Consider the following 72,089-nt stretch of genomic DNA (forward strand, 5'->3'; position numbering starts at 1 on the left):
ACCGCATTTAGTTTGTAAATTGTTATAGATTTATATAGGGTATTTTTTTCATTTTCCGTTATATCGCCCACTTATTTCTCTTAACTACTGTAGCACTTGAGTCGTTTAGATGTTTTCGCAGTATCATTTTTTGTGATTTCCAGTCGGACCGTATTCTACTAATTTTGAAATTTCAGGTGTAATGATAGAATCTGCATAAAGTTTAAACTTGAATTATGGGTTATGTGATTTTGAGAGAACTGCATCCATGTAGCCAATCCCGTAAAAGCTACATAATCACCTTTTGTTTGTATTTAGTTTTTAAAGAAATTTCATGTAGCTAAACAATTTTTGAAAACATGAAATGATGCTTCCAGAGGGGCCCTGTCACTAAACACTTAATTTTTTTATTGGTTGGAATTGGTTTTAAAGTGACTACAAGAGGTTTAGCATGCCACAAAACCAGGTTGAACCCACCATTTTTTTTTTTTTTATTATTATTAAAATGTCAAGTACCAAGTCAGGATTATTGCCATTGTTATATTCCAGCTCGTTTCTGCGTGTGTTACATTTTAATCGTGTGTTTCTGTTGTGGCGTAGTTCTCCTCTTATATTTGATGTGTTTCCCTCAGTTTTAGTTTGAAAAACAGATTTTTTTTCAATCGATTTATGAATTTCAAACAGAGATATACTACTGTTGCCTTTATAGGGTACTCTCATGTCTGTACATTGTGTCTTTTGTTTCCTTTTCAGGGATGTACAAATACCCTACCACGTCCTGTCTGTGTTTTGGTCAGATTTTTTATCTGCCCTGTATACATCTGATGAGTTAAGCTCTTTTCAACTGATTTTTATAGTTTGTTGTGCTGTAAAACTTCTGTCCCAAATTAAGGAGAGGGTTTGATGCCTAATAGCATGGTTTACCCGGCAACATTCTGTTTGTGCCTGTCTAAAGCCAGGAGCTGTGAATTTCAGTGGTTGTTGGTTTGTATTTGTAAAAAATAATTTCATAAATAGTTTTGTTATAGAGTAGGCTTTTCGTTTTCTAAATTGATTTTTTTTTCTTATATGGCAGACTATACGGCATGGGGTTTTCTCATTGTTGAATGGCGTATTTTTGTCTATAATTAAAGGCAACAGTAGTATACCGCTGTTCAAAACTCATAAATCCATGGACAAAAAACAAAATCGGGGTAACAAACTAAAATCGAGGGAAACGCATTAAATATAAGAGGAGAACAACGACATAACACCGAAACGTAACACACACAAAAACGGACCAAGCATCAGACAAAACACAACGAGAATAACAAATATAACATGAAAACCAAATACATGAATTTGGGATAGACAAGTACCGTGCCACGTCTTATCTCAATTTATCAAAAATAAGAGAAAACACAAACGACTCAACGTTAAAATGCAACACACATAGAAACGAACAATAATATAACAATGGCCATCTTCCTGACTTGGTACAGGACACTTTTAAAGGTTTTGTCTATAATTGCATCCATCCTCTTCATTGAGCTTTGGTGGAAAGTTGTCAAATTGGCATTATACAATATCTTCTTAATATATACAAAATTTGAATCTGAGAGAGAAGAAAGAATCTATTACTATCAAATCGGACAAAAATAGATATATAATGGAATATAAATTTGAACATAATTGAGATATGTTATGGTTATTTTTTAAGACACTGATTTTCAAAAAAAAGAAAAAAAGTTGTTAACGGATCCTCATCATTTTTCAAAGAATCTTTTTTTTTTTTTATTCTAGCGTCATCGATGCGTTTTATTTTTAGGCGAAACTCCCGTCTGGTGTACATCATTTTAATTATAATACATATGATGAGTGTATTTACAACCACTGGGTCGATGCCACTATTGGTGGAGTTTTTCTTCCCAGTGTATCACTAATCCAGTAATTAGCATCATTGATATAGTCATAATCATGTATGGACTGTTTACAAAACTTTGAATTTTTCGAATTACTTAGGATTTTCTACCCCAGGAATATACTACTTTAGCTGTTTTTAGGAATTTTTGGTCCTCAGTGATCTCCAGTTTCGTACTTTGTTTGGTCTTTTTTATTTTGTTTTTTATTCGAGCATCAAGGATGAGTCTTTTTAAAACGAAACGATCGTCTGTCATCCAAAATAACCTTGTATATATGATGAGTTTATTTACAAGAGCTTGTTATTGCAGAAAAAGTGCCCTATGTCCTTCTTTGTTCTTTTTCTTCTAGTTATTTCTGTTAACAAGCCACAAAATTCTTTAAGATAATTCTATCATAAATATGAATAAAAAAAGAAAAGAATTTTTTACAAATAAAAGGCAAAGAGATGCAAAAAGGTTAAAACTAAGTTGTGAAAATATATTTATATCCAATTTCGCAACAGAATAATTTACAACAGATCACAACTTTGAATAACTAATTTGATTCAGGTTAATAACAGCAGTATGTCTAATTAAATTACATAGCCAATCCATTACTATATTTACTTCTGTGAGGATTACAAATGATGTAAGAAATAAAGGCAACAGTCGTATACCGCTGTTCAAAACTCATAAATCTTTGGACAAAAAACAAAATCGGGGTGACAAACTAAAACTGAGGGAAACGCATTAAATATTAAAGGAGAACAACGACACAACATTGAAATGTAACACACACAGCAACGGACTAAGCATTAGACAAAATCCGATGAGAATAACCAATATAACAGCAAAACCAAATACATGAATTTGGGATAGAAAAGTACCGTGACACGTCTTATAGTAATGTGAATTCATACTCAAATATAGGAAAAAACAAACGACACAACGAAAAAATATTACACACGCAGAAACGAACTATGATATAACAATAGCCATTTTCCTGACTTGGTACAGGACATTTTTAAAGAAAAAATGGTAGGTTGAACCTGGTTTTGTGGAATGCCAAACCTCGCACTTTGATGGCATTGTTAAATGTAACATTAAAATGACAACATAATAATACAGGACTACAATACAAATAAGTAGGAGAACGTATTAGGCAAAGAAACACATGAATAATAGATAACAAAAGGCATCAAGTTCAAAATAGCGTGTATTTTGTCATCATGTTTTTTTTGTACATTTTGTATGTCTTAATGCGATTTATTTTTTTCATATTGAATAATCAGTTTTTGCACTGCAAAAACGCTTGGGTAAACCTGTTGTTATAATGAGCCTGGGTTTTCTCAAATGCCGTTTGTTTGCAATGTATTTTTATGTTGTTTGTGTTTGTGTATGTCTATTTATATCCTTTCATATTGAATAATCAGTTTTTAGCGGTTTATATTTTGTGGCTGGTGTGGAATTTCGTAAACTTTTGTTAAATAAAAAATAAATATTTTTCCGTATGTCGTAGCTACAATCCCATTTCCTTTTCACGAATTATATGACCTACCTAACTAAACTATTTATCGGGCTTGTAATAATATGAGCAACACGACGGGTGACACATGTTGAGCAGGTTTTGTTTACCTTTCCGGAGCACTGAGATCTGATATCACCCTCAGTTATTGTAGGGGTTCGTGTTGCTTAGTCTTTGGTTTTCCATGTTGTGTGTATTACTACTATTATCCGTCTGTCTGTATTTTTTTTTTCTCTTTTTTTTTAGCAATGGCGTTGTCAGTGTGTTTTCGATCTATTAGTTTTAAAGTCCCCCTGGTATCTGTCGCCACTTTTGTAATCAAAATGATTTGGTTGCTTTTTTGTAAAGAATTGATGAATATTAAAACATATCTGCCACCGAAATATAACGCAAATTGAAAAAAAGTACATTTTGGTGAAATGTTTAAAATCTTTCGTAGTTGTAAACGACATACTGAGGCACTTAGGATAATAAAAGACATCAGACAATTGTAGTTTATAAATGTGTTAATGATTAACATTCGTGCCTCTGGAGGCAAGCTGCATGTAAACCTCTGGTACACCGCACACAAGAGGTTCTTGATCTTTTTCTTATGTTTCGCTTTCTGTCGGAACAAACAACACAATCTCTTTCTTTTCTACCATCAATTTTTTTCACTCTTGTTTGCCGATTTACGTAACCATATCTGTGTGTCAAATAATCGGATGCTAAACTTTCTATTACCAATTGGTTGAACTGAGGTCGGGTCATAACCGGTAAAGATGTGTTATGACTGTATAGAATATACGCGTTTAACATAATGCGGTGAAATATGTGATATATAATTTTTTTCCATACTTTACTGCATTTCCTGTGATCATTGTATGCTCCAATCATTTGGTCGCTAAGGTCGACACCGCCCATGAATGTATTATATGCGCCTATGACCCTAGGTTTACCGTTTAGTGTATTGATAGCATTATAGAACGTAGAGACCAATGTGATTGGTTTTTTTCAGTTATGGGTCTCGGAAACGGCAAAGCATGTTTTGTCTCTGTCTCGAATAAACAGCATTCCCTGCCTGTGGACGTGCATTGTTGATCATCTGTGGCATAGGTCTATTCTTTCTCATTGTGCCGGTGAGATACGTACGCTCTCTCAATAATGTATAAGCTAAATTCAGTGAAGCAAAAAAGCTATCGGCGAAAACATGAAAGCCCTTTCCAAGAAGATTCGAACTTTTCATTAAATTCATAACTACATTTGTTCCTTGTAATGTTCCAGCAGGAGTGGGATCGAATCGTTTTCCATGATGAACATCCATCTGTAATACATACCCGGTGACGGACTCGACCAACATCCAGAATTTAACACCAAACCTTGATCTTTTGCTTGGAATATACTGCAACATACTAATCTTTCCTTTTGTACCCACAAGGGATTCATCTACAGCAAGTTCTCAGCGGGGATTATAAAACCGTAAAAATTTCCTGTTAACGAAATCAAGTAACGGTTTGAACCTTTGGGATGGTCTGTATGCTGGATCATTTGGCTTAGGTAGTTTTTTGGTGTCCACCACGTGCAAAAATTTTAATATATTTTGGAAACGGTTTCTACTAAACATACTACGGAACCAGGGTGTAGATTGAGATGGACTGTGCTTATTCTAATATTCTTCTATTGATACTTTCCTAATTAAGCCCATGTTAAAAAAAAAAGACGGCAAGGAACCCCTTAAACTCGTGTATGGTTAGTTTACCCTCCTTCTGCCACTGCCTTTTTCTCGAAAATCGTCTGGTTTGACTAATGGTTTCATTGCAAAGATTCTTTGCATATCTACAAAAGTAATCAGAAATAATTATCTACATTTATTATATTAAATCGTAATATTTTAGTATTTCTTTTAAGGAAATTACTATATTACTTTGAAAATGTATATGTTTGATGGTGATGATAAAGTGGTGTGTGTGTTTAATCATAAAAAAATACTCTTATTCCCAAAGTTGAAGAAAAACATTATGATCAGGGATTTTTTTTTTTATTTATATCATCAGTTTTTGCCATTTTAACTTCAGTATCAAGTGTGGAGTTTGACCCATAAAGCAAACCTGAATAATAATAATAAGATAAAGTGACATAGATCCCCCTTTCCGAGTTAAAAGGCTGATCAGGAAATGTATCATTTTTATTTTTTTCATTTGTTTTTGTATTTGGAGATTTGTTGATGTCTTCGTGCCATTGCCTTATATCCGTCCTTTTTAATAAAGTCATATGAATCGAGTGACTGGCGAAAAAATAATGTTTATCCTATTCTTGGACAAATAAAATTGAGAAAGGAAATGGTGAATATGTCAAAGCGACAACCACCCGACCATAGAGCAAACAACAGCCGAAGGCAACCAATGGGTCTTCAATGTAGCGAGAATTCCCGCACCCGTAGGTGTCCTTCAGCTGGCCCCTAAAATATGCATAATAGTACAGTGATAATGGACGTCATACTAAACTCCGAATTATACACAAGAAACTAAAATTTAAAATCATACAAGACTAACAAAGGCCAGAGGCTCCTGACTTGGGACAGGCGCAAAATTGCGGCGGGGTTAAACATGTTTATGAGATCTCAACCCTCCCCCTATACCTCTAGCCAATGTAGAAAAGTAAAAGAATAACAATACGCACATTAAAATTCAGTTCAAGAGAAGTCCGAGTCTGATATGTCAAAAGATGTAACAAAAGAAAATAAATAAAATGACAATAATACATAAATAACAACAGACTACTAGCAGTTAACTGACATGCCAGCTCCAGACCTCAATTAAACTGATTGAAAGATTATGTCTTCATTATATGAATATCAGGTACAATCCCTCCCGTTAGGGGTTTAGTATCATACTATCATAAAATATATGAGAAGAACATAACCCGTGTCATGCCAACAACTGTTTTTTTAGAAATAAATGTGTTTAGTTCCGATGCAAAGACCCTATCAGTGAATCAATGTTAAAGCCAAAATATGCAATCTTTAATGACCTGACGTATGTAAATATCATAAGGCAGCAACCATTTGATTTTCTGGGGGACTATGGATTGTTTTTCCCGAGAAACTTTTTTTTCGCCTTTGGCTTTGGCGAAAAACAATCTTTTTTTAGTGACAAGTCGAAAATATTTTTTTCCTTTCATTTTTAGCATTACATATCGTGGCATTACTCATTATTGAGTGTTAGTAACTGCAAATGTTTGCACCTGTCCTTAGTTAGGAATCGGATGTGCAGTGGTTGTGGTTTGTCTATGTAATGTATAAGTGTTTCTCGTTTCTTGTTTTTTTTATACAGATTTAATTATTGATAAAATTGGTTTTACACTAGTAATTTTGGGGCCCTTTATAACTTGTTGTTTGGAGTGAGTCGAGGCTCCCTGTTGAAGGCCGTACCATGACCTACTGTATAAAGGTTTACTTTCATAAATTGTTATTTGGATTGAGAGTTGTCACATTGGCACTCATACCACATCTTCCTATATCTATGTTGGCCTGTCTTTTTATTTTTTTGATCAGTCCACAAATACCATTTCAGTAGGACGAACACCAATTTATTTTTATTTGCACAGGGGAAATCGGTGTTCAAAATTTTCAACATCATATTTTAGAAAGACACATTGTCGTAAATGAAACAAGTTGTAATCACATAGTCTTGATTTATAAAATTTTCAACATTATGTTTTAGAAAGACACAATGTCATAAATGAAACAAAATTGTAATCACATAGTCTTGATTTATATGACTTTGTTGAATATTTTATTGCCTGTGTCATGAACATTTCAGTGGCGCTGTAGTTTTATTTGATGATAAAAAAAAAACCCTGAAATATGGCTATGAAAGAGACGCCTAGTAAAAATAGTTAACTCAGAAAAAAAATATTTCACTAACCTGTTAGTTTGTTTGACAAACTCTTTGATGAGATCAATTGAAAACAGCAAATTAAAGTAAGCTATTGTCGCGGCATCTCTGGGCGGCATATTAATGGGTCCAGTGGGTGCTCCATTAAATGGTGGATCATTCATTGGCTCTGGTGGGAGAACCCGGAACCACGGATTTGGTTCAATTGCAGCCATGTTTCTTTCAGTGCGCTGCTCAAAATCTATGACGTCACATATTACGTCATTGATGCTGCACATCAGTCAAAGCCGATGTTTGCCAATCAAAGGTACATTTTTCAAATCGGCGCTCTTTTTTGGCTGTGTGTAAGAGTGATATACCCCTTTTTAGCTCGTAATGTTCCGTAGACATGCAAAATAATATATTCGGTATAACTACAGTATTAGAAATTAACGTGACGTTGGTACTCTAAACGCTGGAAGCGTAATTTATTTTAATTGTTTCTGTTTATGCCACCACCCACCGGATGCGGCATTAAATGTTACCTATGACCACCTGTTCTTCCGACCTTGTCTTGGTTTCCGTGCTTATACTCGTAGAAACAGTCGAAGACAATTATAAAAAGAGTTTGTTTTCATATCAAAGATATTATTAAGTATATGCAAAAATCAAAGATTTTGATTAACTCAATACTATAAAACGATTCTAAAATAAATTTTAGTATTAATTTGATGTTCCTAGTTTTAAAAGTCAGGGGTAGAAATAAGAAAAGACCATTGACTTGCCCAAAGGGCAAGTCAATATCTAGATTAACTTGCCCTTGTATCTGTTAACTTGTCCGACTTTTCGTGAGCATGTATATTGTCCTTTTTATAATTTGTACATCCTATTACAAAACTGCCACTACTTCCAAACTGAACGCAAACCTCACATGTCATCCCCTTTTCTGTGTCTTTCAGCCATTTAAATTCATCCAGCCATTTTGTTAAAAATTTACGTTTTCTATTTCCCTCTTCATATTTTTTTTGTTGCTCAACCCTGTTGACGTTGGATTCTTTAAGTTTTTTTAAAGGGGGGACATAATTTACTAAAAAGTTTTCCATTTGTTTCTTTCTACTTTCATTTTTAAATCAACTCAAAAGTCGTTTGCAAAACGCGTTCTGATTGGATCATTGTATCGACTTCCTTTCACGATTAGTAGCGGAAATCCCCGAGCAGGTGCGACTGAACATTCTAAAACGACAGCGCTCATTGGCTTACGCATAGGAATTGACCAATAGAATTATTCGGGACAAACTACGATGTTTACGATTTTCCTGGCATGCGCATATGAAATAAATAAAGAAGGCGAAAATAGTAATACAATAATACACAGTTGTACATCGTACAAAATTACGTCTGACATAATTATACAAATATTTTATTGGCACAAATTCATTAACAATAAATGGTTAAGACCTATTGCATATATTATTATATTAATTGACATGATAGAATGAAACACAAACACAAAATTTCAACTTGCCCGGCGGACAACTATGTGATGAGATTCACTTGCCCGCTGCAGATTTTACTTGCCTCGGGCAAGCGGGATAGCGCTTATTTCGAACCCTGAAAGTGCGATAAGGAAAATACGGAGAGAAACTAATATTTTATATTATAAAAATGTGAAGGTGTTTTCACTAAGACATGTAAAACTAAAAAAAAAAAATATTTTTTACGCATTTATAAATAGATAATTATATAATGTTTGAGAACACGGTGTATTTTAAAAAATCGGTATTATAATGAACCTATATTATTAAAGGAAGAGACCTATTTCATTGGACAGCAACTCCTTTAAAAAAACAAAGAAATTTAGAAATACTAGTGATATAGTGTTTTGTACTTCTAAATTTATCATTTTTAAAAAATATTCTTTTTTTCCGCCATTTTTTAGAAAATATTTAAATTCGGAGACCTTTATCGATCAGTGTCTTATACGCTTTCATGCATGCTTAGTGGACGTAAGGCCTGTGAAGTTTAAGATACAATTCGTGTTAAATATTATATAATTAATCTGAATCCATCAGCATATAATATCAATGCAAAATTTGAATCGTCAATCAGACAAACTTTAAAGCCCTTATTCTTTATTTTTGTCGAGGTTGGGGTGCTAATGCAAGGATGCAAAAGGTTGTTTTTTTGTGTTAATTGGACAAAAACTTTATTCTGTTTCAGTTGAAAACAATTGCATTTCAGTCACATACAGGAAAAAGTACTTTTTTTTTATTGAAAACTGAGAGTTAAATTGTTTCCCTAATTTTCAATGAAAACAAAGTTCTCTTTTCAATTTAACTTATAAAATATTTTTTTGGGACATTTGAAATCAACAAATTCATTGCGCCTTTATCTTCATTTCTTCATTTGTTTATAAAAATTTAAAAAAAAACTAGTATTGATGTCAATCGTTAAATCTTCACTTAAAGAACAAACTTATGATGAACATTTATTAATCTATGAAATAAACTGAAAAACGCTTTCCAGTCCTAATATTATCAAAAACTTACGAATTAAATTTCGTTGATAATTAAAAAGCAATCTTTTTTAAGATTTCAGATTCAGTTTTGGTGGTAGTCTCATTGGCAATCATACCACATCTCCTCAAATTTATATTTAGATGGTCATATCATTGAACAACTACAGTGTGGAAGTAAAAAGATTAAATTAAATAAAGTAAAATGCATATTTTTTTTTTATCCATAATCATGATCTTTAGGCATAAGAAATCTAACAGATATGTTACTAAAAGCGCTAAAACAGGAGAGAAGGACGGACTGTCAATTGAAAAAAGATAAGACAGATATTGGTGCATATTTTGACTATACAACAGGCCACTTACGGACAACTCAAAGAGGTTTTGAAGTCGCAAGACTTTCTAAAGTGCATGAATCTCCCTTTGGGAGTTATCGGTTTTGTGTCCATCTTTATACGTTCGGTCAACACCGTGGACTGAAAGGACAAATTGATATGGGACCTATGCTTATATTTCATCACAATATGGCACTTATGTAAAGTAAAAAAGTCCATGAGCCCGGTAGCAGAACTCTGAACAACGGCTGATTTTCTTTCTAAACCAGCTTGCTTCTCAGGGCACTGCGAATTCTCTATGACGTCAAGGAACAACGTCACAGCGGAAAACAACATCGGCTTTGGGCCGATCCTTGGCAGTCAAAGGTACTGTTTCTGCATCGGTCAAATCGGCCCTATGGCAGAAAGAAGGTTAATAACAATTAACTATATATAATACTAAAATTACGAGGTCCAATTTGTCAGCCGTCATCACGAAAAAACGACGAATCAAAATATTCAACTTTATATACAACTAATATAGTACAAAGGTGTAGATTAAAAAATTACACCACTCCAGGCCCTTTTGTTTTCCATGTAATTAATATCGCCAATAATTAGGAAGTTCCGGGTCGAGTCCGATACCGATACCAATAGTATAATCACTTGTTACCTATTACCTTATCTGTATGTTCCGCATCTGACAGGCGCACCACCAAACGGTGTATTCAGGATTAATATGCTATATAAACGGGTCATAATCACAGGGTTGACACTACTAAATTGTCAAATTGTTACCTATTGTAGTATTTTAATCCGTAAGACTTTCTAAGATAACAATACGAATACTAAAAATCTGGACTAAAAATAAGTTTCAATTTGTTAGCGGGCATGACGTAAAACAGCGAATCAAAGAATTCAACTTTATTTATAACTAATAAAGGACAATGCTGTTGATTAAAAAATACTCCATTCCAGAACCTTTTGTTTTCCAAATATTTAATATTACCAATAATTGATAAGTTCCAGTTCGACGGGTTCAAACAGAAAGATTTGAAAGCAGAGAAAATTGTGTATCTTATAATCGGCATGACTTTATCAGATGACAGTACTAATACTAAGATAAGGCTTGCGCATAGTTATATACTTTAATTCAGTCACGGACCCGCGATATCACGGGTGTGTTCTAGTATTATATATATGTCCGGTTTGTTTTGAATCTAACTTCAAACATAAAAATCGTACAGATTACGTTGAACAAAACTAATAAATGGAGGCGGTGATTAATTTTCTTTACCATAACACATGAATTTAATAGAAAAGACGTCAACCAATTTGACAAAATCCGATTAAAATTACAAATATAACATCAAACTAAATACATGAATTTGGGATAGATAAGTACCGTAACACGTCTTATAGTAATGCGAATACACACTCAGCAAAACAGTCACAATCGGGAATAAGTCACGTTCGGTAATTAAAAGATTAGACGACGTAATGACAAACCACAATCTACCATGTGGTAAAAATGTCCTTAGCTAGTTTGGTCAAAGACGCATCATATGGATCAGCAAATTCGTGATGGTGTCCATAAAATTTATTGAGTGTCAATTTTAATCTGTCCTCATAACTTTGTTGAAGCAGTTTCTGTGTAAGGAGCACACTTCTGTATATGAAGTCCGTATAGTGTGAACATGCACGAGAATAACGTATCAATTGTGATATGTGAACACCATACGAAGGGGCAGAGGGTATGTTACTGCTGAGAAATGGGAAATTGATAATTGGAAAGTTGAAATCGTCCCGTTTATAATAGATTTTCGTGTCAAGTCGTCCATCTGCGTCAATATTGAGGAAAAGATCAAGGTATGAAGCAGTCCTTCTAGTATCAGTAGTATCCTTAATTTCAAGTTCGCTGGGATAAGTATTGGCTGAAATATGGGTTATTCAATGATAGAACATCATCAATATATCGGAAAGTAAAATTAAAGAATATAAGCGTTTTCAATATTTCACCACTTCAATCACGAATTAATGCAATACCTTTTGATACTTTTCTAATTTAGCTATGTGAACAAGTAATTATACCAATTTTTATACTGGTGGTTAGCAATTGTAATTGTGTGCGGTTCACAATTGTCAGTTAATATCAAATCACACATAAATTGAAGGATGAGCTACATACAAGAAAAAAAGCTGGGATTTTTTTTTATAATGAGTATGACAGAGGGACGAAAAATACCAGAGGGACAGTCAAACTCATAAATCGACAATAAACTTACAACGCCATGGCTAAAAATGAAAATAGACAAACAGACAACAATAGTACACTGACACAACATAGAAAACTAAAGAATAAGAAACACGAACCTCACAAAAAACTAGCGGTGATCTCATGTGAATGAGTCGGGTATATTGACAAACAGTAACTGTGAGTCCTCCTATCTGAGCTTTCATAGTGTGCATGTCGCCAGTACTGTTTCGATGTTTTATTTACACAATTTGGTCTGAATCTTTATAGATTTAGACAATCTTTTCTTTGCACTATAAAATCATAGATGTCAGTGTTAATGCTTTAATTCCAAACGACCACCGGTATTGACTGACAGGCTGTATTCCCATTCTAATAATATATAATGAACTAAATTACTTGACCAACTTTACAGACGCTACCAATCGAGTATTTATGTTGTTCTCGCCCTGAATGTGAATTGAATATTTGCCACTTCTAAGACACAGGTATTTGAGGCATGGATCCCCCTTTTTTGGACCTCACTAATAAAAAATTGTTTAGTGTTTTTTTTTTTATTTATTTACAATATTCTACAATGTATAAACATATATCAAGTCTCAACAATCCATTGCTAGTCGATTACAATAACGTTTTTACTATCCATACGAGCCCCAAGTGAAAAAAGAACAGGTAATTACCTTCGATGACTGACCTACTTTCATTTTGGAGGATCAGGTCAGGAAATCGATAAAAATTTCATATAAAAACTCACTTACTTTTCATAAAAAGTACATCCTTAGATTCCTGAGATATTTTTCTCGACGTTTAAATAGGTCACATGGTGATCTGCGGCGGTTTTGTGTCTTGTTTTACTGATTTTGTTCTACAATTGTCGTCCGTTTGAACCTCGATTCACGGAAGTGAAAATACAGCGCCATCTGCGTGGTCTTTCGCTATGTTCCATAACTCCGTTTGACTAAACTGCTTCTCTGTTTTTGTTTTTAGCGAAAGACCACGCAGATGGCGCTGTATTTTCACTTCCGTGAATCGAGGTTCAAACGGACGACAATTGTAGAACAAAATCAGTAAAACAAGACACAAAACCGCCGCAGATCACCATGTGACCTATTTAAACGTCGAGAAAAATATCTAAGGAATCTAAGGATGTACTTTTTATGAAAAGTGAGTGAGTTTTTATATGAAATTTTTATCGATTTCCTGACCTGATCCTCCAAAGTGAAAGTAGGTCAGTCATCGAAGGTAATTACCTTTTCTTTTTTCACTTTGGGCTCGTATGGATAGTAAAAACGTTATTGTAATCGACTAGCAATGGATTGTTGAGACTTGATATATGTTTATACATTGTAGAATATTGTAAATAAATAAAAAAAACACTGAACAATTTTTTTTTAGTGAGGTCCGAAAAAGGGGGATCCATGCCCCAAATACCTGTGTTCTAAAACTTTAAACAACAATCAATCTTCCTTTTATAAAATTGAGAATGGAAATGCGAAATGTGTCAAAGAAACAACAATCCGACTAAAGAGCAGAACACAAGTTTATTGAAAGTTCACATCATACTTCTTTAAAACATGATTCAAAGGTACCAGGATTATAATTTAGTACGCAAGACGCGCGTTTCGTCTACATAAGACTCATCAGTGACGCTCATATTAAAATATTTATAAAGCTAAACAGGTACGAAGTTGAAGAGCATTGAGGATCCAAAAGTCCAAAAAGTTGTGCCAAATACGGCTAAGGTAATCTATGTCTGGGATAAGAACATCTTTAGTTTTTCGAGAAATTCAAAATTTTGTAAACAGGAAATTTATATAAAAAAAATTACCACATTATTGATATTCATGTCAACACCGAAGTGTTGACTACTGGGCTGGTGATACCCTCGGGGATTAAGTGCGCTTAAATTGTAGATTTTTTATGTATTTTTTTTTAACATATGCACAAATAGAAGGCTAACATATGCACAAATAGAAGGTTTTTTTTAGTTAATTTATTTGATGGAAAGTTTTTTTTAAAATCAATACAGAATTTCTTTTCAAATCGCACTTCATTGCTAAACAATCTTAATTAAATTTAGAATTCCGTCTTTTCCACATTCAATTTTGGACCTGCATATCAAGTTAATTTGAATAAATCCAATTGTAGCTGACATTACATCTGGATGATTTTGTTGACATTTATCCCACTATTTCCATAATGTTTTTGTTATTTGCATTGTTGAGTTTTCCTATTACTTTTTATGTTTCATTAAAACAGTTCCAGGTTTGATCTGATAAAAACGAGCGATAACTTAAGTACAAAAAGTCAAACAATTTTGTTATAAGCAGTCAGTTTATTTTATCACATAAGGTTTTAAAACCATTATACTATAGTTATTAAACAAGATTGTATTATAAAGCTTCTCTTGACATACAAAATGCAATGCATTTTTAAAATCCATTGATAGCGAAACTTGGTATGAAAGTATAACATTTACCTATTAAAGATGTCAAAAAGTTATTAACGCTCTTTGAAATAATTACATTACTACTTTAGTTATCAAAAGTATAAATAATATTGATAGTATTCGAAGGAGACAACTCATTTACCGTCATTTATTTGTAAACTATTTTAATATTTTTACTGTGGAAAGATTTCTGGGGAAAACCTTGGGACTTCAACAAAAACTTGGGGTGAATTCACGTGCCCGTCAGGTGAAGCAGTTGAAACGCGCGTCTGGCATACATATAAAATTAAAGTCCTGGTATCTATGATGAGTTTATTTACAACCACTGGGTCGATGCCATTGCTGGTGGAGATTTATTTCCCCGAGGGTATCACAAGCCCAGTAGTCAGCACTTTTTGTGCTGACATAAATTATCATTGATATTGTTATATATATAAATTAACTGTTTACAAAATTTTGAATTTTTTGAAATACTAAGGCTTTTCTACCTCAGTCATAGATTACCTTAGCTGTATTTGGAAATTAATTTTGGAAGTCTTTCGAATGATTCTCTAGAAAATATTTTTAAATAGGTTTCAACAATTATATTGTAAATATACACACTGCAGTTATTTATAGATCAATAAAAAAATATGTTTTACCCTTAAATCGGATCACAGCGCTCCTAAGTTGACTTCCTTCATCTGCTTTGGGTACACAAACGGCCAACCTTATGCTTGGAAAATGTAATAGTGCCATTTAACACTGAGATAATTCTTCAGCACCCATTAAAGTGTGGTCTCTTCTAACCTTAGCCCTAATTCAAATTCTACCGGATCCCTTCTTTGGTTTTGTTAAGGACAGTTTACATGTTTTTCTATTTTTTGCTGAAGTACTGATGTGCAGCATTTCCCTTTAAACTTTTTACATTTTGAACTTCTTCTAGAGAACCACCGAATGGAATGGAACCAAACAAGGCATGAATGTTCCTTATGAGGTGTTGACCATGTGTTGTTATTTTGTAGCTGATTCATTATCCAAGATGGCCGCCAGCGGGGGACTTAGTTTAACATAGGACCCTATGAAAAATACATACAAATGTCTTTTTGTAGAGAACCACTGAAGGGAATAAACCAAACAATGCATGAATGTTCCTTATGAGGTGCTGACCAAGTGTTGTTACTTTGTAGCCGATCAATCATCCAAGATGGCTGCCAGAGGGGGACTTAGCTTAACATAGGACCTTATGGGAAATACGTACAAATGTCTTCTTTTAGAGAACCACTGAATGGAATTAAACCAAACATGGAATGAATATTTCTTATGAGAGGATGACCAAGTCTTCTTACTTTGTAGCCGATCCATCATCCGAGATGGCGGCCAGCGGGGGACTTAGTTTAACATAGTACCCTATGGGAATTACATACAAATGTCTTCTTTTAGAGAACCACTAAGTGGAATGAAACCAAACATACTATGAATGTTCCTTATGAGATGCTGACCAAGTGCTGTTACTTTGTAGCCGATCCATCATCCAAGATGGCCACCAGCGGGGGACTTATTTTAACATAGTACCCTATGGGAAATACATACAAATGTCTTCTTTTAGAGAAACACTAAATGGAATGAAACCAAACATTGCATGAATGTTCCTTATGAGGTGCTCACCAAGTGTTACTTTGTAGCCGATCCATTATCTAAGATGGCCGCCAGCGGGGACTTAGTTTGACATAGGACCCTATGGGAAATACATATAAATGTCTTCTTTTAGAGAAGCACTGAATGGAATGAAATCAAACATGGCATGAATGTTCCTTATGAGGTGCTGACCAAGTGTTGTTACTTACTTTGTAGCCGATCCATCATCCAAGAGGGCCAACAGCAGGGGACTTAGTTTAACATAGGACCCTATGGGAAATACATTCAAATGTCTTCTTTTGAAGAACCACTGAATGGAATGAAACCAAATGTGTCATGGATGTTTCTTATGAGGTACTGACCAAGTGTTGTTACTTTGTAGCCGATCCATTATTTAAGATGGCCGCCAACCGGGGACCTAGTTTAACATGGGACCCTATGGGAAATACATACAAATGTCTTATTTAAGAGAACTACTGAATTAAATGAAATCAAACATAACAATATTAAACCAAATTTGGCCTAAAACATCATTATAAGTATCTGTTACAATTTTTTACATTTTTTTAAATATTATTTTAAAATCCCAAGTATAGAATCAGGTGAGCGACACAGGCTCTTGAGAGCCTCTAGTTTGAGGTAGTGACTCTTTCATCTGTTGTAAAAGGACGAATATCTTGTTGCTAAGTTCTGACAGTTGACAGGAATAACTCAATTCACTGAGCTCATAATTGCTGATTAAAGCGGATCTTGCTCGTTTTAAAGCAGTAGAAGATGGTACGGGTAATTTGAAAAATACATTATCTGATCTTATAATTTTTTTCTATTAATATACTGCCTTCTTTTTCAGGTTGTGATGTTATTGCAACTGCATTTGATTCAAGGAAATACTCTTAATCTAATTTATTAAAGGGTTCTGGTATGTTTCCGGAAGTTTTTCCAATGACCATTCTTTGTAATTTTTCATGACAGCAAAAAAGTGCTTGCACGTCAGATGGTAGTTTGCCCAGTCATTGCAATCACATGATGGCAGACCTTTTTCATTCTTGACGAAATTTACCAGGTAGCCAATTGTCGTGATGGACTGGCTTTGTACTAAAAACAAGCCATTTTCCACATGGTTGTCATCGCAAATAGGAACATTATCAACTTCTTCTCATCTTTGAAAGCAATTCTTAACCATATTTGAAGGGTTCTTCCTTACAAAGGTTGGTATTTTTCCCAAATAACACCTAGCTTGGGTTGATGCTGTTACATTCAGCGTAAGATATCTGTAATTTTACCGAAAATGTTAATCTTTTTACATATAAAGATTATTGTCAAACTTAGAAGTCGCAGCAAGCTCGATATAGGGATAGTCATTAGGCGGAGGCTGCGTTAACTGACTTCTTAAAAGCTTTATATTTGAGAAGGTGGAAGACCTGGAAGCTTAGTTTTGTTTTTGTGTTTTGGCCTTTTTTCTTATACTGTATGCAATAGGTCAACTATTTTTGGTGTATGGAATGATCGTAACGTGTACATGGTAAACGGACAGGTGTCATCTGACCTTGACCTCATTTTTATGGTTCAGTGGTGACATTTAACTTTTTTAGTTTTGTTTTTTTCTCATACTATATGCAATAGATCAATTATATTTGGTGTAAGTAAATATTTTATGACGAACATGTCAGTTTCGCAGGTTTTATTTGACCTTGATATCATGCTCATGGTTAATTGCTCAGTATAAAGTTTTAAACGTTTTGTTCTGTAATCAATATGTTAACCATATTTTCGATTTGACCTTGACCTCATTTTCATTGTTCATTGGTAAGTTTGTAATTTACATGGTTAAGTCTGTTTCTTAGAAACTTAAAGCAACATGTCAACTAAGTTAGCCTGTTGAATGATTGTTAGGTGTATTTCTAGTTTGGTTAGTATGACCTTGCCCTCCTTTTCATGGTTCATTGCTCAGTGTTATTTTTTTTTTTTGTTTTTTTTTTTTTGGTCTATAAGCAATAGGTCAACTATATTGAGTTGGCACAATTTTTTTTAAATCCAGATCAGCTTTAATATTTAGACTTACAACGTGTACAACTTTCTCATTTTCCTGCGAGGTTTATAGTTTTCTAAACCAGAATGAAGCTATAGAGAAAAAATCGCATAATTTGGTAATTTTTGCGACGTTTGTATTAAATAACTACTGTAAACATGGATTTTCGATTATGTGGTGCAATGATTAACTGATGTGGTACAATCATTTACTTAAGTTTTTCTTCCCAAGACAATTTCACTATTGATGATGATTTCTCTAGCCCATTTTAAATTTAAAATTTAGAAAAAAACTAGAATAAATACTTGTAAATCCCGCTTTTATCCTATCTCCAATACGGAGATGAAAATTAACCCAAAATAATGACGTTTTATTCTTGAAGATAACAAATCGATACCGGTCGCTAAAGACGTCCGCATACATCGGGTCGGATCACTTCAAGCTTACACCTTTCTGGTGGTCATATGTAGAAAATGGTTGATTTAGCCTGGTTTTATAGCTAGCTAAACATCTCAATTCTATGAAAGTATCGTAAAATTCCTCTATATTGACAACGATGTGTGATCAAAACAAACAGACATAATATGAATAAATGTCATAAATAGGGGTTCAGCAATCAACATTGTGTTAATATCTTAATTACCATAAAAAGAAACATATACATGCATATATATATATATATATATATATATATATATATATATATATATATATATATATATATATATATATATATATATATATATATATATTATATATATATATATATATATATTATAAACAAACATTTACCATGGCGCACTGACGTGATGTATTAGTACAGAGCCACGTCATATGTAACAAAGAAACACAAAAAGGCATATAGACAAAGCATATAAGCAAAATTGAAAGACCAGAATACAATTATCATAGAACAATAACGGGATGTTTAAGTACAGAGCCATGTCAAATGGATAACACCAAAAACAGAGTTAATATTTTTAAAGACAAGTTAAGTATAACACATTATTAAGATGATCAAAGTGCACTGCACACGATATAATGCACTTAGCGGGTTATTTAAAAATGTACACCACATTTTTGGGATTATTTCGAATAGACAGAAAAATTATTACAACGGTTTATTGAGATTCAGTGCTATTTAATGTTTTATTATTATGTTACACACGATAATCAAAATGCTAATAACTACTATCCAATATGGCAAGTTTTTATTTATAAAACTTGTTTTGAAAAGAAATCATGTAACCGCCTCCCTCGTCTTTTTTCACATTTCTTTTACACGAGTTTTTGAATTTGATACTTGTTTGAGAACAAAAATTCCCACTGTAAATTACATTTTTTATATAGAAAAACAAGTGTGGACACAGATGAGTGTGGATAGAATGTTTGGATGTTTGACAGTGTTTTGTGACAAAAGGGAGTTCGATGTTTTCCTAAATGGTGTTATTAACTGTGTTGCACGATGACAACCAACCTGAGCATTAGGAGTATTGTTTATTAAATAGTTAGTTTTTATGGAAGAGACAGTAATTACATTAGTTACCAAATGATTATGACAGAATATGTTCCACATCTTTGATTTTAGATACATTTTGTAGCTAGGAGAGCAACACATAATAGGTTAATTTTTTCTTCTGTTTTTTTTTTTTCTAAATGGGAGATGATATATAGATTTGAGATAACTTGATATAAGGAACCTGTAATTCAATGGTTGTCGTTTGTTTGTGTGTTACATATTCGCTTTTCGATTATTTTTTGTACATAAATAAGGCCGTTAGTTTTCTTGTTTGAATTGTTTTACATTGTCATGTCGGGGCCTTTTATAGCTGATAATTGGGTATTGGCTTTGCTCATTGTTGATGGTCATATAGTGACCTGTAGTTGTTAATTTCTGTGTCATTTTGGTCTCTTGTGGAGAATTGTCTCATTGGCAACCATACCACATCTTTTTTATATGTATTTGCTTACTATTTTGTATGGTTCTATTTATATTATTTTGTGGTGGATCATCAGTATCATTAGTAAAAAAAAATGTTTAAAGGTTCCTCAGATTAGAATACATTTATTGGGTTTTAGTAATGACAATGCCTGACATGATGCTTCGGGCTAGATGATCTAGGAAGTAAACCTTTGTGCTGATTTTTATCGATTCTTTGATAATATCTCCTAATCTGGTCGAAGCAAAGAAAAATTTTGACCAATATGACAATTTTACCAAAAGAACCTTTGTGAGCGTGCTTCAAAGACTCATAACTGCTCCAAAAGTAATCTGATAGAATTTCAAGCATGTCAAGTGGATATTATCAACAGCTACTTAATTCGTCTTGATATGTCTAAATATCTAAAAAGTAATAGTATTCAAAAGGTTGTGCAAAACTATTCTCTATTTCATTTTTTTATATATGGATACAAATATCAATACAGTATTTGTTGTGGTATGAAAGTGCAGTAATTAACATTTACTGTAACAATGTTAATTCACACAAATTAAGAAATAAACAAATGAATGAAAAATGTCGAACATGTTCAATGAAATATACTTTTAGAAATCGATTAGGCCAGATAGGCCTTATAATTTTTTTTAAACATAATTTAAGGACCATTTACACTGGGTCGATGCCTCTGACTGGTGGACTGTTAGTCCCCAAGGGTATCACCAGCCCAGTAGCTAGTACTTCGGTACTGGCATGAAAATACGGATTGTTTGTGTTATTAAAATTTGCTGTTACAAATTGTTAGAAATTATTAAAAATTAAGGAATGTATCTCCCTCATTCAAAGCTCTGATTCCTTTCACGGATTTGGCTATACTTTTTGGACCTTTTGGATTATAGTTCTTCATCTTTTATATAAACTTTGGATTTCAAATATTTTGGCCACGAGCATCACTGAAGAGGCATGTTTTGTCGATATGCGCATCTGGTGCAGAAAAATTGGTACCGTTAATGTTATTACACATCAGTAGGCAGTACAGATGTATTAAAACAACCTAATATTGCTAGTATCAGGAGTAGCATTGTCAGCTGAATTTGGTCTTTTTTTAAAATTTGGTCAATGGACATATAATGTTTGGTTCAAATCGAAATAGAATGCTTTTATCTCCCTATTACTTACATTGTACATATCGGTGATACTTCTTTGACAAATCCTTGTACATGAGAGTTGACTGTCAAATCTTTATTTCACAAAGAATGAATTGCATAACAATGAACTGAGCTCAAAGCAAAGTACTTTAATAATACGCTTAGACAAAGAGCTAAATCCAGTGATATACTTTGTACTAAAGGTCCTTCATGAACATCCATCGATCAAAACCATATCTCAATAACATGCCATGCTACATGGTTGGATCAGAAGTCCTTAAAAAGACATGACTTTTTTCTCGTATTTTAGGTATATATGTACAGCTTAAAACTTTCTTGTGGTATAATCATTCAGTATCTAACAACTATCCATTTGCTTCATGCACAAATTGATATAGGTTGAGTGCCCCTCTGTTGGAAATAAGAACACACCTCCACCTAATTTTAGTCAACTAATGAGCAAACATTCAAAACTATAAAATGTAATCTAAGACTTGTCAGTGTCTATATTTACCATTGCCACTGAATCAGTGATATATGTACACATAATTATATACACTAAGACTAAAATTTTAAAGTACATATATAAGACTAAAACTGGCATTCAGTCTTTACTGACAGCTTCATTCCCCAAGACATTTTCAAATCTGACTTCATGATAAAATAAGATTCCATATCTACATGTACATGTACAACCAATGAAAATCAAATATCCCTCTAATAGACTAGCATTGAAATCCCAGTTTTCTAAAATGGTAGCTAGGTGGAACCTAAAACTAAAAAAATTGAAACAATATATCTTAAATATTTCAAATGCATGTACATGTAATAATATAAATTCTCCAAAATTCGCTATATTTTACTTTTTTTGTCTTCTGTTCGAGACTTTATTGACCTCTAGATGTCTTTCAATTACATTCAGTTTGGTGTGGGTTGATGTTTGATTGTTGTACATAATACAACCAGATGCTCCGCAGGATGCAGCTTTATACAAACGCAGAGGTCGAATCCGGAACAGTTGGGGAACCCCAAGAATTCATTTTTTGAAGAAATCTAATAAAGTTCAGTTTTGAACCATTTAGACCTTAATGGCGTAGACCAATTAAAAAAAATGATATCAAGATTCTAAATACACAGTTAGATTCAGCATTTCAAGGAACTCCAATAATTCAATTTTGGATGAAATCAAACTAAGTTTAACTTTGAACCCTTTTGGCCTCTATTTCCTAAACTGTTGGACCAAAACTCCCAAAATCAATCCCAACCTTCCTTTTGAGGTTATTAACCTTGTGTTTAAATGTCATTGCGTTTATTCGCTTTTAGTAAAGTTATTGTGCGAAAACCAAGAAAAATGCTTATTTTGGGCCCTTTTAGTTTTAGGGCCCTCAATTCCTTGACTGTTCTGTCGAAAACTCCAAATATCAATCCTAACCTTTCTATTGTGGTCATTAACCTTGTGTTTAAATTTCATTGATTTCTATTCACTTATACTTAAGTTATTGTGCGAAAACCTAGAAAAATGCTTATTCGGGCCCTTTTTAGACCCGTAATTCCTAAACTATTGGGACCCAGCCCCAAAATCAATCCCAACCTTCCTTTAGTGGTATTGAAGTTCTGCTTAAAATTTATAAAAATCCATTCACTAAAACTAAAGTTATTGTCTGGAAACTAAATGTGTCTTCGGACGAAGAGACAACGACAACATCATACCATCATTGACACTTTCGGGGACAGGGATCACTTTTTAAGAATTTCAGGATGTCAGGATTTGATATTTATTTTGTAATTTGGGACCTCAATATTTCATGTTTTTCAGACGGGATTTCGGGATCAGGACACTTCCGATACCTCTTCTTCTATAATGAGTTATTTAGACTTATATACCTTCTAATTCTATATTAAAAATCACAGCTCATAACAGGAACAATATGACACTATGTCTAATTTACTTTGACTACTGATATGCAAACCTAAAAACAGACACAAACATATCATAAAATAGTGATTGAAAGATTGATTGCACTTTGAATATATACTTCAGACACGTGTTACATGAACCGGTTTGTTTGCAAATAATAATGTCACTTGCTCGCGCACTGACGTCACAATTTGCATCGATCTTGCAATCGATTCACAGTTCACTCATGCAGACCAATTATCATGCAAACATGCAATGTGAATGTGATTGGTTATCAAATAATACAGAAATAATGCATGTACAGTTTTAGAAGAAATTAGTTCATCAAATATTATAGATTAGATTTTCACTTTTGACACGAATAGGTCTGGTTGACATTTCTGTCATCGGGGATAATATTGAGATAAATGGGATTAAACTGACCGTCAAAAATGTCCAGAGAAGCACATCTAGAGAGCCTTAGCATTAATAAGCCATGCTTACAAAAAATTACTCTATATTAATAAACTCTATGTAAATGACATTTCACAATGATTACGATAAATAATTTTGATGATGGCAATGATCAATGCTGGTTAAATTGGCGCTAAAAATATTCCTACTCCTATTGCTTTACGTAATGAATTTGTATGGAATTGAATTTGACTAAAGTTCAGCATAAAAAAACGTGAATATGCAAATGCATGACAACATATTTCTGATACAGTGTGTATATATTTCTGTAAACGAAGTTGCCTGTATACTTCACTAAGGATTACATTTGAGTGCAAGGAGATCTCTATTTGTGAATCGGTTTATTAACCCCTTTGAACCCAGGGTCGAAGTTCAAGATGTTAACATATTAACGGAATTTTTTTGCGTTGTGTTTACATCATTTAGGCCATCTATTTTATTGCGGGGTTTCACATATTTAAATCGGAATTATAGAAAAATGGAATGTTGTTAGCAGAATCAAAACAGAAAATGATGAACACTTGATTATTTTCAGCAATACATAAATTGGATTGAGGGTCGGTGTATTCACATCATTTGTAAATCTCTCCTTATTCCTGTGAAGCGTGTGCTTTACATCAAGGCTTGCTATGCTTTACATCGACGCCACAGTACTTCAACCAATCAGGAAATGTTTCGGGCATTCGACCTATTTTAGCTCAGATTTTGGCACATTTTAATCGAAACTATAGAAAAATGAAATATTGTTAGTACATATAAAATAGAAAATGATGAATACTTTTAGCTAAAGATGAATTGGATGGGGGTTCTGTGTATTCACACTATTTGTACAACTCTCCTTACTGATGCCATATTTTGGAATTTCCGTGACCTAAATGGTTCGCGAAATTTAATATTTTTATATATACATTTTGTGTAGTATAGTAACAGAAGAAATCCATAATGTATATACTTGGCTTTCGGATAATTAGATAATAGAGTTAAGAAGCAATTTATATCTTGTTAAAGGTGACAAATATCCAGGATTGTGCAAGTAAATTGTGCAAGTAACTTAACAAGACATAATTGAAAATATGAAAGCGGTTTTTTTTAGGGAAACGGGGCTCCTTCTCGTATTATAAACATCAACAAGCCCGATAAATTGAGAATATAAAATTATTTCGCATATACCGGGTACTTGATAAGTCTGAATGAAATATAAATACTATAATGGGAGGGCATTTATTTTAATAATACTTATATACACTACACAGTCATATCCGATCAGGTCATTCCGTATTCAATAATGTCATATCTTCGGTTGAAGAATCCTTGCAACATTCTGTGCTCTGTCATGTATGTGTTGATAGTTTAAAGTAAAATGTCTAACTCTGCTCAACTAGCTTCTTTAACGGACAGAAGTAACCAAATTGATCGTTGCTTTTTTTTTCAGACATAAAACCCACTCGAGGGAAAAGATTATCTATTCCCTGCTGTATTTGGCAAAATTTTCAGAAATTTGGATCCTCGTACTCCACTGCTACGTACTTTATCTGGCCTTTCAACTTGTAAGATTTCGAGCGTTACTGGTGAAGTTTTTTTAGACAGAACGCGCGTCTGACAAACAAAATTATAAGCCTGGTATCTTTGATAAATTTATTTAATGTTGGTAGTTATAAAGCACATGCTATGGTAAAAATAAAATCTATCTTTAATTCGTCAACCCTAAGATCTTGGGATCATCGTAGTAAACATATAGTCCGTCTAACTAATTTGATTTTTCTTTTGCCATAATGCTTTATGTCTTTCTTTGACTTGTGATTTTTGTCCGGGGCTTGGTATCTTGTTTTTTCATATTTTGAAATTACTCTTCTTTGGTATTGTAGTGTATGAAATCACTTATTAGAATTAACAATTATTTGCTGCTTCTCGATATATGTTCAACTGGATTGATTATTGTTGGTTTGCTGTTGGTTTGTGAAACGTCCAGTGGCAATTATTTGATGTACATGAAAGATGGAAGACAATAAATAAGTAATACATAAAATAGGCTATATGCTAGGTGGACGATAGGGATGACGTGTGAAAACTAGACCTGAAAACAATTAAAATGGTACAAATGTATTATTATTGGATTTTATTTTCTTCTTCACGTTTTCTAAATTAGATTTTTTTTGAAGTATTCAATCGTTAAAAAATACAAAACAGTTGATTAATTTTAAAATATTTAATAAAACTATTGACTGGTTTCAAAGTTTAAATTGTACCCCTCATTTAAAACACACACTTAAGTCAATGGTAAATACTAAGAAGTAACGAATGCAATGAATTTACTTCCTTGTGAGGTATTGTTGATATTTACCTGTAGTAGGTGTGTATCAGGATAAACACATTGATTTGTTATTTCATTCATTTCAGAACACATGTAAGTTTTTAGTAAACATGCTCATCATACACTAATTTAAACATTAACACATCAAAACACAATTTCACAAACTGAGAAGTGGCGCAATGTATAAGTCCCAAGTACAGGTGTATGCGTGAATATAATCTGTCGCAATATTTTCAAATGTTAGAAAATGCTTAGTTTCAGCATAACTTTTCGAAAAATGACTTTATTTACAAAATTAAATTCTGATAAATCTGTAACACTTGTAAAGTTTTAACGCATGGTAGATCCCTTAATAATTTAAGTTAAATATGTAAATATGTTTGTAAGACATGTGTTACCTACTAGTATGTTAACATTGTTGTGTATTTATTAACATATCATACCAACTAACCAATATGATTGCTAATCAAAGATTTAAAGTTTGCTTAATGTGTGTTTATGAGGGTTTGAATAAAGTTTACAAAATAAAGAATACTAGTGGTTAAAAAAGTACACACAAAATTACAGAAAAAAACTGTTAGAGAAAGTTGGGCAATAAAATGTAATGCAAGAGTATGATGTGGTGCTAAAATATTAAAAGTATAGAACAAGAGCCAATAATTATGAAATAGAGCATCAAGGATGGCCTACAATTTTAATGAATAATAAGGAAGAAAGATTTCAAACTCACGATCCAGACAATCACCGAAAATTACCTCCTTTTTGTACATTGTAGCCTAAAAGAGTTTGATCAGAGCACACAGGACCTGAAAATCCCCTTTAAGCGTGGAATAATCTTAACTTTTTGAAGACATTCTTTTTAAAAGTATTCCCAAGAATTACGATCTTAAATATGACCGACTTAGGGATATCGCCGGTATTGGTTAACTCGTTGCTGTGCATTTATAAATAGTAATAACAATATGTATATGATATAAATGAAGTCAATTTATAATTTTAATTTTTTAAAGATAGAGCATTTACTGAAACTACGAAAATTGTATAAAGAAACTGATCATTTGCTGTTTATTTTTTTTACTTTGTTTTCTTATGTTTTGTTTAACATTTTAATAAAAAGGGGGGGGGGGGCAAACGTTACCAGAGGAAAAGTCAAACTCATAGATTGAAACTAAACTGACAACGCCATGCCTAAAGAATAAAAAGACAAACAGTAAAATTGAGAATGGAAATGGGGAATGTGCCAAAGAGACAACAACCCGACCATAGAAAAAAACAACAGCAGAAGGTCACCAACAGGTCTTCAATGTAGCGAGAAATTCCCGCACCCGGAGGCGTCCTTCAGCTGGCCCCTAAACAAATATATACTAGTTCAGTGATAATGAACGCCATACTAATTTCCAAATTGTACACAAGAAACTAAAATTAAAATAATACAAGACTAACAAAGGCCAGAGGCTCCTGACTTGGGACAGGCGCAAAAATGCGGCGGGGTTAAACATGTTTGTGAGATCTCAACCCTCCCCCTATACCTCTAGACAAAAAATAGTACACAAGACACAACATAGAAACTAAAGACTAAGCAACAAGAATCCCACCCGAAGCTGGAGGTGATCTCAGGTGCTATGGAAGGGTAAGCAGATTCTGCTCCAAATGTGGCACCCGTCGTGTTGCTTATGGTAATTCAAACTCGGTAAATAGTCTGATTCGATAGGTCACATTCATAAAAAGGGAAGGGTATTGTAGTTACGACAAAAGGAACATATAGTAATGTACTAAGAATAGTATTTTTACTTGTATTATATAACCAAAAAATTGAAACTTTATATTTTCAACAGTGATACAAGTCTTATTGGTCAGACGTTTGCGGTGTCATGGAATAAGTAGGACATAATCAAAAATTCACAACACGCATAATTTAATTATTTGAATAGGGGTGTCGAAAGCTTTACCTTGATGGTAATGACCCGTAATTCATAAATGTCAGTGTACATTTTGTTTTATCAAATGTTTGTGTGCACAAAAACAAAGTTCGTACCGAGATTTTTAAATTGGACGAATTTTATAATGCTTTAAAGAAACGGTTTCACAAGACGCAAAAGGGAACGGTATGGCAGTAATTTAGAACTATTATGAAATAAGTTTTTTTTTTAATCTGTATATCAGAAATGTCAGTAAACACTTTGTTTTATAGAGTTTTATTCTGATAAAAAAAATCATCTACCGAATATTTCATACTTTAAGAATCTTTCATTGCTATATAGGAACGAACAGTATACACAGCACAATATATAAAATGATCTGTATAGCTGTATTTAGGTTATTTGTGTCGTTTGGTTGTTGTTATTGACACATACCCATCATCTCAATTTATTAATATCATTGTTTCTGTATTTTGTTAGTCCAATCATGAATATTTACTGAATGGTTACAATTTGAAATGAAAATGTTATATTTGCATCAAATATATAATTTGTCTTAATTATTATTAATCATATGCAGATTGCACTTTTTTCTCACTTTCGCCAATGTTTTTTGTTTTCTTTTTCGCCAATTGACAGGTAAATAAAAATCATAATACATATAAGAGGTACAACAATTATTGATATAATAATAAATTAACTCTTCCGTCTGTGATCTGATCCCTGCTCATCATAGGCAAATGGAAGTCGGATTTGAAGCAGGTTAAGTTTATTGTAAAAGTTTCTAAAACGACATTCATCAAATGTAAATAGAAATGACAATTAAAATTATATTCATCAAACGTTAAATAGCAATTAAAAAATAAATATTGATAAAAGTTGAATTCTAATACTTTATTCATCAAACGTAAATTAGCAATTTTAATAAATGGTAACAGTTTGAGAAACGTTAATGTTCGGCTGGTGTTGAGAAATGATTCAGGGCTGTCGTTTGTTTTTTTTAAATTTATTTAACAGTTTTTTAACAAGCGCTGCTGCCAAAGAGTGATACAGATACCATGAAACGGGAGCCACATAGGTTATTAGTACATAATCTGAAATGTGTATAAATAACATAAGCATAAACAGACATAACTTTAAAGTATCGTGATGTCGCAGCTACTGAAAAGCTAAATCACTGCAAATAGAATACACAAGCATATACAATTCTCAATTCAATTTGTATTTCGACACGAGTCACTCTTCTTCAAATATCCGTTTTCCCTTTCTTACTTTTTTGCTACACATAATTGAAAAGGATGCCATAGTCAAATTTAATATTATCTTTATTTTATGTTTTCTGCTCACGTTAGTTCTACAACCAAAATGAAGATATTAAAACAGATCATAGTAGGGACTTGTAGTGCAAGTTTTCTGATGGTCATTATTGGATTTGCAACACCTGGATGGCTGATCTTTGATGTTGATATGCACAAAATGCAGGAGCTGGAGATGAAGAACCAGCCTGTTTGGATGCAAAAACAATATAAGGTATGATACATTGTTCGGGTACAAAACCATTATAAGGTATGACACAAATGTTTGGATGCAGAAACAATATAAGGTATGATACATTGTTCGGGTACAAAACCATTATAAGGTATGACACAAATGTTTGGATACCGAAACAATATAATATATGATCATTGTTTCGAGACAGAATTAGTCGAGGAATTAATATATTGTTTTATCACAGAAACAATTTAATTAGTTATCAAAGGTAACAGGATTATAATTTAGTACGCCAGACGCGCGTTTCGTCTACATAAGACTCATTAGTGACGCTCAGATCAAAATAGTTAAAAAGCCTAACAATTACAAAGTTGAAGAGCATTGAGGATCCAAAATTCCAAAAAGTTGTGCCAAATTCGGATAAGGTAATCTATGCCTGGGATAAGAAAATCCTTAGTTTTTCGAAAAATTCAAAGTTTTGTAAACAGGAAATTTATGAAAATGACCACAAAATTGATATTCATGTCAACACTGAAGTGGCAACAACTGGGCTGGTGATACCCACGGGAACGAAACATCCACCAGCAGCAGCATCGACCTAGTGATGTAAATAGTTATCAAAGGTACAAAAACAGGATAATAATTTAGTACGCCAGAGGTATGATACAGTGATAAGGTATGATACAATGTTTGGATTTAGATCAACTACAAGATATGTTACATTGTTTAGATATAGAACCATTATAAGGTACGATGTATTGTTTGGTCACAGAAACAATTTAAAATATGGTACACTTATTGGTCACGGAAACAGTTTAATCTTTGACACAAATATTAGAATACCGAAACAATATACAGTATGATACATTGTTTAGATACAGAAACAATTTATGATATGGTACATTGTTTGGTCACGGAACAAATTTAGTATATGAAACAATGTTTAAATACAGATACAGAACCAAAACAAGGTAAGAAACAATGTTTAAATACAGATACAGAACCAATACAAGGTATGAAACAATGTTTAAATACAGAACCAATATAAGGCATGTAACATTGTTTTGATACTGAACCAATATAAAGTATAAAACATTGTTTGGATACAGAAACAATGTAAGATATGATACATTGTTTAAATACAGAACCAATACAAGGTATGCTATATTGTTTGGATACAGCAACACTATAAAGTATGAAGTATTGTTTGAATACAGAATTGATATATAAAGGTTTAACACAGTGTTTGGATACAGAAGCAATCTAAGGTAAGAACCAATGTTAAGCTAAAACACATATAACATATGAAACATTGTATGGATGCAGAAACAATGTAAGATGTGATACAATGCTTAGATACAGAACCAATACAAGGTATGAAACAATATTTAAATACAGAACCAATATAATGTATGATCCATTGTTTGGATACAAAAACACTATAAAGTATGAAATATTGTTTTAATACAGAATCGGTATAAGATTAACACAATGTTTGGATACAGAAGCAGTAAAAGGTAAGAACCAATGTTAAGCTAAAGAAACAATAAAAGATATGATACATGATTGTTTGGCTTCAGAACCAATATAAGATATGATTCATTGTTTGGATACAGAACCAATAAAAGGTATGGAATATTTTTTGGATATAGAACCAATGTTACGTATGGAAAATTATTTTGGTAGAGAAGGAATATTAGTTAAACCACATTCTTTGACAATGGTCAATAAAGTTGAGAATTGAAATATTGAATATGTCAGATAGACAACAACCCGACTAAAGAGCAAATGACAGCCGAGGTTTATTTTGAAGCCAACTATATTTTTGTATTAATGAAATGAACAATTCGGATTTCGGACACAGAATGAAAAGTTCACTCCCGGTTTTTAGCGGAGTCCGTGTTGTTTCTTATTTGTTATTTATAACTGTTGATGTAAATGTCCTTTGGTTTTATGAGTCTTTGTTTACTCCTTGGTTTTGATTGTTATTGTCTTTGCAAAATTATTTGATAGTAACATAGGGTGGTACTGAGAAAATCACATTCCAATTAATCCACCAAAAAATTACTAAAAAGAAAAAAACACGATTGAAAAAATAAAAACATAATGCTTTTAAAAAACATTTGTACATTATCTGAACATACATATATACATCAACAGGATACATAAAAAAAGCTTGGTTTCTAGAAGTTACAATGTAACGGAATATTTGGCGAACAAAAATATAATGTAGTTGAAAAAAAAAGTGATATCGAAGGACAGACATCGCCATGGGTAAAAGAAAAATGCTGACAGACCGACACCAATAAATATTTAATATATGGAGATGTCGTGTAAACGCAGATGAAACAACAAGTTGCAGCAAACACAACAAAATCTGCCAATGAACTCGGCTGCTTTTAAAGGGTAATTTTTAATTTCATTTCATAGCCTTTTTATAGGTTAATACAATGTTACATTATTCAGGAAAGATTAGCCCTTATGAAAAAGGATCCAACGAAACCTGATATGCAAGATTTAAGAGTTACATTTGGACCATTTTATATGCGATACTGCTTGACGATGACGTTTGGAACAATTTCTACTGATATTTGTGTAATGTTATCATCAGGCAATGCCATAGAATTGGTGGAAACTATGATGCGAAATAATATCTCAGGTAATTTTCAATAATTACCAATATGAAAAAAAATCACACTTTAATCTCAGTTATTTGTAGTTATTCTGCAAAAAAAATCCAAGGTGTTTATTATTCAGTTTTTGAAGTCTTTTTTTTTTGCTTTGATTACTGTTTAATGCAATTCAAATGTTGATGTTGTTTGAATTGCTCTATTTGGTAATGAGCACCACTGATGCGAAATGATAAATTTACAAGTTCAAACATATAGAACAGCGAATTAATTACAATACGTGCATTATTTATAAGGATCTATACTTTTGATTGACCGAGGGCAATGGTAAGGAATCCCAAAATCAAACTATTTCTCAGAAAAATTTAATCTTAAAATTTCTCGTAATTTCATAGTTTTAGCGTATACATGTCCTTGTAAAAATTGAATGCTCTTTTCTTTTGTAATTATATGAGGTTGCAAAATCGTGCACAGTCTTAATATGATGCGCTTCTTTGCCTGATATAAAATGTGCTTCAATCGACGCTACTTGTACATCACTCAAAATTACAAAAAGAAGCATTTAATTCTTAAATTATCATTCGATATGCTGTAATTTTGTATCATAACCACTAAATAGCTAGACAATTTCCACGAAGACATCAGTATAGTAGTTACCTCAAATATTTTTTTTATTTTATTTTTAGGACTTGTGCCACCAAATAGTTTGTGTTCGATTACCGTTCTTTTTGGGGAAAAAAATTTGAAAACAAATCACCCCAAATCAACATTCATTCTGAAGGCTAAGTAATTCTGCCTTATGATTAGAAAAAGTCTTTTTGATAAATCGCATTCAGTAATTTTCTGGATCGAAGCTGCGACTAATCAAACGACCAACCATTTCACAACGTGAAACAAACATTGTAAAATAATTTATTATTATAGCTCTTCATCCAAAGCGTCGCATCTCTAGATCTACGTACTGCCTTCCACAATGATCAAAACCATACCGCATAGTACACAAATAAAGGCTTCGTAATGACAAAAAGTTCAAACGTTCAAATCAACAGCCTACTTTACGTAGAAAACAATTACCGAAAAAAATATGATTTACAGGTACCAACGAAAACCACTAAATAACATGATCCTGACTTTTGACAATAAGGAGCTGCTATACATGAACAAATGTCTGAGAGGATTCAAATCCATCAAATGAATTCTTATTGAAGGAATTAGTTACATATGACTGTTTTTCCCGACTATTGACCGATTATTTTGTGAAAAACATTCTTGTCAAACAACCAACACTGCTCTCAGACCTGGATATAGAATGAAGATATTCGGAAACCAGATCAGTAAAGTGCAGGCTATTTCTTATCGGAGTTATTTCTCTTCGATAATGATTTTCTCAATTCTTCGAAATTATTTCGAATCAAAACTGGAAAATTACTGCAAAGAGCAAACATCTTTGAATTATTCAATATATAGATTTAATCTACTGAGCTGAATGTGAAATCCAAAGACAGTTCTTGTATTCTTCAAGAGAACACTTGCACAAAACCTGTTAAACGTTGCTTTACTAAGTTAGATGTTTTTTCTCCATGAAACTAGATATATCCTAACTTTCCTATAGTATTCTAGTGTTATACTTGTTTTTGACGGAATAAGAAGCATAGGGATCTATACAGTTTACTAGCAACACTTATAGTATAGCTAGTTGCACAGCAAACCATTCGTCATGTATCAATTGCGCATATCATATTCTTTTTTGTTTCAGTTTCGTAGCGTTTTTGACAGATTTAAAAAACTAATGTTGCTCTTTAGAATAGTTATAAAATTGCGGTATATATACAGAAGTTCCAATAAGTATAATTTGTTTTTCTACTAAGACTGAAATTCAAGAAACTTATAATTACTTCAAGATTAAAATTCATCCTTGTATACTTCAACAGGATATCTGTTGAGTTGTCAAGTCAATCAAATTCTTAATTTATCAGTTGTGTAAATATGTTTTGCATAGATAAACTCTAACATTATAAACCATGTATGCAGGTAGACAAAAAAATCGTGACATTGGAGTAATAAAGGTTGCTATCAACATTTTTTACGCTAAATTCAGTTATTGCTTTTCTTTGGTTTTTAATAATATTTTAAGAAATTGTCAAATTGATATCAAATCTTGCCGACCTGACTTACGTTTCTTCTCTGAGTGATTACGGGGATAAACCTTTGTTCATCTTTGACCACAGTATGTTGAACTTTTATAATAGATATAAGAAGATGTGGTATGAGTGCCGATAAGACAACTCTATACCAAACAGCAAACTATAAAGGGCCCCAAAAATGACTAGTGTAAAGTCAACAGGGAAAACAGCGGTCTAATCTATATAAAATACGAGAAACAGTTATGAACCACATCAACAAATGACAATCACTAAACATCAGGTTCCTGACATATGACAGGTGTAAACGAATGCAACGGGGTTGCACGTTTAAAATGGTAGTAACCTTCACCCTTACTTGAAACTATAGTGTAATGTCACAACATAGAAAGACACACTATGAAATATCAATTGAACTGGCTTAAGTCAACCAAAAGACATATCAACACAAGTGAACGAATAAATTGATCTATGATGTAAACAAATTGTCTATTCGTTGTTGATATGAGTTTTGGGGAGGGTTTGGCATCGTTACATGTAGACCACATATTTTGTCCCTCTCAAAAATACTAGTCAGCTCTAAAAAAAAAAAAATAACCAAATAGCCTAAAATGTTCCATTTAAACCAAGTCTTGCAAATGGATTGATCTGAATCAGTGCATGAATTTGGCAGTAATAAACTTTTCAAACAGTTGTCAAACTTTAATGCTGTATGATTTCTGTTATATTAGGTAAACCAGCTATGCAAATGATGGAGGAACTACACAAAAATGGAATCAATATATCGATAGAGTCAAGTAAGTTTTTATTTTATAATTGCATCATATTTGGTGTATATGTAAATTCATAACATAAATATTTCACAAGCATAATTTGAAGCAAGTCCGTAATATTGTTATTGTATTCATATCAATTCATATCAAATAAACAAAATTTAAAAAGTAATGAACTCCAAATACCTCAATGTTTTACCTGAAAATTACCAAAGTTACTTATACCTAAATTTTGGATCGAAGTACAGCGGTGAAGAAAATGTGTTTTCTCTTGATATACATTGTAAGAGCACCGACATACATAATTTTGACAATTTTGGCTTATTGAGTTTTTAAAAATAGCTTTCTTCGTTCGATTATAAACAAGAGCTAATGGAATAATAAGAGACGGCAAATATTATATAAATTACACAGTATGCTAATGATCTAATACGACATATATGGGGTTGTAAATTCAATATGGAGCGATAGCAAAATTTGCTAAGCGATGATTTCGACTTCGCCATGGTGTTCTTAGTTAAATAATCGTCCTTGTGAGCAACAACCCAATATCAAGGAAATCAGGATAGGAAATACAAGACCTGGTATATAGTGTCAACTGGGAGATATATATTCCGTATGCAAGAGCTGCTGGAATGTTACTATACATATAATTGAAACGTTCACAATTAGGAAGCTGGAATAGTCTCTTTTGTTGTTAGTTATTGTTTTCAACTAACCCTCTTTGTCATTTGCTAAATTAAGTCCAGATATGAGGTCTACCGTAATGTATGTATTGTTTCCCTATTTAAAATTTTCAAGTTCGATGGTATATATAGGTTAAAAAAAAGTTAGATCACAAAAATACTGAACTCCGAGGAAAATTCAAAACGGAAAGTCCCTAATCAAATGGCAAAATCAAAGGATAAAACACCTCAAACGAATGGACAACAACTGTTATATTGGTACAGGCATTTTAAAATATAGAAAATGGTGGATTGAACCTGGCTTTATAGCGCTAAACCTCTTACTTTTATGACAGTTGCATCAAAAGAACTGTTTTGTGCTTCCATGAAAAACACGATATGTGATAGAATTTGATCAACCCAGTCACCAAATGTTTTAATTATTTAGTAGTCGACCCTGATCTTTATCGCGATAAGTTAAGAATAATGTACCTATAATAAGCACGGCTTTCTAGTTGATACGATACTTCAAAGCTTTCATTTCATTTCATGATCTTTGATAGAGAGTGGTTTCTTACAAGGATGCCATTGAACCAAGAGTTCAAAGTGGTGAAATGTATTTCTTCGATTTTTTACGGACGTCATCACGAGTTCATGAACTGTTATTGTTGTATTTGATTTCAAATATTTTGGCCATGAGCATCACTGAAGAAACATGTATGGTTCCGCTCCGTTGAATGAAGTCGAATTACAGGCTTTGGACTGAACATTGAAGAAAAGTATTGTTTTACTGATATTTTGTTCTTAACGCCCTTTTTTATCATGTGAGTCTACAATGATGAGTTAACGCTTGGTTCTGCTCCGCTTATTGATGTCAAAATTTGGGGCTTAGTACGTATGAAAATTTCCCCTCATAAAGATTGTTTAAAGTTGGGTTTTTATTAAGAAATGTAACACATTTATTTTTTATTTTCAAAATATCCTGTTCATTTTATGTAGCATAACCTGTGTCCTATTAGACTTTTCTTCAAGAGGCGCGAAAAATACCAGTGGGACATTCAAACTTAGAAATCAAAAATAAACTGACAACGCCAGACACACAGACAATAGAACACACAACACAACATAGACAATTAAACACTTAGCAACACGAACCCCACCAACAACTCGGGGGGGGGGGGGATCTCAAGTGATCCGGGTATCTTACAAATGAAGTTCTGAACCATTTGCAGGCATAACTTATCTGGTGACATGTACGAACATATCATATGCTAAAATGTTGTTTAAAACAATAAGGGACACACATGTTGATGTAATATTGGGACTTTTATTGAAGCAAATAAACTCCTGACAGATACAAAGGATTAAAATTTTGTGTTTGCGCCATACCCGCGTTTCGTCTACAAAAGACTCAAAAAAAGTTCAAAAGCAAAATTAAGTACGAAGTTGAAGAGCATTGAGAACCGAAAATTCCTAAAACTTTTGCAAAATACAGCTTAGGTAATCAAGCCCCTGAAATAAATTTAGGAAAAATTGGCCACGTATCACTGCCACAACTCTTTCTGAAAACTGTAAATAAATAATGATACTGTAACTTAATGTTTAGACGTTGTCTCTGTTTCTGTTTTTCAGTGATAAATATGTGTATAGCTATTGTTGTTGTGTGTTCACTGACTTTGATACAGTCATTTGTCTCCTTGGTTTTAACCTTAGTGTATAGTTGTAAGCGGTATCCACGAAAAAGACTTGGAGTTGTGGGGAGTATCTCCTTAATTCTTTCGGGTAAGTAAGACGTTTTTCACAATAAATTGAAACAATCCAAACTAAATTTTGAAACATCTATCAAAAAAAAACAAACATTTTTAGTTATTCGTGTTTTTAATTGTGTCTGTATTTTGCAATAATAGTGTAGAAGTATTTTATATTCTATTTGTTTTCTTGTATGTACTTCAGAACTAATTTAGAAACAATATACTTAAGTACTTCCTATGATTTTTGATAAAACAAAAAGCTGTAAGCATATTTATCTGATTCCATATCGCTACGCGCATGTCTATCTAAATGTCAGCGTCAATAAATGGATGACAAAGAAACATCATTAAATAAAATTAAAAAAATTTAAATGAAACAATAAAGAATCATAAACCAACTATTACATACATACAAAACACACGGCAACGTTTCAGTCATGTCAATCAAAATTAAATTGGTCTCTTCCTAAAAAATGAAATCTATTCTATCGAAAAGTAATTAAAAATTTTTTTTATATGCAATCTATTAATGAAATTAATCACTTTATTGTGCATTTTTTTTTAAAGATATCGTGATAATCTGATTTACATGTAAATACAGTGACATGTGTTTCTTTGCTTTGCAGGTACAATCAATTTCCTCTTTGTAATCATATATTTAATAATGAATGGACAGTACACGAACATTTTAAGTGCGCAACATCTTGAAGACGCTATGGATTTAGGATTTCCTTATTCGCCTCTGTTATGTATGTTAGGATCTATCATGTATTTTGTTTGTGCCGGTATACTTATTTATCTGACAAAGAATTCAAAAGGACAGTATAATTATGAGATGATGATTATTGATACGTCAACAGGTGGTAGTACGTATATTGCAAAGACATGAATTGTTAAAGGGTTTTTTTTTAATTTTATAATTTCTTAAAGTTCTTTTTTAAAAGATATCAACTCATATGATATGTGAACAAAGAAATAAGAATCTAACTTTACCTATTCTAATTGTACATGTGATATTGTTGATATTAAAAGTAGTGTGACCAAAGCTCAAACAAAAGTTAGAGATACAAGAAAAACGGAAATGATTTTAAGAACTATTTGATACAGGGAAAACACGAAGATGGGTGTGTGCCGATGAAAAGAAAAAAGAGCAGTAATGCAAAATATGAAAAGAAAGGTCGTTTTTAAAACTTAACCCTTAACAGTAAACTCTTTGGATTGTTGTTTTGAAAAAACCTATATTTTATGAGCAGCATACTTTTTTTATTGTTTTTTTAAAATAAAATACAGTATAACGATTTATATTATGATAAATATACATATTGTACAAAGAATTATAATTTTAAAGGGAATCTTCATGATATTAAAAAAAATAGTCTTATTTAGACAGGTTAACATAATATTCAAAGTACCATTAGCTACGATTTAAATCAAAATGGCTGTCATTTTGTTTGATTCAAAAATATACAAAAGTGTTATATTAAAAAAGTAATTTCGCAATCTGCTGTCAGTTCTCATTTTGGTTCAATTTGTTAATATAAGCTCAAATCATCACAAACGTATTATTTGCTTGTAATAATTCAACCTGGTATTACTGCAATCTTTTATTTGGCCCTGGTTTACGTATGTGCTATAGTGTGTGATAACATTGTGTGTGGTAATTCGATACCACGGGTCATTTAAACCAACTTGATGAAAATTCAACTATAGAAATCAGAATGAAGTTTTCGCAATGTTTTAAGAAATGATTTTCCATTGTATTGATTTATTATTTATGAAACAATATATTTTTAAAAGGGCTAGTTCTGAATAAAGTTATTTTTTATGAAGACCTTTGAAGCTCATACCTTCTAGTGCCATAAAAGGGCTCTAACTAAGAGATATAGAAAATTAAACTAAAATATGTTTTTTTTTTGTTCATACGCTTTTAGCAGCCAGGATGATCCAATTTTGTCATTATTAGATAAGAAACATTGATTATAAATTATTAACTTGCAAATGAATAATTCTACCTCATTGAAGCCGTATTCATGTGAACTTCAATTTTACCCCTTACCTTGAGATGGATAACGCATGAACTCTACGTTTAAAGGAAAATAATGTCAACATTGAAGGTAAATCATGTGATAAACTGATTCAATCCACAAACAAATCGTTCTTATACAGGTATGGTTAACATATATTATTAATCTAAAATCTGAAATTTAAGGCCTAGAAAAATCCAATGACACGAGTCTGCTTTCTATTTCTATTTATGGTTATATCGCTTATATGACCATCTGATGTCTTCGGTTGTTAACTCGATGGTTAATTAGATTGCGGCTATATTAAAATACACACTAAACGAAGGTACATATCATCGAGCTCATGTCCTGTGAATTGTTTATTTTACACTTTTTTTAAATTTGGACAAATGATTTACTTTTTAATAAATCAAAGATGAGAATTGGAGTCAAATTAGTGAACATTAAATTGACAGTTAGTTCCCGATTCAAATATGCAAATGAAAGATCCGAAGAAAACTTTACCAATACAGAACGACAAGTTGGGTTTTTTTTAATTAAAATAACACTTTGGGTTGAAAAATTATTCTGCCCTATTACTTATTATGATGTGGACCGGCCATCTTTATTGAATTGTTGCAATTTGATTGGACAAAGTTAATATAAATTTACCTTCAAACTGTCATGGGCCGTTTATAATATACATCTGCCGTTTAAAAATGTTAGATGAGCGTAAAAAGGTGTGGTGGTAGGGTATCTAGACTGAATAACGCGAAATTAAATTGCTATTTCACGATGAACGAACAATTGAAAATTTCCTGCACGTTGATCTTTTTACCGATTTCAAGAAACACGGTGAAAAGCGAACCCCTTTCAAGGCTGCACGTGAAAAAAAAATGGTAAAACACGTTGCACGAAAATATCCCTTTCCACCCTCATATTTAATTTTTGGACAATTTGCCGGAGGAAGTATTCCAGAAAACATAATCAAGTTTAAACATTGCAAGTAGTCTTATACCTGCGCACAAACAGTTAGCCACGGGATATGAAGCATAATCCAAAGGATCGACACTGACATTGATAGCCTCCGGGAATGCTGTTAACATCATTGCAACATAGACCCTCGTCTTAATTTTTAATTATTACAGATGTTAGTCGATATACAAACATCAAAAGTTTAACCATTATAAATTCAATGATCTGTAAATTTTATTCAAGCCCTAACGTGTTATTAACTTTCAGTCTCGGAATATAAAATATCCTCTTTAATATCATATTAATTTTAGCCTATTCCTTGATTCTCTTGTTTGTTACAAGCCAAATAACTTGACAATCTAACCAATTTTCTTCCTGCTACATATATCTAGTAACTTTTTCCAAAATTTCCTTTTCAATACAATATTTGTCTATAAACAATGCAAAATCTGTACGTGCCATTGTAAAAATCGTATCTGTAACATACAAAGCGATTGAAACATATAGAAGAGGGGCGAAAAATACCAGAGGGACAGTCAAATTCATAGATCGAAAATAAACTGACAACGCCATGGCTAAAATATAAAAAGACAAAAATATAATAAAAAAGACACAATATAGAAAACTAAGGACTAAGCAACACGAACCCTACAAAAAACCTGGGGGTTATTTCAGGTGCTCCGGAAGGGTAGGCACATCCTGCTTGATATTTGACAATCGTCGTAGTGTTCATGCTATTACAAACCCGGTTAAAAGTCAACTTCGGTAGGTTACATTCGTGAATAAGGAACGGGATTGTAGTAACGACATTAGGAACATATCCGATATCATCTGTGAAACGGATATTCCATAACGGTCAACAAACTCCTTGTGAACATAGATTCCTTGTGAGCAGCAAAAAGCTCGGGAATACCGTATCAATTGGGAGATATATACTCCGTCTGCAGGCGCTGCTGGAATGTTGCTACATAGAAATGGAAAGTTCACAATTGGGAAGCTGAAATCATCTCTAGTCATGAGAAACATGACTATATACTCAGAATGATTATTTTATTTTTTGTTTAAATTCCTTTATTTAAAATGTAATATGCTAGGTCTTATACATGCCTGAATGACATTCTTTAGAATTTGTCGAAACAGTTTAATAATGAAAAGTGTCACTATTCTGAAATAGCTCTGCATGTTGTAGATTCAAACCAGTGTCAATGAAAATGTATATTCATGTTTGTTGAGGTTTTGTTAATGATGTTAATTCGTTAAAGCTATTGTTCATGTGTTAAATATAATATGTTAAACTTGCCGACTTTGACATTGTTTTTATCAGACTAAGTTCGATTTTTTTATGGGTGAATGGATAAGTACAGGAGTGGAACACGAGGAATTCAGAATGTAGGCTGTCGGCTGCAAACGAGTTCTGATTTTCATTTTTACTTGGATACTGAACACCATATATTTTCTGCATGATTATTTCGAAAGTTAAAACATTAAAATGGCCGTTGAAATTACGTTTTCGTGCACCAAATATGTGACCGCTGACCACGTTAGACATATGACCACTAATTTGGGTACTAGTACGATTGTTTTGAGAAAACTTTTGTTAAGGTCTGAAAGTGACCGTCTTCTTTTTTCCATTAATTTAGTATCAGTGAAGAATGAGAACTACTTCAAAAAAAAATAACTAACTTTCTTTTAACTTCACTATTTCTGGACATTTCCTGAATAACATATTGTAGTCCATTTTAACACTATCATTTTCCTTCAAATAGAGTAACTTTCAATACAAATAAACCTCTAATAGTTTTTGCGACATTGCAACATCTTGTGACGCAAAATTATATAGTATATCACATTGACTTGCTTCAGCATGTGTTTCAAATATTTATTTCTTTAATAGCCCAATTTTTAATCGTAAGGGTCGAACTTATTAAAACAAAACTGACTTAAATTTTGCCTCCACTCGAACTCGACTACATTGTATACGTGAGATTCTATTTACTCGCATTTGTCATTTATGAAAAATATGCTACTAGTTTATATTTGTTTAGGGGCCAGCTGAAGGACGCCTCCGGGTGCTGGAATTTCTCGCTACATTGAAGACCTGTTGGTGACCTTCTGCTGTTGTTTTTTTCTATGGTCGGGTTGTTGTCTCTTTGGCACATTCCCCATTTCCATTCTCAATTTTATTTCAATATCATTTCACTCCACGCTCAGCGATATAGATGAAATCCCTTAACTAAAAAAATCGGGGACTGTTGATCGAATCTATCTTATCGAACTTGATATAAAGGATATACCATTTAACACATTTACGTCTGCGTTTCCTATCGAGATTTCATTGACACAGAATTGCTGCTAGCAGGTCAGTTTCGAAAAATTTTAAGATGCAATCAAGAGTTGTTTTAGAGAAACATTTGTTACAAAGATGAGAATTGATATTTTCAATTAATATAACAACAATAGTTATCAAGGTACCAGGCTTATTGTTGATTACCGTTTTTCTTCCGTGATTGAGACTTGTCAACGGATTTGAACTATCATGAGCAACACAACATCTGCGTACCTCGGTTTTTGACAGTATAATGTGTGTTTGTCCTTTTTTGTTTTGTCATAGGATTATCATTTTGTCTTCGATTTATTGATGTTATTAGTTTGAATAACCTTTTGGTATATTCCGCCTCTCTTTCAGTCTTGAAGAATTATGTCCGTGATATAAAAGAAAAATGTGACCATGGAAATCTATTGGATATCTATAGATTACAAAGGCATTACATATGAAAATAATGTCAGAATTGTTTACCGTCCTATTTGGTCATACAGCTCTGCTCGAATTTTGTGGTACAACATTGCCTTTCAGAATTTGACTTTAAGCGATCCTGATGAAGATACATCTAGAAATGCGGTTTGGACGCATGATTTTTTTTTGTATTTTCTAGCCTTTTGTCTGACAATTTAAACATTTTAATATTTTTTTATCTTGATGAAGACGGTGTAGATATTGGACGACAAGGTTTTTCATGAACCAAACACTCTTGTTGCAACACAATAGAACACGCGTACGACTAAAAACCTCAACCATCTCTTTCTATTTCATTTGAAGATTTATTATAGATGGATATTTATGCATATCTATTTTTATAAATAACTTTTTACTTGTTTTGGCTTTCTAATTATTTTGATCTGAGCGTCACGGATGTGTTTTATGTAGAAGCGTCTCGCGAGTAAAATAATAAGTTTTGTACCTTTGATAACTAATGTTACATTTAATCCAGGCAATCATACAATAACAAAAAAGTAATATCACAAAAATACTGAACTCAGAGGGAAATCAAATCGGAAAGTCCCTAATCACATGGCAAAATCAAATAGCAAAACACATAAAAAACGAATGGACAACAATTGTCATATTCCTAACTTGGAACAGGCATTTTCAAATGTAGAAAATATTACAAATTAAAAATACATGTAAACATACTATGTCAGCTTTTATAGAATAAAAAAATTATGGCATTAGTTCAATTAGTTATAACAATTGTACATAACAATAAACATGTCATAGTAATGTCACTTAAATCAAAACGAAATTCAAAAATGTTTGAATATTATTTATGTTTTCGATTTATCCATATATCAAAAAAGTGGAAAGATACAAAAACGACGGGCAACCAAAATCAGAAGTCATAAAAATCAAAACATCATAACAGAGCTCTAAATATAGGACTTTGTGGAGAAGCACGATCGAATTCAACTAAAACACCCTTGTTAACTCAGATGTTCCAGACAGACAAAAGTCTATATCAAGCTATAGCTTCTTATCTTTCTTCGTTTTTCTCATCCTTCAAATATCATTTTCAGTGAGACTTTATCATTTTCTCCCGATGTTTCTTTTTTATGCATATAGTTAGAATTTTTATTTTCGGTAAAGTAATAAATCAAATGAATCTAAATCTAAAGCTGGCAAATTTAACTGTTTATCTTCAGAAAATCTACTCCACGTAATGTAATTAAAGTATATATTGCAAGATAAGATGAGTCAATTTCAAAAAATAATAGTTTCAGCTAATGCGGATTCATTAATATTCGTTGGATACCAATTTTCGTTGGTACAGAGGTACCAAAAATTTAAATGTTCAACGAATCGCAAATTTTCGAAAGGAATGTATGCAGACTTTTCCAAAAACCACGAATCCACGAATATACGAATTTTGTGCGTTTGACAAAGCAACAACTCCACCATTTTTTTCGGTAAAAAATATTGTAAATAAAAAGAAATGAGAAAATACGAAAAAGATAATTTACTTCCTGAAATTGAATTTGAGATTATTAATTTTAACCTGTAATAGTAAGTGTATCATATGCAAATACTTTTGTCTTATAGCACCTTTGTGCGGAAGACGAATTCGGCTTTTGAAATGACCAAAATTTATTTTAAAGGTTATTTTAAAATCATAGTTGATAAACGATGTTGCGTGGCAAATGTGGGGACAATTAAGTTCCATTAGGAACTTAAATAATCCAGACTAATGAAGAGACTACATTTTATTAAAGATGTTAACCATTCAAGTATAATATCACAACTGAACTGCATTATTCATGGCAACCACGTGCAAGAATACAACTATGGGAAAACCCTGACATTTTCATATTGCACGTGGTTAAAATAAACAAGATACCGGATACATAAATATTTGCGGTCAAGCCGCTGACAAGCTTTAATTATAGTTCCAAATTTATGAATTAGTAAAAGTATTCTTTATCTCTAATCTATCAACATGTGATAATTATTTTAAATGAAATAGATGATCGTAACATTACCTCCGGTTTTCAAACAGAGTACCACTCTCTGATAAATCAAAAATAAAATTAAATTAGAAATGACAAAAGTAATAATTTTAAATCGTAGCTAAAAATAATCATTGTAAAAGATCACATGTTATCAGTTACATTTTCTGTCAAAACCATTGGAGTGATCAAGTCCTCGGAAATGATAAAAAAAAATTCTTAGCCAAGAGAAAAATTATCTTTAAATTTACTAATTAACTTGAAGAAAAAAATCTAACTTCTTATCTTTATATATACTAAATAAAAAAACTAACACTATAAAACCAAATAATAATATATATACACAGTACGGTAAGTTTTCCACATTAAACTTCTAAACACGTACTACAGTCAATGTGTATAGATTACAAATACAATACAATACAATACAATATTTTTTATTTTCCAAATTAAAGGGCCCATTAAGAGCATAACATTAATTACAACATGACATAAACATTACAGAGTGATTAAAGAAACATAAAATAATAATTGAAATTCAAATGCATGAAGAAAGGATCAGTGGTCAAGGGGAGATAATTTTGATATATTTTAGAGTATCTAACTAATTTTCTGATTTTCTTAGTTGCAGGCCTTTATCCAGGTATGCACATAAAATAGATAGAAATCTGCTATCTTCATTAATCATGATCCATGAAAAAAGATCATTTATATTTAAACTATCTAAACTGGGGTATTTTTTTATATAATCAGTGATATCTCTTCTGAGGTTATTGTAAATAGGGCATTCCAGAAGAAAGTGCATTTCATTTTCAATACAATTTGTATTACAATATAAACATATCCTCTCATGTCGAGGTAATATTTCATATTTACCACATACATTGGTAATTCGTTCATGTCTGCCAGTTTCTATTCTTAAACAGTGATTGCTAAGTCTGTATTTTGTTAATAAATGTTTTTGTGGGTGCTTTAAATCTAAATAATTTTCATAGTCAAATGACTTTTTGAATGAAAAATAAGTGTCCAATTTGCCTTGATTCTGTAAATAAAAATCTCACATTTTCTCCCAATCATTTTGAAAATTTGATTTGAGCTGTTTTTTCAATAAGTTTTTAAATTTATTTTTTCCTAGATTTTTACATATATTTAGGTCAATACCCAATTTTTCACTGTAGAAAATGATATTAGAGAGCCATGAATTATTGGAACTGGTTTGACCTTTACTTTCTATCATTTTTAACTCAGCATAAGCATTTTTCAATAAATCAGATGGAGAATTCTCTAGTCTATGCCAATACATAAACATATGTGTTAGCAAATTTATATAAAGAGGATATCTACCCAATTCAGACAGGACTGCTACATTTGTGCACATCTTTGTAACACCAATAATATACTTACAAAATTTTAAATTTAGCTTCTCAAACTCCCAATCTTTAAATATGTCATAAAGGGACAAATATGCAAGTTGCTAGTACACATGTATCTAAAAATAACCTAGGGGTTTTCCAAACTTATCAACCCAATCATCGATGATTCAAACATGTAAACAAAGTTCTGTCTATGAAATAAACAAATATAAACTCAAAACTTGTGTAATACAAACAACTAATTCTTCTTTTTACTTCTACGATCAGTTAATATTTTCTTATGCATGTCATTCACATATTTTTTTACATTTCTCATTTAAATCTTGGTACTCTACCCAAGAATTATTCGTAGAGTCAAAATCTAACCATTTCACTCGGTAACACCATTTACCATCAAAAAATTTCTTTCTTAAAATTTTTTCTACCTCATACAATTTTTCAGAAATACTATCATTCTGAGGGTCACCATTTTGAGACACATTGTCCACACCCTGGGGTATTTCAGTGTTATCTACAAAATTAGGGGGAATTTCTTCATCTGCTAAAATAGCGGGCTCAAAGGCATCTACATTTGGGGGAGGTTCAGGGTCCTGTGGCCTATCATGCCACAAAAACCCATGTTTCAAACGATTGACATGAACACGGTTCTTGACCAGTTTTCCATCTGATTTACGACGGATTTTAACATGAATGTCTGAAAGTTTTTGTGTAATATAGTACGGTCCAATCCACGGTCGCATGAATTTTCGATGCTTTCCTGGAGTTACAACTGGCCGATATATGTACACAATATCGCCGACGGCGAACTGTAGTTCATGTGTCTTTCTGTTTGCTGTTGTCACCATTTGTTGTTTTCGTTCCTTGAGAATTTCTACGGCTACTTCTCGTGATTTGTCCAGATTTCCCAATAAACGAATTATATAATCACGGCAAGTCACTGGCAAATCAAAATTGTCAAAACTTATGTCTAGCAAGGATCTAGGGTATCGTCCATGAGTGAGAAAAAATGGTGTATATTCAGTACTGTCAAGACAAGGGGTATTGTTGTACGAATATTGAATGAACGGAATAAATCGATCCCAATTATCTTCGTCATCATCAATACGCTTGGAAATAGAATTCACTATAGTTGACATCATTCTCTCGCTCTGACCGTTACACTGTGGATGAAAACTAGTTGTCTGTGTTTTCTTTACATCTAAAAGACGACAAGTTTCGCGAACAATGTTCGATAAATAGTTCGTTCCACGATCAGACTGCAAAGTTTTACAAATACCATGGCGGCATATGACATTCTTTAAAAAGGCGTCTGCTACAGTAACAGCGGTAATGTCTTTCACAGGTATAAGTTCCACATATTTGGTCAAGTAACAAATAAATACAAGTACATATTTATTTCCATTGGTTACAGTCTTACGCATTGGTCCTAAAATATCAGTACTAACGGCTTCAAATGGTTGACTGGGGACAGGCATGGACATTAATCTAGCTTTTGTTAATGTTTGTGGTCGCTTACGTTGGCTGCACATTACGCAAGACTTTACCCATTCTATAACGTCGGAGTTTAACGATGGCCAGTAATATCGTAAGCGCGTTTTGAATAAAGTACGATTTATGCCGCAGTGATTACCATTCAATAAAGAGTCGTGTGTTTCTTCTAGTACAAGTTTCACTAATCGTTTTGGTATACAAATTTGTAGGTGTATGTCAATGTTCTTAACTTTGCGTTTATCTTGAGTATAAATGTGAAATAAAGTTCCATTGTCTATGACATAAGAGTTGTGTATGGTAAGAATATCTCTACGTCTCTTGGGATCGTCTGGAAGTGTTTCTGTTTCAAGATAAATAATTAAATCTTTGTACCACGCATCAATTCTTTGATAATCACGGATACTATCATTAGATAGTACTACATTTTCGTCGTTTTCCGTTACGGCAGCAGCACACGTGACTATTGTCAGTCCTTTGAGTTTCGCTGCATCATTTGGCAATTCGGCACGCCTCTGTGTATCTTTGATTGGTTGAGAAATACAGTCAAAAGTTGGCAGTTCATCCCAATTATCTGAATGATCTACCTCGTCATCATAAGTCCGCCTTGATATGCCATCTGCATTAGTATGAATTTTGCCTGGGCGGTACTTAATGTCAAAATCGTATGATTGCACTAACGCATTCCAGCGTGCGAATTTTCCTACAGGCTCATTCATCGTCAATAGCCATTTTAGAGAAGAATGATCCTCAAAAGCTTCAAATTTATTGTGTCTTAAATAACAATCGAAATGTTTTATACCATATACTAAAGCTAAACACTCTTTTTCGCTTATTCCGTAATTTTTCTCGGACGCAGATAAAGACTTTCCAGCGTAACATATTACACGTTCAATTCCATTTTGAACTTGGCATAGCACAGCTCCAAGAGAAAACGAACTAGCATCAGTGTAGAGACGGAAGGGTTGGTCGTATTGCGGGTATCCTAGAATTGGTGGTTGACTTAATGATTCTTTTAATTCGTCAAAAGCCGTTTGGCACTGTTCAGTCCACACAAAGTTTGTATCTTTTCTCGTTAATTGATAGAGAGGTGACGCAAGTTTTGAATAGTTCTTCATAAAACGGCGGTAATATCCTGAAAGTCCTAAAAATGCTCTTAACTGTTTTAAATTGGTTGGTATTGGATATGTTCTTATGGCGGTCACTTTTTCGGGATCGGGGGATATTCCTTCGCTATTGACAATGTGTCCAAGATAGCGTATCTCCCGTTTTGCAAAGTTACACTTTGACGGATGCAGTTTAAGTCCGGCATTACGAAGTCTTTCGAAAACTTGTTGCAAATGTAATAAATGGTCTTGAAAAGTTCGACTAAACACTATAACGTCATCAAGGTACACAAGCGATGATTTCCAATTGAGTCCTCTCAACACTGCTTCCATGACTCTTTGAAAAGTCAGAGGGCTATTCTTCAGTCCCATTGGCAATCGTTTAAACTGAAACAACCCCAAATGACAACGCCACGCAGTAAGGGGACGGGAAGAAGGGTCAATTTCTAACTGATAAAAACCTGACTGAAGGTCTAAACATGAAAAGTACGTCGGTGAAGCCGACCCTAAGCTTTCTAACGCTTCATCTGTTGTAGGGAGTGGATAAGCGTCTAGATTTACAATATGTTTGTTCAGAGAACGAAAATCAACAACAAAACGATACCCATTGTTATTTTTCTTCGCAACGAGCAGACAAGGAGCACCCCAAGGACTAATAGACTCTTCAATAATATCTTGCTCAAGCATGTCTTTAATCATGTTTTCCAAAACATCTTTTTGACGTGGGCCTACCTTGTATGCTCGTTGACGAACAGGCGCGGTTCCCTCTGGAACCTCAATTTTGTGTTTCAAAAGTGAACATTTACCTAGTTTACTGTCTTTACCAACAAAAACATCACTATATTTGTCAACTAAATCTTGTAACTGAGATATTTGATCTATTGATAAAGATTTATCAGCTTGATTTTTAACATCAACACTTGATTTTGATACATTACATACTCTACTTCCGGTATCAAGAGATTCAAAATCATACAGTTTATCATGCTTTGATAAACAAACAAACTTTCCTAAATTACATTGTTTTGATAAAGTAATTGGTTTATCCGTAAAATTACCCACACCAAACAAAATCTGATTTTTATCTACTTTACTAATTGACTTAGCAGTCATTAACCCAGAAGACAATAATTTTGGCGATGCTGATGTTAAACCAATTATTTCATCAGGCAGATAACTACCTCTTATTCTAGCTACAACAACTTTCTCGCTCATCGGCGGTATGACAGTGTCTTTGCTTAAAATAAGTTGACGTCGAGGGTCTACACGTATCTTATTATTATTAAAATCTATAATAATATTATTTGCTTGTAAAAATTCTAAGCCCAAAATAATATCTGGCTTTATACTCTGAACAACATAAAATTGTATACTAAATATATCATTCCCAATTGTTATTGGAATATAAACAACACTACTTATTGACATATGCTCATTATTAACAGCAGTAATTCTCGTCTTATCTGATCTATACTTTCGACAGTTTACAGTCTTAATAACTTGTTCATTTATAACATTAATGTCTGACCCTGAGTCAATGAGAGCATACTGATTAACATGTCCTACCTTAATTTGAATATAATTGTTTATCAAATTAATTCCATTCATAAAAATATTTACATTGTTTGTTTCGCTGGGGCATGTAAAAGGTTCATTCAGCCCAGCGGCCGCCCTCACACGGCTAGGCACTTCTAGTTTTTTCGACAGTTCCTCTGAATGTGTCCGACGGTACCGCACTTATAACATCTCCTTTCTTCCTTCTTTTGGCCGGTGAATCTTGGTAGTTGGTTGCAATTTCTCGCAATGTGTCCTGGTTTGTCACACATTTGACAAGTAACGCCAGAAACTGCACAAACAGCGGGTTCATTTTGCGACACAGTTAGTTTTTGAACAGATTCACTTAATTTTGCGATAGTGTCATTTTGCGATTTGATGCACTGCATCACACTCGAAATCTGCATTTGGTCGTCAGCTGTACGGTTAAACTGGGGTAAAATGTGGACGGATTCGTTGGCTAATCTAGCGGTATGTAATGCTTCCTGCCAATTTTGAGGATTTCGTTGAATTACGAACATTCTTAGTGTTGCCGTAATTCCACGGATGAAACACATCACTTTGTCCTTTTCAGTTTTTTTGCAAAAGAATACACCGTTTTTCAATGTCATTTGCATAGTCTTCCAGATTCTCATCCTCGCGCATTCTACGGTCATATAATTGCTGCTCTAAGAGCCACTTAGGATGAATGTTTTGAAAGTGGTCCTTAAATGCTTGGAAAAGAGTCTCCGGATTTTCGATACAGATATCACTCACGTTTTTGATCCACTCAAGTGCGGATCCAGCCAGACGTAACTTCATGGCGTTAAATATCTTATTAGGGTCTTTCCAGTTGTTAAAGTCTACCCAAGCACGGAAACGTTCTAGCCATGATATTGGATCGTCTGTTGGGAGTCCACTAAAGAATGAGGGACAGAATGTCATCGAACTTCCACTTTTTTCCATTTTGTTCCCTAAGGATCGCAGTACCGATTCAATGTTAGCGAATTGCTGATTAATTTGGACGGTGGCCTCGTCCTCTACCGTAATGGATATGTCGGCGTTTTCGTATGAGGCGCCGTTTTACTATTTAATACTTATTTTCTGATATCAAAAAATGATTTTCTGATATCAAAAATTCTATTTTTTGATATCAAAAATTCTATTTTTTGATATCAGGAATTCGATTTCTTGATATCAAGAAATAAAGCATATTTTCTGATATCAAAAATTCGAATTCCTGATATCAAAAATTCATTTCTTGATATCAGGAAATCGATTTTTTGATATCAGAAATTCGAATTTTTGATATCAGAAAATATAAATTATTTTTTGATATCAAGAAATAGATTTTCTGATATCAATAAATCATATAAGAAGTAAATGAATAAATGAAGGCTCCCTGTGCGTCAATAAAAGCATTCAAACTCAGCCATGAGCCCAAACATCAGGAAATATGTGAAATGTGAAATAATGTTTCCGGGTATACCAATTATTATGGGGTCTTACTAAAAAGCGCCCGGGAGCGCCCGGGGGGGGGGGTGTTGGAGAAAAAAAGCGCCCTGGGAAAATATATAGAAATTGCGTTGGCATGAGACAACTTTGTGTCGATGAAATATTTGATTTTTTTAAAAATTTTAGACAAGTATTTTGCAAATTCGGATAATAGACATTTGTAATAAAGCACAAAAACAAGTATGAATGTTTCAATTTAAACAATAATATATGAATACTATTTCGAAAGACAGATAATAATGGATCACAGCTTATGCTGAAGATTTATAAAATGTTAGATATCAAAAGACATGTTTTTTCAAAAACGATATCAAAATGATAAATGCCAAAATAACTTAAAATTCACAGATAAATATTAATTTTATAAAGTTAAAAGAGTTGCACATTATTTAAGAACGATAAAAGTGACACGCACATGTATATCAGCATCAGCAAATAAAACAATAATACTATGCATGTTAAAAGCAGGTGTTTGGTATAAAATAAATTCTTAGTGACAGGCATGTTGAATCCCTTCCACGATCTTCCAATGTCAATTCAAGTGTGTTTAATAAAATACAAAACTTTGAAAAGTTGTCACCATGCAGTTGCGAATATTAGACTCGGGCACTGATTTTTTTTAATAACGAAACATACGTTTTGATCGAGGACAATATCATTCATGATTTTTCTATTTCCTCTTGTTTATATTTACGGCTTACTTACTTGTAAACAATTTTGAAATCTAAAATGTAAAAGTGCAACAACACTATCTTCACTCTTTAGACAAAACAAGCAATGATTTTTTTTTTTATTCAGTTAAACATTTATTGTTATAAAATATTATTATTTTCTTCTCCCGGGCGCTTTATTTTCTTCCCCGGGTGCTTTTTCTTTCTCCGGGCGATATTTGTCATTTTAATTATGGCAAAGGGTCCATTGTTACAAAAACAAAATGCTTATACATTTCAAGTTTTATAGAGATGATTTAGACTTTAAAGTCTGTAGAAAACTTAACAATATTTGAAACTAAGTACACAATTCGAGTCCGATGCACAACAAGACAATATATTGAAGATATTTGAAATTATTATGAAATATAACACAGCTATTTACTTTTGCGACGATAATCCCAATCGAAAAAATTAGTCGACCTTAGAATTAACTAAATACTGGAAAATGTTTAACAAAACTTGACTTATCGAAAACAAATAATGATGTGTTCAAGATTTAGATACGATGGCTTGATGGTATATTCAGGTTCAACTGACGTAATACACGATCTTTTCGCCTTATATATCTAATACAATGCATGTACCTACCTAAATTGAACATACTAATATTCTCAAAACGAATTGTGCCTTTCTTGACTGTCGTGTAATACAAATTTGAAAGACCAACGCTTTCAAAATAAAGGTATTTTAGAAATGAAAACGTACATCAAGCCTACATAAATTTTTCAATACTTCACAGTAAAGGCTCATATAAAATAAATGTAATTTAAAGGATATATAATTGCATTGAATGTATGTTTCATTTATATGATATGATTTTGATTGGCTAACAGCAATCTCACATCCTTCTGAAATTAGCCTTCATTACACAATGAAATGTAACATTCGTGATGACCCGAACTCCCACAATAAAGTGCACAGGTAAATAGAAGAAAAACTTGACAGAAATTGTGTTTTCATTATCCTAGCTAAAAATGTGATTATAATATCGAATGCTTCTTTTTGTAATTCGTAGGGTTGACCGTGCGCACTATTTTAGAAGGAAGGGCTTCCGCACTGCATACACAATGTACTTCGGTCAACGCTTTTATACCCCAATGAATTTATAAAAAGGAGCATTCAATTCTTAAATACAAGGCCGTATGCGGATCTAGATGGCCCGGTCAAACATATCATGACAAGAATTTGGTTGTTTATAATTGGGAATCACTGAAGCATTACTGTAGTGGGCCCTTTTTATGGCAGTCAGTTGGCCCCCTATTTTAAAACGTTCTCGATCCGCCACTGAAGGCGCAGTATAATAGATGCTATAGCAGTCTTTAAAAAGAGTTAAGTAAATAGTCGAAATATTTTAAAATACAAGAAATGTTGCTATTGGCTTTGAACTAGCTGTAAGTAGGTGAGAATGCTTTCCCATCTATATTTTTCTTCTTCTTGATATTGTTATACTGCCACGTCCAGTCTGTGTTTTTTTGTTAGCTGTTTTTGTTCGTTGTATCGATCTGATGAATAAAGACCATTTCAACTGATTTTTATATATAAAAAAGAAGATGTGGTATGATTGCCGATGAGACAACTCTCCACAAGAGATCAAATAACTTAGCAATTAACAACTATATGCCACTGTACAGCCTTCAACAATGAGCAAAGCGCATTCTGCATAAACAGCTATAAAAGGCCCCTAAATGACAATGCAAAACAATTTAAACGAGAAAACTAACGGCCTAATTTATGTAAAAAAAAAATGAACGAAAAACAGATATGTTACAACCACTGAATTACAAGCTCCTGGCTTGGGACAGGCACATACATACAGAATGGTGGTAGTGTTAAATATGTCAGTGGGATCCCAACCCTCCCCTAACCTAGGATAGGGGTGTAACAGTACAACATAAGAACGAACTATAAAAATCCGTTGAAAAAGGCTTAGCTCATCAGATGAATACAAGTACAAATACTACACAGAGTGGACGTGGCCGGATACTTCTATATCCAATCAGCAAAAAGACAATGATATTCAGTTTGCTTTGAATTTACTGATAACAAAATCAATATTAATACCAATAAAAACATAAATTGTTTGTTCTTACAGTATTATATGACAAAACACCAGTGTCCCAGGCTAGGCCGCCATCATTTCTTGATATCAGGAATTCAAATTTTTGATATCAAAAAATCATTTTCTGATATCAAAAAATGTATTTCTTGATATCAAATAATCGTCAGTATTATTTGATATCAGAAAATCTATTTATTGATATCATTAAATGGATTTCTTGATATCAAAAAATGATTTTCTGATATCAAAAAATCGAATTATTGATATCAAGAAATAAAGATTATTTTCTGATATCAAGAAATCGAATTTCTGATATCAAAAAATGGATTTCTTGATATCAAAAAATGGATTTCTTGATATCAAAAAATTGAATTCCTGATATCAAGAAATATTTTTTGATATCAAAAAATATTTTCTGATATCAGAAATTCAATTTTTTGATATCAGAAATTCTATTTTTTGATATCAAGAAATATTTTTTGATATCAGAAAATAAGGAATAAATAGTAAAACGGCGCCTCATATTTTCGGCCATATTCCCTCTTGCATTCCGTAAATTGTACTTCGAATTCATTCAGTTGGTAGATCGAAGTTGGGTACCTCCACCAGATGTTGCGTGGCCAATGTGGGGACAAGTTCCATTAGGAACTTAAATAATCCAGACTAATGAAGAGACTACATTTTATTAAAGATGTTAACCATTCAAGTATAATATCACAACTGAACTGCATTATTCATGGCAACCACGTGCAAGAATACAACTATGGGAAAACCCTGACATTTTCATATTGCACGTGGTTAAAATAAACAAGATACCGGATACATAAATATTTGCGGTCAAGCCGCTGACAAGCTTTAATTATAGTTCCAAATTTATGAATTAGTAAAAGTATTCTTTATCTCTAATCTATCAACATGTGATAATTATTTTAAATGAAATAGATGATCGTAACAACACATTGATTGACATTTATTTAACACACCTATACTTTTTTAATTTACATCAGACCCGGATACTGATCATTACACTTCTACAGTTGTGTGTCAGATACCATAGTAAAGCAGCACCAGTTCATACAGGTAAACACGTAATCATGTTTTTTAATGTTTCAAATGTCAACAAGTCGGCTAATTATATTTTATCTATATTCAATTATCTTGAAGGTTTCGTTAATTGTTTCATATCTTTTGTTCCAAGGTACGGAAATGGAAAGGTGCCTAATGCGGATCTGCGTGTTAACAAATACAAATATATTTTTTTTAATTCACTACGAAATGTTTGTTACCGTGCTAAACTACGCATTGTTGTTATAAATATCAAATGAGTACATCAATTAATGACTGAAAACACTTCAAATCATCAACATACCATCAGTGTTGTTGACACCGTTGAAGGGTCAAGGTTGGCGGATGGCAATGGGCTAAAATTGTGTAAAGTAGAAAAAGGTGCGAACTGGATATTTATTGTGCCACTAGGGGGTAAAGGATTCTTTATATATTAATTGTGTGTCAAGCAAACAAATGAAATATTTTTAATCATAACTGTATACAATTATAATTAGTTCAAGCTGTCAACACCAAATATTGCAAAAATCTAAACAAATTGCAGCAGAAATGGTTTCAACGGATTTATAATGCCAGAGCATGGCACAATTATATATAAAAAAAGTCAAGAGAAATCATACGATCGGAAATCACCATTTTGGGCTAAAACTTTGATGTGAACAAAACATCGATAAAAATATTGAAAAAGGTCTAGATTATGGCACTTTTTTAGCCAATCAAATGTCAAAAACGAATTCAAGTGACTTATACGGCTACAAAGAAGATTTCCGATATTAAAAATACAATCCAGAGTTATGATTTTTTGGTTAAATTATCACTTTTAAAGAAAAAACCACCAAATAGCTAAAAAAAAACCAAAAAACACATATTTGAGATTCATATCCGGCTGTTTTCAAACGTTTTATTTTGAAGGCTGTTCTAAAGTGCAACCTTTAACACAATTATTTACGAAGTGGTACAACGAAAACAAATAGACTTTTTATTAAAAATCTGATCTATCAACGGAAGTGAGAATCATTATCCCCCAAAATTAAATAAAGTTTCATATGGTATGTACTTGTATGTTAGATTACGGTATAACATTCATTGTATTGTACATTGCCTAAACTGTTCAATAATTGATAAATTACTTTGTTTTTTATTGACTTGGTTAAAATTTAAATTGAAAAACTTATCTTTGAAAATAATTGATTTGGTTTTAATGATAGTTAAACACACAATTTTGATACACGTCTTCTTAATGTATAGTTAAATGTCTCTACAATATGCAATCATAGTGATGCCTTCACATATCGTTAAGTTCGTTTCCCGACATTTCCCACATGCTGGGGAACAGTTAATTCCGTGTTTACGACAGGAGCAATGTTTTGTGTCAAAGTTTAACTTGCAATAACATCTGATTATCATATTATTTTGATATGAGCGTCACTGATGAGTCTTATGTAGACGAAACGCGTTTCTGGCGTACTAAATTATAATCTTGGTACCTTTGATAATATTTACATCTTTTGTAGTTGGAACTGTTTGATATCCGTCAAACACAACAGGTGCAGTCGAGTGATAGCTGAAATAAAATTACAAAATAGTTTTCTTTCGGCAATAATTAATTGAAAGAGGAAGGAAATAATTATTTGCAATTGGTATATGAAGAAAATGCTATATAAGTTTAAGAATAAATGCATTGGCTATAGTGATGAGTTCAAAATCTCGACGCAATCGTATAAGAATGACTATCCATTTTTGTTAATTTGGCGTTCCATATTTTTTTGATTTTGTTAGGAACAGTTCTCACTTTATTACTTTACATTATTTTCATTACAATATTTTGGACTTTTTTGGATCCTACGTAAAGGAAGATGATTGCATTTTTTTTTTTTTTTTTTAATAAACCGAAATGTTGGTAAAACACTTACAAGCGTATTTATATGATAACACAAATTCAGGTTAGCGATTCTTGTAGTAATATCATCTACTAAATGAAATTCTTTAAATTCTCAGATGTCAGAGTCGTCTCCCCTTGTCAATATGGCGAACCATTTCTAACATAAATCGGTAGGCCCATCACCGTTATTTACATGTTCAGTCTAACATAAGGTGTAATTATTAAGAAAATCATACTATACACTCCAAATAACAATACTATACGTACTCTACTGAAAGCGGTGGTCTAAGGGCGGTATGATCAGGTGGTAGAGTAATAATTTCCGACCGTACGATTTTGTTATACTTTTTTAATGTTAAAGTTCTAAAATAATCTCAAGATATTTAAAAAATCATTTCTGTTGCAATTTGTTTAGATTGAATCTGTAACTTGAATATTAGACATGTTCACCATAAGCCGATACCGATAACGAAACCAAAAATAATAGTGAGGTAAATGTTGAAAATATGCAATGTTTAATTAACCTAACCTTTTTTACTCCATTATATTGATTGACATTTGCTTACACTAGATGGAGTATTACTTCAATTTAACAGTTTACATTAATCTATCTAAAAACATAGTTAAATTCAACGAGTATTAAATACACTAATGAAAGTTACATACAATTGAAATGTGGATTAACATTTATTTATGATGTACATTAATCATGAAACAAGTTTCGTCGAATAGAATGAACTGTACATAGATCTACAATATGTGTAATATCTTTCCAACTATATGTAAAAAACAAAAAGAGCCTTTAATTTACAGATGAACAAAAACAAATACTTAAAAAGGCAAACATTTTTATGTCAGTATAAACAAACGAAATTCTTAACATTCCAGTTGCTTCCTGGGCCCATTTTTCCATCAACAGTTCATAATTTTAATGAAGTATATATTATATATTTATGAGAGCGCTAAGCAGAATAGGTCAAAGGAATAAAGAAGTGGTACTTATTACATGTATAAGCTGACAAAATAAACTTTTTATGGGTTTTATTTGTTAACCTACATTTGAACAAATGGCTTAGATGTTTGATGTTAGCAATACTTTAGTTAACAAATTATCCATGAAATTGGGCCAAGTCTTCATCTAGCTTTCAGATCAATGCTAACATGACATTCATCTGAGGAGTTGGAATATATGAAGGGTGATTGGCCAGAATTGGAAGAATCAGTAGGATATATTGATGGCATCTCCCATAGAATAAATCGCCCAACCAAAAACCAGGCATTGTTTTATAGTGAATTTGTTCATTTATACTGTATACATACGCAAGTCATAATAGACACAGGAAAGAAAATAAGATCCATCAATTCTTGTTTCCTATGTCATAATAATGACGCGATGACTTACAGATTGATAGATGCGACTGGTCCACACGAGATATTACCGTTTCTTCGTGATTGTTAATTGGTGATACCATATACTCATTAGAACATCCTATAGCTACACCATATACTGTAAGGCATCTATGCAATCAAAATGCAATAATCCGCGATCAACGCAAAGTTGTCAATGAAAAGATTCGTACGAGAAGAGTTTATGTAGAATATTCCATAGGACGTATGAAAATTTACGAAATAATAGGTTCTTTTTATCGACATAGTCGGAACGATATTGCGGCTATTGTATGTGCAGCTCTTTACCTAAGACGAAACCTGCTAAATGATAAATGTACTTGATAAATAAATTGTCTATAACTTGCATAATAGTTATCAAAGGTACCAGGATTATAATTTAGTACGCCAAACGCACGTTTCGTCTACATAAGACTCATCAGTGACGCTCTTATCAAAATAGTTATAAACAAAACAAATACAAAGTTGAAGAGCATTGAGGATCCAACATTCCAAAAAGTTGTGCCAAATACGGCTAATGTAATCTATGCCTGGGATAAGAAAATCCTTAGTTTTTCGAAAAATTCAAAAGTTTTGTAAAAAGGAAATTTATAAAATGACCACATGATTGATATTCATGTCAACACCGAAGTGTTGACTACTGGGCTGGTGATACCCTCGGGGACGAAACGTCCACCAGCAGAGGCATCGACCCAGTGGTGTAAATAGTTATCAAAGGTACCAGGATTGTAATTTAGTACGCCAGACGCGCGTTTCGTCTACATCAGTGACGCTCATATCAAAATAGTTATAAACAAAACAAATACAAAGTTGAAGAGCATTGAGGATCCAACATTCCAAAAAGTTGTGCCAAATACGGCTAAGGTAATCTATGCCTGGGATAAGAAAATCCTTAGTTTTTCGAAAAATTCAAAAGTTTTGTAAACAGGAAATTTATAAAATGACCACATAATTGATATTCATGTCAACACCGAAGTGTTGACTACTGGGCTGGTGACACTCTCGGGGACGAAACGTCCACCAGCGTATTTAATATTGATTGAATTAAACTCAGCCTTTTTATTAGATTTATGTGAATTGATGAATTGACGTAATATCCCATCACATGTATTCCAATGTTAAACAATATAATGGAGTGAAAGGTTTGAGCTTATTGACATAACATTAACATTAAGGTGGCATGGTAGCATTTGCATTCCAGAATTTAGGTTGCTCTTTTGTGTACCCTACTTAGGTAAATGTATTTAAACAGTGTGATTGGACAAAAAATACAGTATCAACTGAACATACTTTCCCAAACTGAGGGATGGATCAGGTGTAGAAAAATATGAAATAATTTTACATACAGATGAAAATGAATTTTTGAGAATTTTTTTCAATTTTGTATTCACTGCACCGTAAAAGACCTAAAAGGACTAGTGGCCTTAGGTTTTTAAAAATAGCAAAAAAAGTAAACGGTCATGATACATATTCAAATTCATTTCTGAATAGTAAAATGAAAGTACTTCAGTTAACTGTGAATGTAGAATTTTTTGCAGTGTTAGAAAGTGGTGAAAATTCTAAAAAGGCTATCATTATCCCTTATGGGCCAGGAAATACTACCGTGCCACCTTAAGGGGGATATATATTTTTACACTAAATCAATAAAGGAATTTTTTTTACCTATGTAATTTGTAAGTTTATCAATAAAAACGTGATTAAGGGCTACTATGATAAAAACAAGCCTTAAATTCTACCCCTGAGAGTAAAAATTGCTGATTCATCAAATTTTGCCTGATCTGTAGGTAATAATGTAAAAATTTACCTAGAAAGTAGAACTTCATTATTTTTATGTAACTTGCAATACATTTTTAATAATAAATGCTCGCTTTAACTTTTTGCTGTGTCTGACACATGTGCAACCATTGAAATTTGAGACGCGACATTCTTCGGTTGCATGTACATCCTATTATTTTCATCGAAATAAATAAATTGCATAATTTCTTATTTTTTTCAACACAAGTACAGCTATACTAGTTTCCTTGAGGTTTAATTTGTAGTTCTGATGTAACATGACACCAGTAGGAGCATTTGGGGAACCAGTAAGTGGTTAAGGGGTCCTTACTTATTCATTTAGCTCTCATATTAGTCTGACATAGAGATAGAAATAGGGGTTTCTATACATTTACTAGACATTATTTTTGACAAAGAATGTATTTATGATGTTATATCAGCAAGATTAAATGGTTTATTCATTTTTTATGTAAATACCACTAGTTGTTAAGATTTTCAGACAGTGAAAAGCACAATAAAGGCAAATTGATTATGTAAGGGGACATAATTTAACTTAATGCATACATGAGAAATAGACAAACAGTCAACTTAGAGATGTATTCTAGTACATGTATTGTCAAACAGATTTCGGAATAATAGTTTACTGCAATCTAAAGACTCTTGTTGTATTGCTCTCATAATCTGGAAATGTTTAAAGTAATATAAGGCATGCTGTAAAATGTGGAATGAACTTTAATATCAGTTTTCATGATTTGGTGCTTAAACTGTTTCTTTCAGTCAGATTAACCATAAACAGAGTTGGCAATCCAATAATTCCTCCTGAATCACCATGTTTGACTTCTGTGTTGATTTGAAACATCATATATTTGGGTTTTGTTCACTACTTAAGTAAAAATGGTAAAATGAAAAAAAAGTGAAAATCTGCCAGATGGGGTAGGGATGTAATAGTAACAAATGAGTGCAGACTAGTATTCTTTATTGTAATATGTTCCAAAGTAAGAAGGCTATGCATCATAGGTGTCATGCCTGGTTTCAAGTTTTTTTTGTCTTGGTTAAGGTGGCACGAAAGTATTTGCATTCCAGAATTTAGGTTGCTCTTTTGTGTACCCTACTTAGGTAAATGTATCTAAACAGTGTGATTGGACAAAAATTACAGTATCAACTGATCATACTTTTCCAAACTGAGGGATGAATCAGGTGTAGAAAAATATGAAATAATTTTACATTCAGATGAAAATGAATTTTTGAGAATTTTTTTAAATTTTGTATTCACTGCACCGTAAAAGACATAAAAGTACTAGTGGCCTTAGGTTTTTAAAAATAGCAAAAAAAGTAAACGGTCATGGTACATATTCAAATTCATTTCTGAATAGTAAAATGAAAGTACTTCAGTTAACTGTGAATGTAGAATTTTTTGCAGTGTTAGAAAGTGGTGAAAATTCTAAAAAGGCTATCATTATCCCTTATGGGCCAGGAAATACTACCGTACCACCTTTAATATTTACCTCACTACTATTTTTGGTTTCGGTTTCGGTATCAGTATCGGGTTATGGTGAACATGTCTATTAAGAAGTAACAAAACTGCTAAAAACGATTATTTTGATAAATTTTAGTTGCTTTTGAATTGTGAATCTTAAAGACAACACTAAATGTCTAAACAAAATCCTTCAAAAGATAAAAGTCCGTTATAGTCTGGAATTTATATCCCAATGAACGTAGATAATGAGTTCTTGATATATTCCATTTACAAAACTGTTCATAAAAGGGCGACCTGTCCCTTCTGTTTTTTGTCAAGAGTAAGGTTCAGATTCGTCGCCACTTTTGTTTGATATATTGTGATTTATTGGATGGGTTAACTTAGCAATCCACTTAATCAATAACAAAAATCATTGAAAAGTATTCCATGTCAGTGTTTTCTTAGAGAGTTTAGTGGATATATCAGCCCCTATGAAGTGCTTTTGATACTCATTTTATGCATATGACTATGTTATTGTTGGTAGAAGTCTTCAGTAAAAACTATCACAGATTGCACTTCTATCGTCTGCTTGTTTTAAGAGCATTGATTTCCATGTTTAACTAAACTGAAATGCAGACAGCTTAAAAAGTTAGGTTTTGATATGGTAAATATCATTCAACTAGATATTGGTTTGGATTACGAAAATACTAGTTAACGGATTAACCTGCCGCAAAAATTTGCTTACATGTCCCCTAGCAGTTCCAAATTTAAGCCAAATGTCCTGTGCACAGTTCGAAATTATCTGCATATATTAGCCGTGTGATATTTCTGTATGTAAATTGCCATTGCAATATTTTTATTGATTAGTTTTAAAAATTTGAAATCACCAATACATCGTTTATAAGTTGTTTTAATACCGCAATGTTAAGTTTGGTAACATCTCTACAAAATAAGTCTTGAACTTCTTTTTATTCTATTGTTAGAATATGAACAAACAACAAAACATACACTGACATAACTAAAAAGTATCATGAGTTCGCTGCTAATTCACTGCATAAAAATGGCAACATAATGAACAATGGCCAAGCTCTTTTGTATTTTAACATGAGTAACTATGGTCTCGATACACTTTAACAACGTATAAGAACAAACGAAATTAATTAGTGGTTAGAACCTTAATATAAATGATATTTATTCGTGTCAAATATAAATTTTTACCTGTTCATTTTTGTTACAAATAATTGAAAAGTATGCTTCGTTAGTGAGTATTCAGATGCTAAGGGCAATGAAATGCTATAAGTAAAATTACAAAAATGTCGTACTCCGGGGGAAATCAAAACTGAAAGTCCCACACATTAAACTAAGTGATAACAAATGTTATATTCCTGTCTTGGTACAGGCGTTTCTTTATGTAAAAAAATAGTGGATTGAACCAGGTTTTAAAGCTAGCTAATCCTTTCACTTTTGTGATAGTGGCTTAAAATTCCAATACATAGACAACGATGTGACAAAGTTAATAATGCCAAAAAATAGGGATACAGCAGTCACCTATGTACTAAAAGCTTTATTACGAAAAAAACAAACATTTCAACAAAAAACACAAATAGGCATATAGGCAAAGCACATTAGCAAAAAAGAATGACAAAAATAGAAAATTAAAACAACAACACAAAGACAGACTATAAAATATAGAGTCAATTGTTCGTTTTCTTTACTTAATAGTTCTACAACCAAAATGCAGATATTTCAAAAAGTAGTCATAGGGACTTGCAGTGCTAGTTTCCTGATGGTGATGATAGGATTTATAACACCAGGGTGGCTTATCATTGACGTTGATTTCCAAAAAATGCAGGAGTGGGAAATGAAGAGCCTACCTATTGAGGAACAGAACCAGTTGAAGGTATGATGCATTGTTTGAATACAGAACCAAGATAAGGTATGGTACATCGGTTGGAAACAAACCAATATAAGATATGGTAAATTGATTAGATACAGAAGCATTATAATGGTTTACTTTTATAAATTGTTATTTAGATGGAGAGTTGTCTCATTGGCACTCATACCACATCTTCCTATATCTATTTGAAAACATAATCAATATGAGGTATAATACATTTTGTGGATACAAAACCAATATCAGGTATCAAACATTGCATGTTTGTGTACAGAACCAATATAAGGTATGATACAGCGTTGGATATAGAACAAAGATAAGGTATGGTACATTGGTAGGAAGCAAAACCTATATAAGATATTGTGCATTGTTTGGATATAGAAGCCTTGTCAGGTATGATACATTATTGAAAACAGAAACAATATAAGGTATGAAACATTGTTCGAATACATAACCAATATCAGGTATGATACATTGTTTGGTACATAACAAAAAGTAAAATCACAAAAATACTGAACTCAGAGGAAAATCAATTCGGAAAGTCCATAATCACATGGCAAAATCAAATAACAAAACGCATCAAAAATGAATGGACAAGAACTGTCATATTCCTGACTTGGTACAGGCATTTTCAAATGTAGAAAATGGTGGATTGAACCTGGTTTTATAGCTAGCTAAACCTCTCACTTGTATGACAGTCGCATCAAATTCCATTATATTGTAACCGATGCGTGAACAAAACAAACAGACACAATAGGTAAAAATGTCAAAAATAGGGGTACAGCAGTCAACATTGTGTTATCATCTTAATCACTATAAAAACAACAAATGTAACGAAGAAGCACAAAAAGGCATACATCAAATTAACATCCTCATTTTGATTATATTATACGATTTTATTTGTCTATGTAAAATGCACCCATCAAGGAAGGAGGGTTTTGAGTACTGGTGAAAATTGCGCGTTTGAAATTCGCACAGGTAGACATGAAATAATTTTGTCGTTCAAAGTATGACGGGATGCATAAATACAGTCACGCAAAATAGATATAACAAAAACTGGCTTAACCATGTTAACAGTTAAAGTAATAATAATAAATAAAATAATAGTGCGGTTCAAAGTATGACGGGATACATAAGTACAGAGGCACGTCAAATGTATATCACAAAAACAGTGGGTTATCAGTAAAAGTAATATTAATAAATAAAATAATTTTGTCATTCAAGGTATGACAAGATACATAGGTACAGAGTCACATCATGAAATAATTTTGTCGTTCAAAGTATGATGGGATACATCAGCACAGAGTTACGTCAAAAGGATATCTAAAAAAAACCAGACTTAACAGTAAAAGTTATATTAATAAAGACAAATAAAAGAATAATATAACACGTTATTAAGATGATAAACAACGTCAGTACGCAAAATCTATACTTCAAGTTTAAGGTATGATTCAATGTTAAACAATCGTCATGCGTATGTGCACCTTAAGATGTTCATTGATTTTAAGAATAAAAATAAATCGATTTTCGACACAGAATAAAAAGTATGTAAATTTTGTCAAAATTTTGTAGTAAGAATTAGAAAAAAAAGAGGTCATAATAAGAAAATCATGTATCGCAGGACAGATAACGGATAGGTAAAAGAAATAAACGATAAGAGCAACATAATAAATATTTGATAAATGGTGATGACAGTGTAAAGGCAAATGAAACAACAAAATATCAGTGAACACGCCGAAATCTGCGACTGAACTCTGCTGCTCCTAAAGGGTAACTTCAAATTACATTTCATAACTGAAAATACTTGAATCTAATTACAATAATTCAGGAAGAAAAAGCACGTATGGAAAAGAATCCGAATGAACCTCATATGAAAGATCTAAGATTAAGATATGGACCATTCTACGTGCGGTCCTGTGTGACCGTTGAGATTGGAAAACTCACTTCTGATATATGTGTAATAATGTTATCAGGCAGTGCCATAGATACGATGGAAACTATGATGCGAATTAATGAAACAGGTAATTTTCAATTATCAATATAAATCATTTGAAAAATTGTAACACTTTTAATTAAGATATATAAAAGATATCCTAGGTGTTTATTATTAAGTCCCTTTTAGGCTTAGGTTTATTGTACATTAACTGGTGATGGTTTTTTGATTCCTCCATTTTTTTTAATCACCACTGATGAGGAATAATAAATTTACAAATTCACACTGGCAATGGTGACGCATTCGAACATCAAAGTTGAATTTTTGAATAAAATTTAATCCTGATATTACGTGTAAATTCCCAGTTATAGCATACCAATGTCATTGTAGGAACTGAATAATATATATTCTTTAATTTATATAGGTTTGCAAAAGCTTGCACATTTTTAATATAACGTGATTCTGTGTATCATACAAAATGTGCTTCAGTCGACGTTGATAGTACATTCCTATGAATTTACAAAACGAAGCATCTGCCTTATTATCAGAACCAGTCTTATTAATAAATCTTATCTAGCTCCTACCTCCCAAGCGTCAATCAGTCGTCGCTAACTTAAAAACATTTGTTTTCTTAATATCAGCAAGTCAGTATAAACAGATGATATCTCAAATATTCTTATACAGTTTGGCTTTAAGTTTGGTCCTAATGGTCCCACCAATAAGAGAACACAAGAACAAATTGCAAAAGCTGTCTTATATTTTGAAACTACAAAAGACATGGATACTCTAACAGATATATGAATAGATAAAAATTAAAGAACTTCCTTGTTCAAGCGACTGCTTTTCAATGAGGATATAAAAGAGGGACGAAAGATACCAGATGGACAGTCAAACTCATAAATCGAAAATAAACTGACAACGCCATTGCTAAAAATGAAAAAGACAAACGGACAAACAATAGTACACATGACACATCATAGAAAACTAAAGAATAAGCAACACGAACCCCACCAAAACTAGGGGTGATCTCAGGAGCTCCGGAAGGGCAAGCATAACCTGATCCACATGTGACACCTGTCGTGTTGCTAATGTTATAACAAATCCGGTAAATAGTGTAATTCGGTAGGTCACAGTCATGAACAGGAAGGGGATTGTAGTTACGACGTAAGCAACATATCCGATATCATCTGTGAACCGGTGATTCCAAAATGGCCAACCAACTCGTGATGACGTCCGTAAAATTTACTAAGGAATTATTTCAACTTCACCATTCGGAACTCTTGGTTTAATAGCTTCCTTGTGAGCAGAACCCTCTATCAAGAAAATCATGATAAGAAATATTAGCACGGGAATATCGTTTCAATTGGGAGATAAATACCCCGTATACGCAGGTGCTTATGAAATGTTGCTACTTAGAAATGGAAAGTTCACAATTGGAAAGCTGAAATCATCTCTTTTGTGGTAAACTTTTGTTTTCAACCGACCCTCATTATCAATTTCTAGATGTAAGTCAAGATATGAGGTCGACTTAACTTTATATGTTGTATCTCTAGTTCGATGTATTGAGTATTTAGTGAGGAAAAATCATCAATATAGCGGAAAGTAAAGTTAAAGGATATTGCTAACTTCTTATCTTTCTTTCTAAGAAGTTCCTGTATGAAGTCAGCCTCATCAAAATAAAAAAAAAACGAGTCGGCAAGAAGAGGGCACAATTGGTTTCCATTGGAATGCCGACAGTCTGTTGAAAAACACGTCATCTGAACGTAACAAATATGTTGTCAAGTATTCAAATAAGCAATACAAATCAGGAGGATGAGGATGTATATATATATTTGTCTATCGTCAACGGAAGTATGTTGAATGCTTATAATGTCTATTAGTTGTAAATATGTGCCTGGGGAAGTTTTGGCATTGTGATGGTTAGGCCACATCTCCTTATTTATTCTCTCTCAATAATGTTATACTAGTCAACTCTGAACAAACAATAAAATTGAGAATGGAAACAAGTTTACTTAACAACTTAACAGTTTGCATATCGGTTGATTTTTCAGCAATGCATGAAGTTTTCTGTCATAAACTTTCCAGTTTTCAGACCTTCAATACTTTATGATTTGTATATTATTAGGCCAGCAAGTTATGCAAATAACTGAGGAAGCGCTGCATAAAAATGGAATCAATTTATCGATAGAATCAAGTAAGTTTTTATTGCTTTATGCATTTTGAATGAACTATATATCGGATGGTTGTGAGAAATATCTTATGAGGTAGGGGTGGTGCCTTTCAATATTTGATAATGAGTGTGAGTATCCTTTTGGAATCTCTCCTCTCTTTTTAACTGCAATACGCCCATATATATCCATAACATAAATATTGCACCAGTATATTTTGAGGCAAGGCCTTAATATTGTGGTTGGTATTTAAAAAAACTATGGCTTGCCTGACAGTTTCAATCCTTATTGAAGCTGAGGTATGGATTAACATTTAACAAAAGGCTTTATTTAAACAATTTATTAACAGGTTTTTGATTTACCAATTGAACTAGTAAGTAGAATAGATAGTTTAGTAGTGGAAAATTGCTTGAAGACGAAATAAAACTATAATTGTAAGGAGTTTTGTGCAGCTGCGGAAGTCAGTTCATATTTGGAACTGTTATTGAATTGGGTTCTGTTTGAAAGAGTTAGCTAAATGTTTATATTTGTTACAGATGTAAATTTCCGAAAGTGGAGTCAGTTGAAATGTTGGTGAATTCGTGATTTCCTTTTGTAGAACCTCAATGTAAAATTTACGTCAAACAATAATGATATTGTTAGCAGCCTTATCAGCAGGGACAAAAATAAATTCCTTGACGAGTTCTTTTAGCTTATGTTTGATACGTGAAACTGTGCTATTATGGTTGTTGTTAGAAGTTAAATTTTCTTTATATTGATGAATGCGTATATCATCTATGTTCATTACCGAATTAAAAAAATATCTAATAATAGTACGGAGAGAGTCAATAATTGACGGGGAAGGTATTTATATTCTTTTACTGAGGAATGTTTTTAACTCTCTTGATGTATACTTTGAGACAATATTTCAATTTGTACTTGTTTGTTCAACGTCAGTATCAATGGACAAAAAAAAGATAATATATATCTGAAATATTTAAGGAATGACTGTAATATTTTTTCTGTCTATGAAGAAAGAACATAAAAAATTTGGTGCACACTGAATAACGCGCGTAGCGGGTTATTTAACAGTGTGCACCACATTTTTTTATGTTATTTCGAATAGACAGAAAAAATATTACAGTCATTTCTTATAATTTAATGCTAAATTCCATTTTAAACCGTAGAAAACCATGAAAAAACGTTGATGACGTCACGGTCACATGACTAAATTATGTCTATGGGCTCATAACAAAATAACGTCAGCCAATCAGAAGACGCGTTACATCCAAAATTAAATTATAACATTATGTAGCTAACTTCAAAAAGACAACTGGTTTAAAATAGCGGTACACTACACATGATTAAGCTGCCTTTATCAATTAACGATTTTTCCAAAAAAGACAGTTTCTTTTCTGAAATCAACAACTTTGCAATATGTTTTGAAACTGCAATTTTCTCTGTACGTTAAAGTGTCGTTAATTTTTTGTTTCAATTCAGTGTTTCAGTTGTTTTGTTGTTTTCCTCTTATAGTTGGTGTGTTTCCTTCGGTTTAAGTTTGTAACCCGGATTTGTTTTCTCTCAATCTATGTTTGATTGTTGAAAAGCGGTTTACTACTGTTGCCTTTATTGGACCGTCTTTTAATATAGATATATAATAAGCTGACGAGTTGTTCAAATATATCCTCAAATGTTGTTAAAACCTTGATGGCTACACATGTAGCTGTAATACGGTGAATTTTATTAATGAAAGCCACGGTATGAAATATATTTTGGGAAAATCGGCTTTACCTCATTGAAATATTTTTTTCCTGAGATCTGAAAATAGATAATAATCATGTAACCACATGTTAAGACCTTGTCTCTGCTTTTATTTTACAGTGATTAATATGTGTAGAGCCATTGTTGTTGTTTGCTCGCTAGCTTTCATACAGTCATTTGTATCCTTGGTTTTAACCTTCGTGTATTGTTGTAAACGGTATCCACCAAAAAGACTTGGAGTTGTTGGGAGTGTCTTCTTAATTCTTTCAGGTAAGAAAGGTGTTGTCACAACAACTTAATATGTACTCATCCTTCCTAAATTTTCAAACGGTTTTCTTTAACATAAAATAAAAGCACTAATTTGGGGGATTTTGGTCTTGCGCTTTTCTAAATAAAAGTTATATATTTAAATTTTATATATTTGATACTATCACATTTATACAATATTTGTTGTTGCCGATGCGGTTTCCGGGATAGAATGGAGCCTGTAGACATTTCCTTTTCATTACTATTCCAGACCGGTGTTGTACTTTGTGTCTTCAATTTTGAATAATATTTAGATAAAAATTTGTATGTTGCATGTTCTATATATTATAGAATAACTAAGGAAAATTAATGTGTTTGTCTGTCTTTATCATTCTACTTATCAATTGATATTTTAACATGCGACTCATTGTGAATGAATTAAAAAAGTAAGAAAAAATTAAGAAGTACAAATTAATATTTTTTGCATATGGTTCATGGAATGAATTTGTTTATTTTGCAAAATGTGGGAGTTAACATAATAATAATGTAATCTTTATAGTCATACGCTATTTTTCTTTTCTTTGAAGGTACAACAACTTCCATCTTTTTAATCATATATTTGATCATACATGGACAGTACATGAGTTTGATTAGATCAAAACACCTTGAAGACGTATATGATTTGGGGTTTCCTTACTCGCCTACTTTATGTATGTTTGGATCTATCATGTATTTTGTATGTGCCGGCATACTCATTTATTTAACACTGAAATCAAAAGGACAATACAGTTATGAGTTGATGGTGATTGATACGTCGAAGGGTGGTAGTACGTATATTGGAAAGACTTGAACTGTTATTGTTTTTTCTGACTTTGGTGAATTCGTTTATTTTGTTTCTTAAACATTTAAAACATTATTATATAATATTATATATGAACGAAGAAATACATATCTAACTTCACGCATTATGTTTGTGATATTGTTAATTTTTAAAGTGTGATCAATGCCCAAACAAAGGTAAAAGATACAAGATAAACGTTCAGGGTTATAGTTCTGTTTTAATACAGGGTTTATACGAAGAAGTGTGTGCATCGATTAAGAGAAAAGAAAAAAAAGATTTTCATAGCAGACATGCGAAATATGAAAACGAAGGTCAGTTTTTAAGAGACAGCATACTATTGTTTATCGTCTGTTTAAAATATAATACTGTGTAATGATTAATATTACTATATATATGTAAGCCTCAAATCTATGTCCGGCCTCAAATCTATGTCCTTTCCGCAAATCTATGTCCTTTTTAATATTGCGTCATAGACGTTCCAAATCTATGTCCTTTATTGTCCAAAATCTATGTCCTGTATTGTCTCACATCTATTTCCTTTATTTACTCAAATCAATGGCCATTTTTGGCTCAAATCTATGTCCTTT

General features: G+C 32.5%; 1 protein-coding gene and 1 long non-coding RNA gene across 7 annotated transcripts; both read left to right on the top strand.

The window, feature by feature from the left end:
* The first annotated feature begins 26,176 nt into the window (after positions 1-26,176).
* On the top strand, positions 26,177-39,382 carry LOC143045740 (uncharacterized). 4 transcript variants are annotated; one of them, XM_076218454.1, is made up of 6 exons: positions 26,177-26,276; positions 29,455-29,632; positions 32,060-32,252; positions 35,096-35,161; positions 37,435-37,584; positions 38,180-39,382. In XM_076218454.1, the coding sequence occupies exons 2-6, from the start codon at positions 29,468-29,470 to the stop codon at positions 38,440-38,442; spliced, it is 837 nt and encodes a 278-aa protein (XP_076074569.1). In that variant the 5' UTR covers positions 26,177-26,276; positions 29,455-29,467; the 3' UTR covers positions 38,443-39,382. The 4 variants fall into 4 exon arrangements, with proteins under 4 accessions (XP_076074569.1, XP_076074570.1, XP_076074568.1 ...); XM_076218455.1 differs by lacking the exon at positions 26,177-26,276 and adding an exon at positions 27,790-27,813 and having other exon boundaries at positions 37,516-37,584; XM_076218453.1 differs by lacking the exon at positions 26,177-26,276 and adding an exon at positions 27,791-27,813.
* A 16,643-nt stretch (positions 39,383-56,025) lies between these two features.
* Positions 56,026-71,622, top strand: LOC143045743 (uncharacterized). 3 transcript variants are annotated; one of them, XR_012969017.1, is made up of 6 exons: positions 56,026-56,177; positions 64,403-64,580; positions 66,403-66,595; positions 68,633-68,701; positions 70,536-70,685; positions 71,249-71,622. It is a non-coding gene; the product is annotated as an uncharacterized LOC143045743 (long non-coding RNA). The 3 variants fall into 3 exon arrangements; XR_012969018.1 differs by lacking the exon at positions 56,026-56,177 and adding an exon at positions 56,345-56,576; XR_012969019.1 differs by lacking the exon at positions 56,026-56,177 and adding an exon at positions 56,345-56,543.
* The last annotated feature ends 467 nt before the right edge of the window (positions 71,623-72,089 follow it).

Source organism: Mytilus galloprovincialis, chromosome 9, assembly GCF_965363235.1.
Source record: "Mytilus galloprovincialis chromosome 9, xbMytGall1.hap1.1, whole genome shotgun sequence".
In the NCBI taxonomy this organism is placed as follows: domain Eukaryota; kingdom Metazoa; phylum Mollusca; class Bivalvia; order Mytilida; family Mytilidae; genus Mytilus; species Mytilus galloprovincialis.

Coding starts and splice junctions, on each gene's coding strand:
- LOC143045740 (XM_076218453.1), top strand. Junction 29,633..32,059: donor GGATGCAAAAACAATATAAG/GTATGATACATT, acceptor TACATTATTCAG/GAAAGATTAGCCCTTATGAA. Junction 37,585..38,179: donor TATCTCCTTAATTCTTTCGG/GTAAGTAAGACG, acceptor TTTGCTTTGCAG/GTACAATCAATTTCCTCTTT.